General features: G+C 43.3%; 4 protein-coding genes across 8 annotated transcripts in view; 1 reads left to right on the top strand and 3 right to left on the bottom strand.

Moving 5' to 3' along the window:
* The window catches only part of LOC142585850 (uncharacterized), a 9,266-nt gene extending 3,392 nt beyond the window's left edge, over positions 1–5,874 (bottom strand). The window contains exons 1-2 of the mRNA XM_075696906.1: positions 5,837–5,874; positions 1–2,053 (exon numbers count right to left, since the gene is read on the bottom strand). The exon at positions 1–2,053 is cut by the window's left edge and continues 322 nt beyond it. Of these exons, the coding sequence (XP_075553021.1) occupies positions 1–2,036 (2,036 nt within the window). The 5' untranslated portion in view covers positions 2,037–2,053; positions 5,837–5,874. The remainder of the gene's footprint in view (positions 2,054–5,836) is intronic.
* An 8,447-nt stretch (positions 5,875–14,321) lies between these two features.
* On the bottom strand, positions 14,322–23,901 carry LOC142585849 (ubiquinone biosynthesis O-methyltransferase, mitochondrial-like). The gene is made up of 5 exons (XM_075696905.1): positions 23,696–23,901; positions 23,341–23,620; positions 20,260–20,499; positions 15,630–15,789; positions 14,322–14,534 (listed from the first exon to the last, which is right to left on the bottom strand). Exons 1-5 carry the CDS (start codon positions 23,758–23,760, stop codon positions 14,416–14,418), a joined length of 864 nt encoding a protein of 287 aa, XP_075553020.1. The 5' UTR covers positions 23,761–23,901; the 3' UTR covers positions 14,322–14,415.
* A 595-nt stretch (positions 23,902–24,496) lies between these two features.
* On the top strand, positions 24,497–46,449 carry Atg5 (autophagy protein 5). 4 transcript variants are annotated; one of them, XR_012829136.1, is made up of 9 exons: positions 24,497–24,635; positions 24,979–25,089; positions 25,182–25,312; positions 25,403–25,481; positions 25,602–25,856; positions 29,023–29,252; positions 34,270–34,340; positions 42,016–42,124; positions 44,565–44,703. XR_012829136.1 is itself a non-coding variant. In XM_075696904.1 (7 exons), the coding sequence occupies exons 2-7, from the start codon at positions 24,979–24,981 to the stop codon at positions 44,690–44,692; spliced, it is 813 nt and encodes a 270-aa protein (XP_075553019.1). In that variant the 5' UTR covers positions 24,497–24,635; the 3' UTR covers positions 44,693–46,449. The 4 variants fall into 4 exon arrangements, 1 of the variants encoding a protein (XP_075553019.1); XR_012829137.1 differs by lacking the exon at positions 24,497–24,635 and adding an exon at positions 24,702–24,821; XR_012829138.1 differs by lacking the exon at positions 29,023–29,252.
* A 2,514-nt stretch (positions 46,450–48,963) lies between these two features.
* Positions 48,964–63,313, bottom strand: Pdss2 (Decaprenyl diphosphate synthase subunit 2). Of its 2 annotated transcripts, XM_075696901.1 has the most exons (5): positions 62,901–63,311; positions 60,993–61,329; positions 57,693–57,941; positions 54,819–54,983; positions 48,964–51,790 (listed from the first exon to the last, which is right to left on the bottom strand). In XM_075696901.1, the coding sequence occupies exons 1-5, from the start codon at positions 63,167–63,169 to the stop codon at positions 51,638–51,640; spliced, it is 1,173 nt and encodes a 390-aa protein (XP_075553016.1). In that variant the 5' UTR covers positions 63,170–63,311; the 3' UTR covers positions 48,964–51,637. The 2 variants fall into 2 exon arrangements, with proteins under 2 accessions (XP_075553016.1, XP_075553018.1); XM_075696903.1 differs by lacking the exon at positions 54,819–54,983 and having other exon boundaries at positions 62,901–63,313.
* Positions 63,314–64,568: the final 1,255 nt, after the last annotated feature.

Genomic DNA, 64,568 nt, shown 5'->3' with positions numbered 1-64,568 from the left:
TATTCGCGAACCTGTCTAGCATTTTGCATTTTCGCGAAAGCTAACCGGGTTTCACCATCGGTCCGTCTGGTGCCTGCTACAATTCTTTCTCGAGAATCGACAAAGCGCATTTGCTCGTCGCTGCTGTCGTGGCGAAGTTCTCGGTGCCTCACGACACGCTCCACATACTGCAAATGTTGTGCGACACTCTCACGCGCATTTGGCCTGCCTTCTCCAATGATGCTTTTCCCAAGAACAACCTCGTTGGCGCTTCGTTTTGTAATTCTTGCCGAAGAGTCCACAGGCGTAGGTATCCGGCGGCCATGTTCAACACTGCGAGACGAAGCTACGTTGTCATTACAGATTTCGCATCTGGCGCGGTAGACTTGGATTGATGCCTCTCTTGTGTTCGTCCAGTCAAACCTTTCGTGATCGACACCCATCTGTCTGCGCACTGCACTGACGCTTCGCGCACTCTTGTGCTGTACTGGGCCCGCGAAGCTTTTGTCCAGGATGTAACTGGTACGTTCGCTGTCGTGTGGCCTAAAACTACGGTCGTGCCGTATTTCCAGCATAATTTCCTTCCCGTTTGAAGGCCGCACCCTTTCGAGAAGAGGTAAATAGTTGTCGTGCCTTTCTTGGCGTTTCTCTTGCATGTTTGGCAGTGCACGTTCGACTAAAAAGCGAGCTGGTCTGCGCTCGTCCGTAGCACCAACGGCGTAGCGTTTGCTGACGCGACTACGTCTTACTTCGCGATTTCTGCTGTCGCGGAAAGAAGAACGAAGTTCGCTCGTCCTTGTTTCAGTACGTCCAGTATGTCGCACGTTCCGGGTCACGTCTCCGTCTACTCTATGATTCTGTGTTCGTACGGTCGATATCATTCTAGGCGGCATTACCTCATGTTTTGGAAGCCCAGATAATTCACTTGACATCCCTTCGTTGTGAGGGTCATCGTCTGTCCTATCCCTCTCTGTGCTGGCTTGTAATGGTAGCATCGTGCTGCGTCTCCTCTCAGTCATTCGATGACGCCCTGTAGCTAAGTTTCTGGAAGACAGCGCTTTCGATCGGAAAGAATTTTTTTTCGCTAGGCCGTGCAGATTGTTACGTTGGTCCACGACCAGGCGGCTTTGGTACATGGCGTCATGAATGTGGTGGTTGCGGTTAATTTTGCCGTGTGTTTGGCGTCTTGAGGCTGGACGCTCTGCGACAATTCTTGACGCGTGGTTCTTTTCATCTTGCTTATGACGCGCCTCACGCCTTGTGTCTAGCTCGCGGCCTTGAGCCCTTGTTTCAGTGAGTCCTGAGAGCCGTTCTACGCTCGGCGCCCGCCGATCAATCGGCTTCCGATGTTCGATACGCTCCACAGAACTCCTCTGACGAATGGCTGACGCGCCAGCGTCGCAGTGGATCCTGCGACTGGGTGCCAGTCGGCTGTCTGAAAGAACAAGATCACGATGGGCAGACCTGACCCTTCTCCTCGAATCTCCCTTCACCCACGTTGGTGCCTCCGCAGTGGTTCTCCGCTGCTTGTCGTCCGTCTTGTGCGAGACTTTTCCGTTCGTGCTGTGGATTGTCCTATCCCCGATTTCGCGTTCTTGCTTAGGTAAACATAACGTTCTGGAGTCATCTCTGTCGGTGCGGCCTTCACGTACACTTGCGTCATTAAGCCTTTCTCGTCTGCTGATCCTTTTGAGATCGGACAGAACGTGGCGGATGCTTCGCTCCGCAACTTCAGGCTTTCTCAGGTTGTCGCTGCGAAATCGGAGGGAAGTCTCTGCGTTACGCACTGTGGTAGACCGCATATCTCGTACCATCAGTGGCCCCGTCTCGGCACTATGCAGGTGAAAGCCCGCAGAACGTTTGTCGGGTTCGTTGACACTTTGTCGCGCGGATGCGTGTCGGCGATCCTGTATGGGTGTCTTGGACTCCTCCCTCCTCGCGGCGCCGACCGTGGGACTGAATCCGGTCCAGTGCTGGTCAAGGAGCACCCGGTCGTCCAGGTACGCCTGACAAGGAATGGCGATCGCCACAAGGATGAACCACACCGGCGTCAGCATTCAGAGTGAGAGCCCGTCTGCAACGACCACATTTGCTTAGATAAATGTCGTGTCTTCTGCAATAATGTAAGAAGAACGCAAAAAAGAGGCGCAGGCTAGAAACACAACGAGGGGCAGTGGTCAAGAAAACGTGCAAATATTGTGCTATATACGCCGACAGAGAGGGACAAGCCTACGCGCTCTCCCCTCTGTCGGCGCTCTGTATCACGAATGCAGCTTTTTGCGCACAAGACGAGGACAGAGCAGACGCTAAGACACAGGAGCTACACATCGCTACAATATGATAGAAATGAGATGGGGTTTTTTGGATGCACACTGTAGAAATCGCATGCGTAATCAGGCAAACACCACAACAACGGTCACGTGCAAACCGGTATATAGTGCTTGCACAATTGTCGGCAAAAGTCGTAATCATTTAACCCGGGAGACCATCGAAGCGGTATTGATTGACAGGTGTGGTGACACCTGCGTGTCTAAACCGTCTATCGCCCTTTCCAGCAAAGAGCTATCCTTCTTGCGTAGAGATATGAATTTTCTGCGTGCGGCGCGCAGTGATGTGTCACAGATTTTGTCACATGTGTGTTCAAAACGGTGTTGCAAGTCAGCGCGCGCGTGTCGTAGCCTCTTCTCTGTCCCCGTCTTGTGGGCAAAAAGCTGCATTCATGTTCTACCAACATGCCCAAACAGTTAGTGAACTCTGTATCACGCTAGCGTTATGGCTGCGAGTGCTCGCGGGCATCGTAGAATTCTGTTTATGTGCGTCATTGCGCGCGTGATCGACAGCGCACGGTTTTTGTTAGTAGCGCATGTTAAATGCAATTTGTAGTGCTACGAGTCTTCATCTAATATTCTAATAACTCGCAGTCACTGTCAATGCTTCGCCCTGCAGGCGAAACTGCCACTTCTTTGTGTGTGTACTTTGGAAGTACTAGTTGTGATCAGCAACAATTGACGAGTTTACTTTGTTTAACGTTGCTTAAATAGTGCTTCTCTGTGAGACGTGTTTACATGCGTATGGAAGGAAACATGCAAGAAGGAAAGCCGGGCGGTCGCATGGCGACGTATGTTACTGCAAAGACGGAATCAGTTAGAAATCATAAATACCGGGGTTTTGCGTGCCAAAGCCACGAAATGCGGCTGCGGTGGCCGGGATTTGATCCCGCACCCCTGGGCTCATAGCAGCGCAACGCCATAGTCACTACGCCACCACGGTGGGTGGCGTATATTGCTATCCCCTTTGAAGATATCCATCTCATTAATATTGTGGGCCGGTCCCGAAGGTGGGACAATCGTAGCACAGCGTCTCAAAGCGCTAGCTGTAACGAGGGATCGAATGATGCGAGAAACTGGCTTGTGACACACGCGCCAGATGTTTAGAAGCATGCGTGCGATCGTGGCCCAGTCTTGAGGGAATCGGGCTGCTGTGCTTGGAAGTTCAGAGGTTCGATCCCATCACCGGGTACGTGTTTCTTTATAAGTGCAATATAGGCGGACTTCACACACACCTTTGTAGATATCAAGCCTATAAAACTCGAAGTGTGTTGAGCGTAGGCGAGCGCGTACCAGTGTGCACGAAATCGCGAGAGATACGAGGTAAAGAAACGTCACTTCGATGAATGAGAACTGTGCAAGGGTGCGCGCAGCTGTCGAGACCGTCACAATCATAACATTCTAAGTATGCTCTCGCATACTAGTGGTGCTAAGTTGCTGCCTAGTATTCTTTTTGCACATTTATTCATAGCTTTTCTGCAATATGAGCCAAGCAGCCGAATGGTGCATGCTGTTAAGACCAGCGATCACCGCGCTGTGCGTCCCTCACAAGCGACTGATGCGTGCGCTAAGGCTAAACATGTGTGCGAAGCATGCATACACTGGACCGCAAACACACTTCCTTCGCGATTGGAGACTATACGAGGCGGTGGTTTTAAATGGCGCCAGTGGCAGGGCTACAACGAACAGGATTACAGTGAAGGCTGTGGCAGATCAGTTCCGCAAGTTGGAGAAAGCGTAGAAAACTCTCCCGGGATTCTCGGAAAAAAAGCTTGGCACTTAGAAAAAAAATAAAAATACAGCGGTCGCTCTAGCATGGCATAGCGACCGCGCCCCACAAGGCCGTTCATACCGAATTCGATCCAGGACGAATTTTTGCTTTTAATGCGAAATCATTAAATGGCTCATGAGGTGGAAAATCCGGCGTTGACGGCGTGGCCGCACGATGGTACAAAAAGGCTACGAAACCCTCAACCTTTCGTGGGAGTCAAACCCACGACCTTTGGTGCTAATTAAGGCAAAGTTAATTAAAATAAAGTTAATTACGGTACTTGAACCCGTGATCTTTTATGTTAATTAAGGCGAAATTAATTAAGGAACAGTGAAATAATGTACATTTAACTGAGACACTCGAATCCACGACCTTTGGTGGGAGTCTAACCCTCTACCTTGGGTGGGAGTCGAGCCCACGACCTTGCGTTGTGGCATAATGTCTAAGCATCGCGCGGTGCTCGCAGCGTTTTCGTATGCATCCACGTAGGGATAACTATAAGTGCCCCTTGACTTTTTTATTCAACTGCGAAGCTTTCTTTCTGATAAGCCCGTGGGCATGGGTTCCATTGTAAATAGCTTGGTGCTACTTTCGCTTAAACGCGGTTTTTTTCCTGTGATGACAATCAAACAGTGGCATAGCCTGACTGTACTTTTCTTAGGGGGGGGGGGGTGCAGGGAGAGGGCACACGTTGGCCGGGGCGAGGGAGGTATGGAGGCTGAGCAGGCCGCACAAATTTCGGGGGTGGGGTGGGAGGCACGGTTTCGCTGTTCCACCCCTTGGCTACGCCACTGCAATGAAGGGTTGTTTCGCGGTGCTTAGATGAAGTCGCATTGACAGTAGTTAATCGCGAAAGAACGCGTCCTCGCGGCTTAACGCACACGTCGTAGTACAACGCGCAAAGTCACAGTAATAAAGTAAGGCTCAAATAAGAAGGAAATCAGCAGAAAAATAAAAATGGGCTGGAGCGCTTCACAGTACCAAGTCACGAGTGGTAGCTTACTGCTATTTGAAATCATTGCGCTCTACCGGTACTAACACATGCAGCAGGAACTTGGAGGCTAACAAGGAACTCTAGGAGCGTTGAAGTCCGTCCTTGTCGGCAAGACATATACTTAGGATTGTTTAAGCGCAGTGACAGCCGCAGACAAGTGGGCACACACTGTGTAGCTAGCGCTTGTGCGCGTTACTTGTTTGTTCCCATCTATCACTGCGCTTAAACATTCCTAACAAAGAATCTAGAGAGGCTGTAGAGACGGCGCAACGAGCGCTGGAACGAAAAATGATGGGCATACTGACGGGGGTAGCGGATATTCTAGTTGAGAGAGTGAGGAAGAAACGAAGTTGGGCAGGCCATGTAATGCGTATGGCGGATAATCGATGGCCCGTTAGAATAACAAAATGGGTGCCAAGGAAAATGTATAAGCGCAATCGAGGATGGCAGATAACTAGGTGGCGCGATGAAATTAAGAAATTTGTAGGCATAAGATGGCGTCAGCTGGCGCAAGACAGGCGTAATTTTAGATCACCGAAAGTGTCTTTTGTTTTGCAGTGGACATAATAGGCTTATGACGATGATGGCGAAGACACAGGTAGTTCTGTGTGTCTGCTTCTGGTCCTCTTGCGTATAGAAGCACCCTAAAATGGCGTTAGCACAATGAGCTTTTACGCTTTAGAAGACTCTATAGCTTTGAGTAACTTGCCATAATATTTCGTTAAGCAACGTGATGGTCAAAGCAGCCCGAGAGGCAGCACTTACAATTCTCCACGAGAAGGTGTCGCCGCAACGAAGAGCGCCGATTGCAACGCTCCAGGCGAGAAGGCGGCCGCTTTTATATCGGTGCTGCGTGCGCGTGGAGCACGCCGCTGGATTTTAGCCGCAGACTTATCTCTGCTTGCACGCGCGGCTTAGGTAAGCGTTCTATCCGAAAAGCCAAGAATTTGCTTCAACGGTCTAGTGTTGTGGTTCGTGCACTAAGACTTGACCGTGCCAGAAATACTCCGTTGCTTGCGCTGCCAGATACTGGAGGAAGGGATTACGGTCCAGGCCATTGACGTAAGCTTCTAAGAATCTCAGCTATTGACACTGAGAATGGACGATGCGCAGGACAAGTTTCCCTGCAGTGCTACTTATAGACTTGGCAAACACATTACACGCTGCGGCGACTCTCCAGCAATTTGTGTTCTTTTACTTCACGGCGCTATAGGCAGACACGATGCAGAGAAACACCTAGTCTCGGCAGCGCAAACCTAGGAGGCGTTTGCACGAGGTTCGAATTCGCACTAGTCGTTACACCTACAATGCTTGCTGTGATAGCCGCCTCCTGAGAGAGAGAGAGAGAGAGAGAGAGAGAGAGAGAGAGAGAGAGAGAGAGAGAGAGAGAGAGAGAGAGAGAGAACAACATCACTGTTTTTATCCACCGCTATGGCTCAATGACTATAAGGCTTTGTGCTGCTGAGAACGCGGTGGCGAGTTCGATTCCCGCGGCTACGGTGGCATAATTCATAGGGAGGCGGTACGCAAGACTGATCGTGTACCTTGCTTTGAGTGCACGTTAATTCCAAATTGCGGATATTAAGCCGCACTCCAGCACTACTCCATCTCTAATAGCTCGTGAGTTGCTCAGGAGGTTAAACCTCATAGGGTAATGTAACCTTTACTTTGCTGACTAGTACGGTGGTTAGTGGCTCACAACTTCTCTAGCAGCACGTTGCAGTTGTGATCGAGTCACTTGAAAGGTTAACAGATGTGCTCGTAGCTCGGAGGAGGGAATCATTCAGTCCTCCTATTTGCACCTGCCGAGGTTCGGAGGAATAACAAGATTCCAAGAGAAATGGTCTCAGCCTGGCATGTGCTGGTTTTGTTCGAAGATAAAGGCTACTACGTCTTTTACAAACATCTTTTTATTTTTCATACGGCGTAATAAAACGAAGAAATGAAATAACAGCATGCAACTCCGCTTAATGCGGATACTACAGGAGTGACAAGGTGTGTTATTGATGAAACATCGCTCATAGTTATCAGGATGGTTAGTTCGTAAACTAACAGCTCTGAGCGCCTTGAGGAATTAAGTTTCATCGACCCCCTGCTACGGTTTTCTCTCTAAATGACGCTTTTCCTCAGACACCAAAAATACGTGGCGAAGCACGCTTTACAGAATAGAAACGCACCTTGGTACAGTACTGAATCTCATGCGAGTTCACAAGTAAGCGGCATTTTATATGGAGAAGGAAGCATTCTGCTTCAGCACAATTGTAGCTTTGCAATTGAAACTGTTAAATTATTCTTACACTGCACAGAATGCTGCGCCTCTCAACCCTGCTATTGTAACACACCTAGCGAAGCGTAAAAAAACTGTCGAAATCTTGCGTGTTTATTTTAATTATGTGCGTTTTCTACTATGCGCGCCGGTTCTTAAAGCGGTAGTTGTGCCTTCCAACCTCTCTTGCATACGACACAATCCTTATTTATATCGCAATTATGAAAGTTATGAAAGTTATTCGCCTAGAGAGCTTAGCTCTCTAGGCGAACCCTAAGGAGTTTGCTGACCGTGGCTGCTGCTTCACCGAATAGCTCGCACAAACTACATTAAAAAAAAAATGAAATGCGTGGCCGTATGCGAGATCGAACCTCTACCTTTCTGCACAATAGCCCAAGTGCTTCAACGATATGGCTACAACCGCTTTATTTTTCGTAGTATTTATTACAATGAGTAAAATGGGCGTATGTGCCGGAACTGTACACAGTATTGTGAGCGCCAGATGGACATAACTAATAACTGTAAATCGAGCAGTACATTACATAAAGATGTGCTTCAGCACACTAAAAACCAGAAATGAAAAGCTGAACAACCAATCAAGAGTGGTTACCAATACGGATGGCAATCGCTTTGGTAATAAATGTCCTTCAAGTACACTCGGATGTTTACCAGGCCACAACTGCTCACGTTCTTCTCTCGCGCCAGCGCCAAGGAGCTCGTTCACGTGATTGCGCGCCCGTCACGTCGTGCATATATGCGCGAGAGCAAATGCGCGCGCGCGCGCCAGTTTCCACAAAGCCGCAGACGCAGAAATGGAACGGGCGGATAATTCAGTAACATCGTGAGGCGGGCTAGTTGGTTAAAGTTTATGATGAACAGATCTTGAAGCACACCGGCACACAGACAAAAGGTTGCAGCTGAGCAGATGGGACAGCGCATCACTCACAACTGAATTTTCTTTATTGAAGACAAAGACTATATAAGTAGTTACATGATTTCTTGCGCATGCGCAGCTGAGCATATATAGGTGTATAGAGGTTAAGGCATGCTGGCGCTACGTATAAGATCGATCAGTTGCTTACCGAAAAAAAAAAACTTGCATCACATTTAATTTTTTTTAAAATCAGGGCTTTAAAACATTACAGAGGGTAGCAGGCACTAGCAAAAGAGAAAAAAAAAGCAGTTTCAAGTTAGTAGACAGATATATAAAGCTGTACAAAAATAATCTATCAGAGCAACACAAGTAGTACAATGTGAAGCAAGAACGAAAGTCAGTCGTAGTTTTAAAAAAAATCAAGTAGTGTAGCATGAAAGCGGGAGTACAATGTTTTGAAGGATGTGTGTCCAATCGATACAGATATTCGGCAAAGAAGATTTAAGAAGTGCTACGGTTTTTCATCTTGGCACAAATACCTCCTATGCATGGTCAACACGTGAGATGTATGGCGGTGGTTTTATCAAAAGCGTTTGAAGGTAGTGATTGTGATAAAATGCTTTGTGGAACAAACAGAGGCAAAACAGCTGCCGGCGTGTTGCAAGCAGGGATATGTTAAGCTCTGACTTCATGTAGGATACACTGGACGTGCGGTTTTAGTCTGGCGATATGAAGCGTGCGCGACGATTTTGTATTGCTTCTAGTTGGTTAGTTGAAGTGACACTGCCCTGATCCCAGATGGCTCAAGCGAATTCAAGAAGTGGGCGAATACATGTAGTTTTTTTAAAAATTGAATTCTGGGGTTTTACGCACCGAAACCGCGATCTGATTATGAGGCACGCCGTAGTGGGGGGACTCCGAATTAATTTTGTGTACAGCAACATTTCTAACGGAAGTGGCGCTAAGTATATGTTTCGTTTGATATATCCCAACTTTCAGTTAGCGTTTGCAGTGATTGAATCTATATTATCTTTCTACGTTAGGTTACTGGTAATGATAGCACACAGGTATTTGATTAATGAGACAGCGCAAAGGGCAGTATTATTGAGAGTATACTTTGGGCAAGTTGAAATACGAGACACACACATTGCAATTACATTTAGACACATTTAAATTAATTTGCCATTTGTTGAACCAGTTAAGAATGACATGCAAATCTTCTTGAAGTCCAGTGACATCTTTGTCATTCGTTATTAAGCGATAAATTACGCAATCGTCCGCGAATAAGCATATGGTTGAAGAAATGTTATTAAGAAGGCCATTAATATAGTTCAGCAGAAGTAAGGGCTCAAGTACGGATACCTTTGGAACACCTGATTGCACTGTAGCAGTAAGTGAGTCATGATAGTTAGTCGAGAGGAATTGCGTACGATTAGTAAGGAAAGCACGAAGCCAATCAATCACAAGTGGATCAATGTTAAGCAAGCTTAGTTTGTAAAATCATAGCGAGTGATAAACTTTGTCAAAATATTGAGAAAAATCGAGAAAGATGCAGTCGGTGGTAAACCAGGAGCCAAGGGATAATTAAGTGCAAGCTGCTTTTTGAAAACAAGTAGTTGTGCCTCACAGGAATAAGATTTTCGAAAGCCCATGTTGTGCCGGACTAAAAAAAAAAAATAGTTGTCAGCAAGAAACGTACGAGATGGGCAAATATGATGTGCTCTAACATCTTACCCGGGATAGATGTAAGTGAAATTGGGCGGGAATTACGTGGGTCATGTGGTGCTCCAGATTTATGAACCGTGATGATTCTGCCTGTGAGCCAGTTTTGGAGGAGAAAATAATAATTTTGGAGCGACTTCGCGAGTATACGTTCTAGGATAATAGAAGCATATTCGATAGTGTTTTTTAGGAGCCTAATAGCTATGATGTCACAGCCACACGAAAAAGAAATATTCAGTTTCCTTATTAAGCAGCGAATTTCTTCGGAACTAACAATAATCGGATCCATCGGCGAGTAGTTGGGTGCTGGCATGGTTGGTTGCTCTGTAATAGACATGTATATGTCTCACGTGTATGCTTGCGCGTTAACAGCACCATAGGATGGTGGCCTTGCACTGTGAAACGCTACACCAAACTTTTCAAATGTGTATCTAGCGTAGTATGCATGGTTCACTCTTAAAACAGCTTGCACCATTTGAGGGTTATCTTGTCCCACAACAATAATAGCCATCTATGTTGCCCGCATTTCATTTCTTTAACGCTGCGAGCCCGGTACTTACAAGTCACGAACGGCCATGCGCGTTATCAGCGTGACATAGCATTCTCGAAAGGAGAGTAGCAAGCGCGGAGTTTTCCGGAAAGGAAAGATACAAGCAAGGCAGATGACTATTATTGTTGTGGGACAAGATAAGCTCCAAAAGGTGCAAACTGTTTCAAGCGTGCTCCCCTTTCTTGCGGTAAAATTTTATTGTGTCGAAGCGAAATTGTTTCTCCCGGTATATGTTTAAGTTCGCTGAAAACGACTCAGTTCAAACTGGTTCGAACCGGTTCAAGCTCATTTACATAACCGAAGAATAATGACGGGAAGACGGCAACAATTTATTTAGTACAAGAATTCGACGTTGCTGCTAAGCCGCGCTGAAAGATTACGTCTATTGTTTGTTCTTGAAGCCGCACGTAGTTACAAAAGAATTATGTAGATACAGCACCAACGCTCTAATCTATGTGAAGCGAAGCTTTGTTGAGAGAGAGAGAGAGTATATTGAAAAAAACGCAGAGGGTCCTCCAGCATGATACTCTGCTCAGAGGGAAAGCAAAGAGAAGAAAAATTGGGGTCTGAGGATTAATCACGGGGACAGGCAGTAGGATGCATTATATACGCGTTCGTGTTCGAATGGCACTTTCACGGCCTTGAATCTCGGCCTGTGTTAACTGAATATTCTAAGAGAGCCTGGATGGCTCGCATCATTGATAGGTCCTGTCGACGGCCTAGTTACACTTCTAATCTAAATGGTCTGTTGTTCATTGGCGCTATAACGAAGAGATCAGTGCCTGCGGTACCGGGAATAAGCAACAAGTACACATAATATGTCTCAGGTACTTTGTACGCATCATAGTCTGGCGCGTCCGCGCGTCGGAAGCGACGCAAATACATTGTCGCGTTAACACAGCAATTAGTCTGCTCCCTAATGCAATACACTGAAAAACCTGCTAACGGTGCCGCGATTTTTAAAATCACGCGAAGATGGTGTGTATTTACAAATAGGCTAGCATAGTTGAGCCACAAATGCAGGCAACGCACGGATGAAAAGCTCTACAAAAGGTGGCCAACCTTAACCGAAAACCGTTATTTCTTCTTTGCGAGCGAAAAATATCGTATAGTTCCGGTTTAATGCCGGCTCAAGCGAAACTAACGTGTTTTCTTTTTCGGTTCAGTTCCGGTTCGATAGCCTGAGAAAGTGTATGTGAGAAGTACGGAAAATGCGTCAACAATTGCCTTAGGGAACATCACGCATTGTTAAAGCCACAAGATATTCACATCTTGCTGGCCATTGCAGAAACTTCGTTCGCTATCGCGTTTTCGAAGAAACAGATTATGTCCAGGTATCGAGATTAACTAACTCTGGAGCTCGTTGAACAAATCATACCATATCAAGAAGAGGGGGAAGCGTACATCAAACAAGCCACAATCATCTTGCAGGATGGGAAGTTCGCCCGGGGTTCGCCCACCTAAATAATAAGCATTTCACTGTATTTACATTTTTATTGTAATTTTAATTTAATTCTGGGATTTTACGTGCCAGAACCATGATACGATTATGAGGCACGCCGTAACGTGGGGGCCTCCGGATCAATTTTGACCGCCCGGGGTTCTTCGACGTGCACGGCGCACGGGCCGTTCTTGCTTTTCACCCCCCATGGAAGTGAGGCCGCCGCGGGCGGGATCTCATTTCGCGCCCTCCAGCTTAGCAGCGCTACAACAAAGCAGCCGCTAAGCAACCACGGCGGCTTAAGTAGCTTTCTGTCATCGATATACGCTCTACTGCGCGTGCGCAAGAAATCGTGCAACTATCTATGTAGCTTTGTTTTCGATAAAAAAAAAATTAGTGGTGAGTGAAGCGCTGTCCTCACTGCTTTTCTGTAGCCTTCTGTCTATGTGGCGGTGCGCTTCAATATCCGTTAAACATGGGCAAATAACTGTCAACTGTCTCTCGCGTCGTGCTACTTCTCCGTGCATACACTTATCCTCACCATTCTTCCCTCGACAAACATTATACGATGTGTACCTCATATGTCTTCATTATGTCCTTCAATGTGTTATCGGAGAGAAGCAGTTCAGCAGAAATACGCTTCTGGCACACCACGGCTTTTAGGATGATGCAGCTTATCGCCTTCATTCTCGTGACATCACTCCGTCCAGGTCTCACAACGGGCATTGGCATGAACTGCTGTCAGAATTTTGGCACGGCTAGTGAACGGGGTAGTACATAAATGTAAACGCTGCACGACATTGAAGTCGTGATCTGCGCAGCGCATTAAAATTATGGACTTTTACGTGCCAAAAAACCAAGATCTGATTATGAGGCACGCCGTAGTGGAGGACTCCGGAAATTTGCACCACCTGGGGTTCTTCTACGTGCACCTAAATCTAAGTACACGGGTGCTTTCGCATTTCGCCCCCATCGAAATGCGGCCGCCGTGCCAGGATTCGACCCTGCGACCTCGTGCTTAGCAGCGCAGCACCATAGCTACTAAGCAACCTCGGCGGGTGGGCACACAAACACGGTACAGGGTGGAGTTGCATAGGTTGACAATGAGGACATTTGTAAGCATCGCAATGGTCTAATTCACTTTTACAGAATTTATTAACCGCTTCACGAAAGATTCGCTCCAACATGTGCGCTTGATCTACATAATTTTTATTCACAACGGCCAGCTTTTCCGCATTTCCCGTAAAATTTACGAATACGAGCTAATTGTGCGATTGTACACGTTTCGCCAAGTTTACAAAAAATAAATTCTTTTCGCGAAAACGTTTCGCTCATCCGTCTCCGACCGTACCTTTCGAAGTCGGGTTTGGGTACGGGCTAGTTGGTATTCCATTGCAAGCTTGACTTACAGCGCGTCCGTAGGCAAAATGGCCGAAAGAACGACGACGACAAGCGCTGACTGCGCTGACTTCCAACTGAATTTTTATTTCGAATAACAAGCATATATAACCAAGACAAAAACGCCCCCTCCCAAACACGAAGCCAGCAAGAATACGCATTCAAAATTCTTTCTTGAGATCGCACATGCGCTCTCGTTCGTCTTAAGGCAGGCAGTTATGGTTCGAATTTTTGAATGCGTATTCGTGCTGGTTTCGTGTTTTGGAAGGGGCGCTTTTGTCTTGGTTATATATGCTTGTTATTCGAAATAAAAATTCAGTTGGAAGTCATCGTTTTGTCGTCGTCGTTCTTTCGGTGCTTTTGTCTATGGACGCGCTGTCGAGATTGCAATGGAAGTCTCCTGGTTGCGAAAGTACTCCAGAGGATACCTGCTTCGAGCATATCTATTCGGACAATTTTGTGGAGCAGGCGAAATCGGCAGCAGCAGTATCGCTCAAAACGTCACTGTAAATAGTGAGTTGCTTGTCGGTATGTGCTGCTCCATGTTTGTTTCGGCTTGTTTACTGCGTCTAAAGGTAAATCACCGTTAATAAAATGCGTATGTATCCTTCGTAAGGCCTGTGCTCAGGGCAAGTTCAAAAATGAAAATGCCACGCCCTGCCTTTTCCACTTCCAGGGCACGAAATATTTAGGAATTTTAATGTTCACAGGTTAACAGGTATTCCACTGAAGCAATACGGAAATTATGAAATTTCACACCTCATATCGGTAACCCGGCTATTGTAGACTCCGTAAACCGGGGCTCGTCATTATTTTTGAGACCACATACAGTTCCTTTAAGGTGCACCCAAAGCTCAGTGCACGAACGTTTAGCGTTATGCTTTTTACGCCCCTACCGGAATGCGGCCGGAACGGCTACGAACCGAGACTTCGATCGACATCATGCTGCGCAGCAAAACGCCACAGCCACCGTGGCGGGCAATTCGAACAAACGACAAGCCTGGAAAACGTATAGACATTTATTTTGTAGAACATGACTGCGTGCGTGCCACCTTTTCGCATTTTTCGTATCGGCGGCTGCTGTGAGGCGTCTTCACACCTTGTCCTTCACGGCATGAAGCGCGTAAGTCAAGCTCGTGCAGTCCACCCAGCTCCACGCGCGAGTGAGCGGGTTGTACATGGTGCCGTGGACAAGCCGGACGTAGCAGCCACCTGTGGGTATACAGGCGAAAAGAACGCGTGTTAAATGAATGCGCTCGTTCGTTATCGTTTCTTTGAATTATAAAATGTGTCCCTTCTGACCTTTATTTCTTCAGCTCGATGTGATCGGTTTCTTGTACGCCACGCCTTTCCAGTACGTTCCTTCTTTATACATGACCTTATTCGCTTAACCCCCTTTCTCTGCCCTTTTCATCACCAGTAATACTTGCTGCCTGGTTTTTCATATTTATCGATCATTTTTGGCAGCAGTCTTTCTATCAACCTACCGCCACCCATGGTTTCCATGCACTGTTTCCATGTATAGTCATACTAAAATCCGGTATGTCTTTTGTCGAAAGGGCCGTCGCCACCTGTCGAGAAAGCGATGCACCAGCGCCATCCATGTGTGGATTCAGAAGTGCGTAGTCCTATCTCGGAAGCTATGATCAGCGCATCGTGTAAGCGATCAGGACGCACGATACGACAACAACAACAAAGAAATAGCGCGAAGATGCAGCACTATAACACTGCAGCGAACATTTTTAAAGATAAATGTCACGATCACTGTCTACTCGCACCCCTCAACACTCAAGCATCAACGCAGTGACTTGCACACAAATTCTTCCTTGCAAGTTGTTCCATAACTACCCTCGGTCCCTTTTTAGACTCTAGTGAGCTGTCCAGCCCATTGTTTCACAACCGTCCTAGGCGAGAAGGCAAATACAAGAAGAACCAAAAAGGTTTTCTAACCAATTATTCGAATGTATAAAACAGGATCTTCCACATTTGTAATTCGTATTTGGCAAACAGTAGTTTAAGCTCTCCCCCCCCCCCCCCCCCCACGACCGATGTCACCGCTCTCTGTGCCTGCCATGTCAACGACTGCTAATACTCAACTACCATGCTCTGTCCAACTTTTCTAGATTCAATGTCACATATGCTTCTTTGAGTAAGTAAATAAGAGGGAAAGTTCAAGGATAATACAAAAATAACACAACGGAAGTGTCTGGGATTACCGCTAAGATGACAGTGCATGTAGCAAGAAGGTAATGTCCGAGCATGGCAATGTCCATGTGACTGTCATGCAAAAATGAAATAGAAACTTACTTGATTCTAGGGCTTCCTCCATCTGCTCTGGTGGCACAAACATGTTCCAATCATGGAGACCAGGTGGCACAATGCGAAATACGTACTCAGCAGCAATCTTGGCTATTAAATATGATGGAACTGTACGGTTGATTGTTGTGAAGAAGAGGGAGCCACCATCCTGCCACCAGAGTAAACTATGATCAGCTTTCCTCTCTTAGACAAGCATGGTACAAAGAAACACTTATTCGGTGCTTTCATAGAATGTGATTAGGACAGTTCACTATATTTTACTTAAGTGCAACAGTGCTATACATTTCTCAATTAAAATTTTGTGGTCGTGCATTACATTAGAAAAAATGTTGTTCGATTAACTTTGTTGGTTAACGTATACGGGTGCACAACAGCACTACATATGATGCAAGCAAGCGAGATACATTCTTTGTTAAAGAAAGCTCAGTAGCAGTATTTTGTCTGCGTACAGTTAATGGACTACTAAATGTTGCTCTGGCAAGAATCCAAATTTTATCATGGTCCATGGTCATGGTCCATTTCAACTGGGCCGCGCCTCAAGAACTCAACAGATCGCGTGACCTCCAGCAAGGCGCGCGGCAAAGCGTGGCAGAAGAAACCGCGAAGCGCGGGTAAACGAAAGTCGTGACGCCGCCGATCCTTAGTCGACGAGCTTCCCTCTAACAATCAACTACAATAACAAGGGGAGACCCATACGGCTCTACACACCGCGCCGAAACCTTGCTATTTAAATTAAGGTAACACCATCCTTGGTAAAGCGCCTCCTCGGGACATCGCGCCGCCATTAAAGTTCCGCGAAAAAAAAAAAACTATTCACGCAGGAACTCCTCTGGCAGTTGTCTAAGTATGCGTAAGCATTGTGCCTCTTGCTCATTTCCACGCAACCTGGTGTCATGTTGAAAATTGATCCGACCAGTATACAAACGACAGGGCTGCGGCGACACTTAACTGTTGCGAACGGCGCGTTGATGCTGTTCCGATCATTGTAAACCGTTATCGCTCTTTAGAGCCTTATCCATCCGTGTCGAACTATTATCAACCGCGATCAATCGTACTTTCTACCGTGCTCCGGCGCATGATCATGCGATCCGCTTGTTCTGCCTCAGTATTCGTGTAGCACCATATGGTAGCACTGAATTATACCACTAGCCATGTTTCCTTGTGCAGAGTGCAAAATCGTGCGTGAACGAGACAACAGCTTGCACGCGACGCCGTCAGCGGAAATGCGTAGCCCCAGGAGAAAAAAAAAAAAAAGAAAAAACAAGGAAAGAAAAGTGAAGGCGGGGCCCGTGACGTATGTGTCGCGCAGTACTCGAGGTCCGACATGGGAGAACGCAGAAAAAAGAACTTCGCTTGCGAAGGCTAGACGGGGCGAGTGGAGAGGGCGTCTTGCTTGGCAGTGGAGCCCACCTGCTCAAATCATGGGTTCACGGCACTGAAATATTGTGAGCCGATTTGAAAACTTTTTGCGGCAGAATGCACCCTAGAGGACACGTAACAACTTCCAGTGTATACTCAAAATTTTCTATGGGGCCTAGGGGCCCTGTAAAAGAACACCGAAGAAACACACAATTGCGGTATAGACACCCACTATTCGAATTTTTCATGACGCGCAGGAGCAACGAAAGCTTACTGCACAAACGGCGCACAGCGGCCGGTGCTGGCGACAGGACAAGACGCAGGAGCTCCCGCCAACAGCCGAAGTGTGTGTGTGCACGGCCGCTCGATCAAAACGCATACAAGGCGCGTCTTGATGGAGTAACCGCCCTGCGGGGAGATAGCGTAGCGCGTTCTACCCCGCCGCGGCTGACCAGCTGGTGCGCGCTTGGGAAATAGGGACGCAGCCCATGCACGGATAATTTCCGACGAGATGCGCGCGTGAAAAATAGTGGTGCGGTCCATGCGCGGATAATTTCTGACGAGGTGCACGCTTGGGAAATAGGGGTGCGGCCCATGCACGGATAGTTTCCGACGAGGTGCGCGCTTGGGAAATAGGGGTGCGGCCCGGGCACGGGTAATTTCCGACGAGGTACGCGCTTGGGAAAATAGGGATGCGGCCCATGCACGGATAACTTCCGACGAGGTGCGCGCTTGGAAGATGGAGGTGCGGGCCACGCATGGGTAATTTCCGAACTTTTTTCTGAAATATTTTGTCCCAAATTTAGGGTTGCGGCCCTTACGCAGACACGGCCTTCACACAATAGATGGTATTTCGACGTAACGAAATTTAGATGTAGCATATCAAACTACCGATTTTTTCTACTTCTTTATATAGAGGTTTAACTCGATACTTTGACACTTTAAAGTGCTACTGATCTTGTTTTTAGTAAATTGTATAAGGACATAAGAACTCTGGATTGTTCCAGACTAATAAAGTGACAGCATTAATGTTATTACTATCCCATTCAATGAGTAGTGAGATTTGTAAGGTGGGCCAGAAATCACACTATGTACTGTTCCGTGCAAATCAATATGTGCAAGGCCACAGCAATGTTCTCAGCTTGCAGAAACCTCTCAAGTGCATGCCATATTGATTGTTCTTGCCTTCGAAATTTGGTTTTTGGCCTGCTTGTGACCATACAAGATTCTACAAGGAAGATTTGTGGAATTTAATGCTATAAGTACCAGTGGGCCATAAGAGGTGCAATTTATATTTGAACAAACAAGGTGCACATGTTGCAGTCTAACATGGAGGTGTGCAGACCGGCTTTCTTAATGCCCCCCACCCCCCCAAAAAAAAAAATTCTGACACCAGTCAATATTTAACTATTGCTAACTTTGCTTGTGAATTACATGAGCATTCAGACAAAGGTGCTTCGTTCAATCATGAGCTCCAATGTCTCGGTGAATGCACACTGAAATTAATGGTTGTTGCTTTAAAGCTTCCCTCTGTCCTGCCTAAATCGAGAGTTGACCAATACCATGTGACTTCAGTTGAGCTGACGTTGGTCAATTTGAGTATTTCTTTAATATCACTGAAATGCTCCGAGAGATGCCAGTATGTACTCTACAAAGGGTATTTTGACCATGGGACACTAAATGCCTGACAACCTAAACTATGTTGAATGACTGGTGGTTGAATTAGATGCTTTTTGAATAGTTCCTAAAGTTCTGACCATGCTCAGTCAATATACCATGCTATCAAGGCATTAACAATCACAAGACATTTCAGGAGGCGCAGATTGGCATCTTGTGATGGCATGAAAAGGTACTATTCAGTAGTTGCCAACAAAAACTGATCTGGTGTTAGGCTATGATAGCATGAAAGAATAAGCAAACGCTAACATCAGAAGAGTACCAACACAAAGGTTTTGTCTAATTATTTTTTCTTAATGGATAGCTGTTAATCCAGCAGTTGCAGTCTCAATAACTCAAATCCTCAATAGCTCAAGAATGCAACAAATAATCAACTACATTGTTTTTTATGGCACCCAGTTCAAATGCTGTGCCAAGCGAAACATGGTGTTGAACATGAAGCAAGAAGCTGGTCACATCACAAAAGCTGGAGGCGGTGGCCATGTGGCTCCACACAGCACAGATGTGCACAGCTGGACAGTGAATGTGCCACTGAAAGCAGTACACTGAATTCATTGAGCAGTTGAGGGATAAAAGAAAAGTGAGATTGACACTTTGAATTTCTAGACAACCGACAGTATGGGCTTAACTCATGTCAAATGCAGAGAAGTGCAGAATGAAGAATGAAAGGATTGATCTGGTAGCACATGACTAGTTTTTCTCAAGACAAATATTATGAGACCATCAACCACTGCACTGGGCTGATTGACATGTGTGTGAGTGGTTCATGATACCAAGTGATCATCTCCAATTTTATAACTGCCCTTCAGCTTCATGGTTGTGTTAAAAGGAGATGCAACTATTTGTTGCAAGATCAAAAATTAAAGCTATATGCTCCAGCCATGGAGTTTATGGCTGCCTAAAGATGTAAAAAAAAGTGAGAGGGGACTTTTGTGCCAGTGCTCATTTAGTTCAGAAGTGTGCAAAAGGAATGTTGAGCAAACTTCATCCATAACACCCGATTGGTGGAGCTTGCAGGTGGCAACGGATACGTGTGATCATGGTTAAAGTGCAAATAACACTTTGCCTTGCAGAATGCTGATCATACTTTGCAAAACATACTTGCCTTGCAAAATCGTTCACAAGCAGCTGCTTGCAAGCTCATGTAAAATGAATGTGAGTCATTTTCTGTGAATAGATGTTTAACTCAATAACTTACTGTGCAGAAATCGAACTATTGGAAGCCAACGAAGTTTGACATACATTTTCTTTTTGCCCTTACAGCATTTTCAACTTCAGTGGCTGGCTTACATTCAGAGCAGAGTTATATTTCAACAAAAATAATACGACCCTTTTCCAAAATTCCGACTCGCGTCAAACCCTATTGGGAAGAAACAAAGGTAGGTATAACCTCACATATGATTATTTTTAGTTGTGACGTATCATTGTGGTTTAAACAGATGCTCATTAAGGTCTAGCCCCAAAGCTAACTGCCTGAGAGAGAATTACATTTGTTTCGCTGGCTACCTCGAAAGATGAAACCACATTTTAGATTGTTTGCTGCTGCTTACGTTTCACTCTAACCTGGCAGTTGCCGTCTTACCTCTGTCAGCTCAACACAGGACTTGATGAAGCTTGAGTAATTCTGAACATGTTCAACAACTTCGCTGGCTACCACTGCATCATATTTTACGCCACGTTGTAGTAGAGCACCAATTTCAGTTGCCTCGTAAGATATGTTGTTCTTAATTTCAGGATCTCGGTCTGCATGAGTTCTTGCAACATCAATGCTTCCAGGTGTAGGATCAATTCCAGTCACTGTAGCACCTAGCCTGGCAAGTGGCTGTAAGGGAGAGATAAAAACAAACACATGAGTGTTTCAGTGTACTTGCCCAGTACAATGCGACACATATAGCAGCCGTCGTGCTTAAAATACATACACATGGATGGATGGAATGGAAGGTTGGAGCATCCCATTTGAAACGGGGTGATGGCAGTTGTCACCATGCACAGCTTCTTATTTTTGTTTAATTGTGTTGAAAGTTATTAAAATTCGCCATTTTCATTAAATACGTCTTCCTACACTTTTAACCTTATGTTACCTCTCTGCTTTTGAGCCACCAATCCTCCAATCGCTTTTCGCTACTTTCCACTGCGTAATTATTTACATGACTATTGTTATCTCTGAACCCTATGGCCTTGGGAAACGTGACTGTGCCTGCATTGACATTGGGATGGATACCATCACATTTTAGTATGAGATGTTCTATTGTTTCTACAGATTTACCACACACAGTACATGTGCCTTCTTCTTCGTTAAATTTCTTTTTATAGCTCTGCATTTTAAGACATCCTGACCTAGATTTAAAGAGTAGGGCACTGCCTCTTGAGTTATCATAAAACGCTTCCTTTCTGATCTGCTGTTTCCAGTATCGATATAGTGCCACACTATGGTTCTTTTCCATTTAATTTATCCAATTTTTACCTTCTTCATTTTTAACCTGTTGTTTAATGCTCTGTCTTTCTCCATCCTCGTGTCTGGCAGACTTACTGGTTAGCTTCCTAGTTCTTTTCCGCCATTGTGAGTCAACGCTCTTTCTGTATAGGTATTTAAATACCTTAGCTGCCCACCTGTTATCGTCCAATTTCCTCAGGCGTTTTTTTTTTATAGCATTTAACTCTGAGCTTCCCATGCTTTGAATGATGCCTTGCCCATATCCCCCTGTACTGCTTCGTTTGCGGTTTTCCCATGGGCACCTAGTGCTAACCTTCCAACAGCTCTCTGATTTACTTCTAGTCTCGACTGAACCTATGCCCTTAAGCACAGGACCGCATTCCCGAAAGTAAGCCCCGGCACCATTACTCCCTTCCAAATACCTCTCAGTACCTCATACCTGTTGTACCCCCACAATGCCCTATGTTTCATTATTCTGGGCATGTCTTCGGCATTTTGCTATGAGAGACTGTTGATGCTTTTCCGTGTACATCTGCCCTTTGTTTATCCATGCCCCGAGATATTTGTATTCGGCCACTCAGGGTATTTCATGGCCTTGTATTGTAAGCTCCTGATCAGTTATATTGTTGAAAAGATCCCACCGGACTTGGTTGCAATAAAACTGAAACCTAAACTGTCTCCTTTGTCTCCACAGTAATTAACCAGAGTTTGCAAATCTTCCTGGCTGTTTGCTAACAGTACAATATCGTCCGCATACATTAAACCCGGTAGTCGTTGCTCAACAACCTTTCCGCCTAATCTGTACGACAGATTATACCCTAGATTGCTTCCTTGTAGCCTTCTTTCCATACTTATCATATAAAGCATGAACAGCAGCGGTGATAGAGGACAACGTTGCCTTAATCCTTTGTGTACCTCGACAGTTGTTGTACTTTTAATTCCTTCCCATGTTATTTCAACATTATTTTTTCTATATATTTCCTGTAGAAAATCAATTACCTCATGACTGATACCTTCATCTTTTAACATGTTCCACAAGAGTTCCCTGATCACGTTGTCGTATGCACCGCTTATGTCCAAGAAGGCTAAATACAGAGGTCTATTTTCCGCCTTAGCTATTTCTATGCACTGGGTAAGCACGAACAGGCTATCATCTAAGCGCCTACCACTTCTGAACCTGTTCTGAAGTTCTCCGAGTGTTCTATTACTTTCTACCCATGACTGCATTTTTAATTTCACTGCCTGCATCACCAGCCTATATATAACTGATGTTATCGTAATTGGTCGGAAGGATTTTATGTTCGTCTTATCGCCTTTCCCTTTATAAACCAAATTCTTTTTACTGTGTTTCCAGCTGTGCGGAATTTGCTTATTTGTTATGACTGCCTCCAATGCTTTTATCCACGTTTCCTTGCTTCTTGGGCCAAGTTCATGAATTAACTTGATTGGAATTTCGTCTATCCCTGCGGACGTGCATTTTGGAACATTTGCTTCTGCCTTTTTCCAGTTAAGATTGGTCAGTTCTAAGCTGGTTTCCATTGTGCTATCATGTGTTGCTCCCTCGTTTGGGACGATTACCCTATCATCTTTCCTAAATGACTGAGCTATAACTGAACCAATGTAGTTCACAGCGTCATCTCTCTCTAAACAATTTCCCTCGGCATCGTGAATCTGTTCCTGCTTTCTGTGATTCGCTTCACCCAGCCAGCTTATATGTTTCCAGAATTTTCTTGACCCCCCTTTAGTTGCATTGCGAACTTCAGCCAGCTAGCGATCAGAGGACTGCTTTATTTTAGCCTGAACGAGAACCTGCACTTGTTGTTTCTTTTGTCATTAAGATTCCCATTTTTGGCCTATTTCCTCTTCAGATAACTGCGCCTTCTTTGCTTCTCTGTGTTCTCGTGATGCCAGCAGTCGTTGTTCGATGGCCTAATTTCCTTATTCCACCAACTTCGTGGCTTCCTCTTTCCTCTCCAGCGGTTTACTTCTTTTACTTCTTAAACACAATACAGAGTTTCAAGCGCCACCCCACATATCTGATATGTACTTTCCGCATCACACACACATTTTAAATTTTAGCTATCGCAAATGGATTATATATATATATATATATATATATATATATATATATATATATATATATATATATATATATATATATATATATATATATATATATATATATATATATATATATAAATTTCACTGGAATTTCCAGTTTTTCCATACCTCAGAAAGCAAGCCGCCACCACATCCAACATCGAGAATTTTCAGACCCAGCAGCGGTTTTGTTCTCGATGTAGCGGACGGTGTCACAGCTGACCTTCCAGTTTGCAAGAGACCATCTCTAATCAAAGGAATGCGCAATGCGTTCATTCTCGCCAAAGCAGAGAATTCGCCTTCCGGGTCCCACCACTGATGTACAAGTGCGTCGAATTTACTGCGGTTTTCTTCAAAGACCGTAGATTGGCGTGACCCTGCAGAACTTGCTGTTGCAGTGCATCTGAGCCTGAAAATGCGGAGGAATTTGAGCACCGGTCGCCGAATATCGAGCTTTGTATAAGTGCATCGTGTTTATGTTTACCTTGTTAGCGTCAGGTTCCTACTTGAGCAGCCGGACGTCAATGCTGTCCGAAGTCGGGCCCACATGACGAACACGAGGCAAGTTAGATGAAACGATGCTCGTATTGATTATTTTCGTGCGAAAGAACTATACACTGGCACTTTCGATACACAAGAGCGAGTTCGACTACGCATCGGAAGCTCAGTAAGCTGTGCAGCAGAAGTGAAACTAGAACCGTGATGATGATGATGATGCCGGTGGCCACATAAATTTGAATTGGAAGATCAGCGGGCAATCATAAATTGGGCCATAAAATAAATGGGAAAAGAAAAGGAAAACCTCACATTGGATAAGTAATTGCTTATCGTAAAACCATAGAACGCCTGCAACCAATCAACTACAGAAAAATAGAAGTGAAAGAAGCGCCTGGGTACTGCCTAGGCCTGAGCAAATTAGAGCAGATGCTGACAGCAATGTTGTGTCCTCACAACACGTCTCACCAAAACGTTTTTATAAGTCTTACACTGTCATGGTGCTGTACGTAAAGTGTCTATAAAGATTTAGTTTTTTCTACCAGCGCGCCACTATGCCTCTAGAACAAAGCTCCCAATAGTAGTTCAGAAAGTTTGATTCTGGAAATTATTACTGTGTGTGCGTGTGTGTGTGTGTGTGTGTGTTAAAGATAGGTAGGACATTAAACAAAGATTACCTTAAACAAAATAAAAACAGCTTGACAGCGCGACCCACCCTCCTGTTTCAAAGGGGACGCTCATAGCACTCTTCCAATTATACAAGTAGTGGTGTGGTACATCTAGGCGCTTCAGTCGCGTCGTTGAATGATAATGATAGCTAATGATAAGAGCTTGTGACAGCTCGTGAGTCGCGAATTTGTTTTGTGGAGCCGCCGTGATAAGCAAATTTGATGTAAACATTTCGATTTTTCTATCGATTGTGGTCAAGTGTAAGTTACACCTTGATTCTATTCACTTTGCTATGTTCCTCAAGGTGTCCGAAGGTGTGGCAATGAACATTAATGAGACGACTGAAGCTCTGTGCGCGGTCTGTGGCGCCTGTTACTTTGAGATGATCACTGCCATAACATTATTCGGTGGTTGTCATTACCATTCTCGATTAAGCGTAAGAACAGGTAAATAAGAATACTACTTGAGCCGCAGAATTTCCTTGACCCTAGTTGACGCGATACACGTGATTACTTTCTTGCAAATCAAAGTAACTGACAGGGGTATGTACTTTGCAAGTTTATAATTATCCGTCATTGGCACGACTTTATTTCTTTTCCGCAGATGGCGGAAGATCGAGAAGTCTTACGAGAAGTTTGGGACGGGCGGCTGCCGGTTTGCTTCAAGCTTGCCGAGGAAGAAGTATACACGATGCAGCAGCCCGAAGCTTACTACGTGAGTACCTGTTGCAGTATTAGTCCTCGTTGCGCAAGAAAATTGAATCAATAGGTGGTTTGCTAAGTGTAGTTCTTGGTTTCTATTCACAGCTAATGATTTCGAGAATAAGCTACTTTCCTCTAGTGGTTGACAAGGTTCATAAGCACTTCTCCAGGCACGTTGATGAGCGATACCATGGAAATGAAATGTGGCTTGAATACAATGGTCTACCTTTGAAATGGTGAGCACTTCATATCGGATGTCGATATAGTGTGTTAGAACGTAGCGTCCACACGTTCTAACCTATTTTTTATTTTTTTTCCCCTTGCAGGCATTTGCCAATTGGTGTACATTATGATTGTAATGCTAGCGATTCCATTTTACCATGGGGCATCACGGTTCACTTCCAGGTACATTTCTCTTTGTGTTTATGATCTTTTTTTGTAAATTTTTGATGGATTTAGCATACAACTACGACTTTTTCTCCAGAGTAACTTTGTCTTAATGTCCTGTATCTTTATATTGCTTAGAATTTCCCTGAGAAGCAAATCCTTCATTGTGGAAGTCGAGCTGTGGTTGAATCGCATTTCATGTCAGCCATCAAAGAAGCAGATATGCTAAAGCATCGCAGCCAAGTGGTTAGCACTATGCAGAAGAAAGACCACAATCAGCTTTGGGTTGGATTACTTAACTCAAAGTTCGACCAGTTCTGGGCAATCAACAAAAAATTCATGGAACGCATTGGTGGAGAGAGCTTCAAGCACATTCCTTTTCGTCTGTATATGGTAAGTGCATATAACGGTAAGCTGAATCTGTAGTCAATTATTTCTTCGTTTTGTTATTTAATTGACTTTATTTACTGCCCTTAAGTGGACCTATTGCCAGAAAGATTTGTGGGGAAGATATTACTAAAATTAGATGGTAGGTCAAGTGGGAGAAATTTCTGAAAAAACAGCAATCCTGCAGAACACAGGGAAACAACTGATAGAATGTTTAATAGCCTTTTGTATTGTCATGTTGATAAGCATTTGCTTCTAATATGCATATATGTCATGTACAGAATACCACTATTTGATCAGTTGGGATCATCCTAGTGTTCAACTGCAAAAATCCTTTGCTACACAACTCACAAACATGTTTTTATGAACTTAAACTGCACTAGGGACGAAACACCGAGGTAGAAGAAGACAGGATGAACGTAGACTAAGGACTGGTTTTGTGAAATCACGCAGTGCTGCCTCTTCGAACCATGCACATGGAGGCAGCATTGTGTGATCTCACTAAACCAGTTGTTAGTCTGCGTTTATCCTGTCTTCTTCTACCTCGGTGTTTCGTCCCTAGTGCAGTTTAAGTTCACAAAAGAATGCCTTGCCAGCTAGCCTCCCAGCACACTTTCCTTGAGTTCACAAACATGTTTTGTTTCTGTTGTAGGCACTAGTAATACGTATTTGGCATTTGTGAGCTGGTGTCAGGCATGTGTTTGTTAGTATTGTGTTTTGTATATCAAGCAAACGAGCAGAAATGCACACATCTTAAGTGTTCAGGATGAGAGTGGTATTAGGTGTTCACCATAATGGATCCTTTGTGACTTGCTGTAATATCCCAAGCTATTGCTATCTTTCCGTGCCAGCTTCATAATTCACCAGAGCAAGTAAGAATGCGGGGTAGTAAGGGAATATTGTCGAAATTGAAAATTTTGTGAAGTGGGTATGAGAAAATGCCAAATATAATCTTTATTGTAAACAATTGCCAGCAGTGCCTGAGCAAGCTTTTATTTCTTATTGTAGCCATGTGAGTACCTGAAGCAGTACCGGTGTGTTAGTCTTGTAAACACAACCACATTTTCAGGCATTGTGGCCACGATGTCACCACCAGGCTTCATACACTTACTTCGAATCCTGAAAAACCCTTGAATTTGGAAAAAGAGATTCAAGGGCCCTTAAAACTCAGAAAATAAATGTGCTCTTTGAATTCATTGAAAGCTGACGTTGGGGGTGATATTTGAGCGTTCAAAATAACAAACTCCGCATAGGGGCTATGCCATGGGCAAAGCGTATCAAGTAGCAATCCTAGACATTTTTTTTTACTGTTGGTAAATGATTGCTGTGTGGCATGTCCACAGCCATCAATGACAGGCTTGTTTAAATCGCTGTTGCCATTGTGGAGCTAGACAAAGCCAGATCAAGCAGCCGAGCGGTGCCACCATTTAATTGTTTTGCTAGTTAGTTCACACCACAGCCATCATGGCTTCATTTCCAAGTTCTAGGCTCTAGGAATGTCTAGCAGAAAGTAAGTTTCAGCCATTTGGCTTTACCATTACGGGTATCTTTTGCTGAAGTCAGTCACTATTAACTATCACCGGAGTGAAATCTTTACAATTTGAAGTGTATGTCCAACTCAGCAGCTGCTTAGCTGCAAATTGTAGCTAAGGAGAAATTTTCACTTTTTCATTGTATCTGTATGAATAATGTTTGTTCCCCCTCCTTGAATTTTGCCCTTCGTCATCCTTGAATTACCCTTGGGATACATGGGGAAGGCGGGAGACGGAAATTCAAGACTATGAGCAAAATGAGAACAAGGTGAAAACTGGAGCCAACGTTTTGGAAAGTGGGCTTGTCTTTTTCAAGGCGACATATGCTTTCCTCGGCACAGTATATATATAGGTACGGTTCTTCTAAAGGAGAGAGGGGGTAAGCCAGGTGGATGCGGTAGTGAACGAGGGTGTGTTGGCGGCTAGAGTGTATAATTGAAAACAAAGGTTTGCTTTTCAACGTCGGTGGAGGAATGTGAGGTAGCTGGTTGACATGTCAGTGCAGGTTCCTTCTTTTGTGAAAGGGGCCTGGACAATGGGAGAGGGGTGGGGATAATCTGCTCTGTGAAGGTCATTGAACTGTTGTCTCTCTGAAAGAGAGAACAAAAGTAGCGGAAGAAAATGGTGCTCATAGAAAAAAAAATTGAATAAATATATAGATAAAAGAATGAAAGAAAGGAACAGGAAAAAAAAAATAGATCGAGCCACCCGATTAGAAATAAAAATAACTAGGTGCTGTTTTCTGTAGTTTGAAATTCAGCATAGCGAATAGATTCTCACTTTGAAACGTTTATGCCTACTGGTTGCAATGTCTTGAACATATAGATGAGGTATGATTCTCTGTATTTTCTGTCTCGCGCAGAATGGAAATTTGAATGTAGGATGTAGAGTTTAAGTTCATCGAAGGTATGACCTGGTTGGTTGAAATGCTCAGCAGCGGCTTTGGGAAGCTTTTTAGTTGTGTCTGCGCAATATCCGTTTACCTGACTTTAATTGATTGCCCCGTTTCGCCGTCATATTGTTTCTTACAGAAGGAGAATTCAAGCATATAAATTACATCGGAACTAGTGCAAGTAAAGCTAGTTCTCACTTCGTGCGCATAGCTGTTTGTGGTGCTTTTAATTTTAAGGTCACTTTGAAGGTGCCTGCAAGTTTTGCACCTGGGCCAAGAACATGCTTTTATTATGGGGGAATGATGCTAGATGATTTTTGCGTGCACTAACACATATTTAATGTTTATGTTGTGGCAATAGGTCGCCCTTGGTACCACCGGGAACAATTTTCTCTGACGCTCATTACTTCATAATATTTGGTGATATTTTAGTAGCATGTTTACGTTTGGGAGGGCATTAGAATATTTTGTTATAAAGGCTGTTGGTCCCTCTGATTCTGGTGTAGGCTGTTTCTTAGTTAATTCCGACTGCCTCTCCAATCTTGACGTGCTGTCATAAAGCTTGTCGAGAGGAACTTGTTTATAGTTTCTTTCTGCCAGCGTTGCTTTAAGGTCATTTAGGTGGTGGATCCAATCGTTGTCTTTGCTACACATTCTTCTTATTCATTTTGCTTGTCCGACAGAAATTCCTTGCTTGGAGTGTCACGGCTGATCACTCGTGTAGTCTAAATATTGCCTGCCCTTTCAGGAGCGCCTGCATCAGCAGGCGGTTAGTGTTGTGACACCATTTACCCAAGCACATGAGGGTTGGACCCTCCTGTGTATAACCGTGTGCAGCTTACCCATGTCCGGTGAAAGGGTGATCCTGGAGGTTGAGCTAATGCAGAGTGTTTGGACCTTTATGGCCCCTCGGCCGTGGCAACACACCTCTTTGGCCTCGGCGTCACATAGACGGCACCCCCGGACTGACCCATCCAGGTGAAATCAGTAGTTGCCTTTTCTTGTCTCTCTTTCCCCAATCTTCGTCTTTTCTTCTCACTTTCAATCTTTTCTGTTCTCTCTTCGCTTCTTTTTACTTCCGTTATTCTTAGCAGTGAGATTTAACTTTGTGTGGTACAATAACCCTTGGCTGTACAAGTTTGGTTATAGCGGAAACATACAGTTGTTGTCCGTGGCGCTTGTTATTTATAAGACCTATGGCATCCCCTTGTTGGGCTCCATGGGGTGCGGCTAGTGTTACTGCCAAAACTGATAATTTTCTATGGAAAATTATGTTCCCAAACTCCCTGATTGCCCTCATAAAGGAGGGTGCACCGAAGCATTTCAATTTCTCGGCTACCAATGTGAAAACTTTCCAAAGTATCATCTGATACATTCTGAACAACCAAAAAAGAGAGTGAGAGTCATCTCACCTTTTCTTGTAGTGAAATGTCTATGTGATTCTATAAGCCCAGGTTATAAAAAGCTATGAAGCTAGCTAGTGGTGACCTCCTTCTGGAAGGGTGTGATAAGAAACGACATGAGAAGGTACAGAACCTTGCCTCTTTTGGGAACATTCCAGTTATTGTGACCCCACACAGAACTATGAATTCCATCCGTGGCGTTATTTGCGATGACGATATGATGGAGCTGACCGAGGCTGAACTTTCAGAAGGATGGAAAGAGCAAAATGTGATCAATGTGAAACGGATTAAGATAAGGCTTGACGGGAAAGAAATGCAAACAGAGCACCTTATTGTCACTTTCGGCTCAAGCGTGCTCCCCGAGACAGTCGAGGCAGGATAAGTCAAGATCCAGGTCGGACCTTGTATACCAAACCCTCTGCGATACTTTAAGTGCCAGCGATTTGGCCACAATTCACAGAACTGCCACAGCCACCAAACTTGTGCAAAATGCAGTGCTCACAAACGGTCTTCTTAAAACTGTGAAAACTCCCTCCACTGTGTTAACTGTGATGGGGTACATGCTGCATACTTGCTGTCCTGTCCATTATGGAAAAAAAAGAGAAGATTGTGACAATCAAAGTGCAAGAAAACATATTATTCAAAAAGGCATGTAGGCAGGTATCCCAGCTGCCAAAGAACAGCTGTGCTGAAGTGGCACGTCAGGGGGCAGTGCCACAATGACCCCTGGCGCCTGTCCGGCCCATGCAGAGTGAGCCAGCGGGGACGCCATCTACCCCCTTGGCAGGTGCAGCCAGTGCTGCTCCACTGTGCCAGAAGAAGAGGCCATTGACTTCCAGGCTGGTGGCTTCAAGGGTATCACATACCTGCCAACCCTCCCGATTCGCCTGGGAGACTCCCAATTTTTTACTGAACTTTCCGATTGTACGATCATTGTCTTATATCTCCCGAAAAGTGGTCTCTGTTCACGCAATAATGTTTTTTGCGAAACCGGCACTGCGAAATCTACAGCCACATCGTAATCGTCAGCATCACCAGCAACGGCCACACTAAAGCCCCTCCATACACGTTTCCGCTGACCAGGTTAAGTACCGCCAACCTCCACTCCTCCTCCACGCTCCTCTCCCACTCACCCCCTTAGCTTCAGGCGTGAAGCGGAACTTACATGGCTTCAGCTTCCTTTTCCGAGTGGAAGTGTCACTATGTTTTTTAGCCTTGTTTACTTTCGCATCGATAAGGAGGCACCAGCTGCAGTTTGCACAAGCTGCGATTTTAACTGCTAATGTGATTCCATCCAAGAATCATAGTCTATTGTAATCGGCGATCTGGCCGTGTTCGTTGCTTCGCGTCAACCTGCGATGGGTTGTGCCACGAGATACTACGTACAATGGCATGTAATGCCTGGGTGCTTGGAGACCACTGCCGTTTTTCGTGCATTTGGAAAACAGCGACCGCGAACTACTACTTCATTAGAATACAACAGCTTGTCTCCTTTGCATTCCTGTTATGGTGACTGCCACAGCTCCAGAAACTGCAAGCACAGCATTGCGTGCACGCACGGGTGTCTCAACATCGTCACAGCAGTCAAAGCGGAAATTCCCGCAGCGCAACTCAAGGAAGCGGAAACGCCGGAAACGGATTTGGTGTGAGGGGAAAAGGCTGCGCACATCAAAGGTTGTCGCTACTTAAAAAAGCGGCGGTGGCACGTGGATGGAGTGGCTTTAGGCCGCACTAGCACCATCAGTATCATCGACTAAGCAGCCAACTACGGTGCCTAGTAAGCCGACCAAACCAGAGCCAATGTGGCTCTTGCATTTCATGCAGGCCTTCCTCCATGGTGCACCTTGTTGCTGCTGCTTGCAAGGCATTGCTGCTTGTGTGTATGATTAGTGCTGGCTAGGCCGTATGTATGCGATGCACCGTGTAAAGTTACAATCCTCGTGTGCTTGATGCCTTGGCACTATCAAAGCCCAAGAAAAGGTATTTGCAGAAGTTTTTGCAATCTTATACTTCTGAATTTCCATGCTTTTTGACATCAAGAAAAGGAGAACCTTATGCATCTTGTACAAGGTGTAGATGCGACGTCAGCACACAATGGCAAAGGCGACTTGAAACTGCATGTTTCCACGGCGCACCGCTGAGCAGCAAGACAACATAGTAAACTTTCTCTGGAACAACTGCGACGACAGTGTCACATGTGTGGAGTGCCTGTTTACGGCATTCCTCGTCGAACACAACCTACCCCTTAGTGTCAGCGACCACGTTGGGCCTCTTCTACGGAAAATGTTTCCGAAATGCGACGAGGCGAAGTGTTATGGATGTCAGCGCCACTCTGAAACGCAATTTGGAAGAATGCGGAGATGGCCAACCTGAAATTTATTTCACAGGCATCGCTCTCGAGTCTTAGTTTTTTATTCAGTTTCCCTCAGCTGCTGCCCCGAGATTCCACTGAATCTGCTGCAGACACTTTAGATGCTTTCGAAGCTGAGTTTGCCACACTACAGGCATACAGTCTTCAAGAGCACATTCTCAATGAAGAATGAAGAATGAATGAAGTGCAGTGGTGTATTGTTGGAAAAATGAAAAACACTGATGGAAAACATGTTTCACCGAGTTGCTAAAGTGATGCTCGATTTACTGGTGATACTGTACTGCATAGCAAGGCAGAGTGTGAAAGGATTTTAGCACGGGGTGAAAAACTAGGACTGAATTCCGCTCATCAATGTGCAACACAACCCTCCAACACCTGCTAGTGAATGGCCGTCAGTCTGGACCGTGTTTTGAGCAAAGCTACTCGGACAAATTTTTGAAGTGAGCAAAGTCTGCTACTACAAGGTCCCTGCAAAAGGGCTCATCGAACACTGCCTGAAAATTTGAACCCGCCCCCCCCCCCCCCCCCCTTGTTGGCACGAATAAAAAGTCTCCCGATTTTTTATCTCGCCAGGTTGGCAGGTATGGTATCATCCCTTGAAAGGAAGCCCTCTTGTCAAACACAGCTCTCGTAAGAGCATGTGTCCAGCACCTTGCAAGAAGCAATGGACGTAACACCGATTATGATGGCGCATCCAGTGTCTAAGGAGCAGCACGATTCTATCGACCGCTCCAGAAAAGACAAACTTCATGTCATGGTGCTTGGAAAAGGCCCCGTGACATAATTTTTGTTTGTCCAGCACACAGCACTAACACTTCTCCTATAATACAAACACAAATACTACAATGGAACGTTAGAGGACTTCTCTATAACCTAGACAATATCAGAGAACTTCCCCATAGCTATAATACAAAGGTGCTGTGTGTTCAAGAGACGCAGTTGAAGCCTTCACATAAAACTTTCTCCGACAATACGCTATTTTTCAGAAAGATCGTGACAATGCTAATGCCTTGTTTGGTGGTGTAGCCATCATTATTGATAAGAGTGTAGCTTGTCGCTTTTTTTGAACTTCGGGCACATCTTGAGGCAGTCGCTACACAAGCAGTCTTAATTAACAAGTTAGTTACAATCTGCTCGTTGTACTTGCACCCTAATCAACAGCTAAGAAAAACAGATTTCTATTGCCTAGAAGATCAGCTTCCTGAACCTCGCATGATAGTAGGTGATTTCCATGCCCACAACAATCTCTGGCGAGACGCCCGGTACATCACTAGAGGGCGACTTGTCGTAAATTTTCTGGTAAGCTCTGGTGCATGCCTCTTTAATATGAAAGAACCCACATGTTTTAACTTCACGCATAACTCGTACTCATTCATTGATCTGGCCATTGGCTCCACTTCATTAATTCCTGACCTGAAATGGGAGGTAATAAAAAATCCATTAGTGAGTGACCAAGCTAGTAGAGGAACATGACTGTTCACCACATATGCCTCAATGAAAACTAGCAATGGCTGATTGGAAGCAGTTTAATGAACCAACTTATTTAAGACAGTATTTTATTGATTATTTTTTATAGATGACGCAGTACAGTACTTTACAGCTTTTATTATCAGTGCAACAGAAATGTGCATTTCTCAAACACATGGTCGTTCATGTAAACGGCGCGTTCCATGGGGGAATGACGATTGCAGAGAGGCATGGAAGAAGCAAAACAGGGCATGGAATACACTGCGTCGAACACCAACTGCAGAAAATCTCTTAGGATTTAAACACGTCAAATTTCAGGGAAGGCGGACAAGGCAACAGACAAGGAGAATGAGCTGGGAGAGATTTCTCTCAAGCATAAACTCTTACACGCAAAAGGCGAAAGTTTGATGCTTAGGAGGCTTAATGGGCAGCAGACCCAGCCATTACCCTTGGTCGATGATCAAGGGAATACCTTGGAAGAGCAGGCAGTCACACTTCGGGAGCACTTCGAAACCGTCTCTGGCTCACTTAATTATTCTAGACTGTTCCTTAGATACGAAGAAATAGCGAAACATAAGACACTAGATCGGAAATACAGACTGGATGAATCCTATGACCGTCCTTTCAATGTTGCCAAGCTGAAAGCCTTTCTAAATGCATGTCAGAGCTCTGCACCCGGAGCCAACAGGATTGTACATGACATGATCAAAAACTTGCATAAAGATACAGAAATAATACTTCTTGCACTTTTTAGCACCATTTGGGCCTCTGGACACCTGCCTTTAAATTGGAGAGAGGCTATTGTAATTCCACTGTTGAAACAAGGTAAAGATCTATCTTCTGTTAATATAGTTACCGTCCGATAGCACTTACAAGTTGTATTTGCAAGCTGTTTGAGAAAATGCTAAATTGCCATTTGTTACATTTCCTAAAATCTAACAAAACGCTTGACCCTTGTCAGTGTGGTTTCATGGAAGGTCGCTCTACAACCGACCATCTAGTACGCATAGAGTCGCACATCCGTGATGCCTTCATTCACATACAGTACTTCTTGTCTATATTCCTCGATATGAAAAAGAAGACGTGTCACTATGAAATATTACCATATTTGTCAGAGATGGACATTCGTGGAAACATGCTTAAGGTTATAGCAAGCTATTTGTCAAACCGCATATTTTGTGTCAGAATTGGAAATGCTCTCTCCAGGCCATTTCTCCAGAAAACGGGGGTGCCACAGGGTGGTGTACAAAGCTGTACTCTTTTTATTGTAAAAATGAATTCTTTATGCTCATCAATTCTGTGTACCGTGTTTTATTCAGTATACTTTGATGACATGCAAATAGGTTTCAGATTGCGAAATCTCACAATTTGCGAGTGACAGGTTCAGCTTGGCCTGAGCAGGGTGTCAAAACGGGCAAATGAAAATTTGTTCAAGGTAAATCTGCAGAAAAGCTCCTGCGTCCTTCTTACAAGGAGGAGAGGCGTTGATAGTCCCAGGTGTTGATATTGAACTCATGGGCAATGCATACCTCTGCACAAGGTGCACAAATTTTGCGTGTCATACTTGACTCCAAACTATCCTTCATAGCCCACTTTAAATATATTAAGAACAGATGCTTAAAAACAATTAATATTCTTAAAGTTTTGTCGCAGGCAACACAGGGTAGTGATAGGAAGTGTCTAATAAACCTGTACAGGAGCCTCATAGTATCCTGTTTGGATTATGGCACTGTATTCTATCACTCTGCCGCACCCAGTGCATTAAATATACTGGATGCCGTTCATAATTTAGGCATCCACCTGGCCACATGTGCCTTCAGAACAAGCCCTGTACAAAGTCTGTACATGGAATCAAATGAGTGATCACTTAACCTGCAAAGGTCATACTCTAGTTTTGCATATTTTCTCAAAGTGCTTTCGAACCTTGAGCATCCTTGTTGCTCAGCTGTAAATGACATGACCTGTGCTGCACTGTTTCATGATCGCCCAACATTCAGAGCACTCTTCTCGCTGTGTGTTTGAAGGCTTAGTGAAGAAATGAGTGTCTTGCTTCAAGAACACCATCTAAAGACCCCAGCGAGGCCATTACCGCCGTGGCACTGGGAAATTGTAGAATGCGACATGTCATTTTTACAAGTATGAAAGCATGCTCCACAAGAACACGTTTGAATGCACTTTCTAGAACTGTAAGCAAAATACTTGTGCACGAAATGTTATACGGATGCATCAAAGTCGCATGCGGGCATGTCCTATGCAGCAATTGGACCATCTTTTTTGGAATCAAATGCTCTGCACCCACTAACGAGCATATTTACGGCAGAGGCATATGCATTATTGTTGGCTGTAAAGCATGTCATGCATATGAATTTAGAGAAGGCAATTATATTTACAGGTTCATTGAGCAAAGTTAAGGCTTTAATGTCGCTACAAAAGTATAGAAATCCTGTAGTAATCGAACTCTATTCGCTTTTGTGCACTAGTTGTGCTGCTGAACAACGTATTGTAATATGCTGGATTCCTGGCCACAGAGGCATTCGGGGATATGTGCTTGCCGATGAACTCGCTACACCTGCAGCAACGAAACCTCACAACGCTCCTATAGCTGACACAGATATAGATCTGAAACATTTCCTGCAAACAAAATTGAGAAGCTATTGGCAACACCTTTGAGATGCTGATACGTCTAACAAGCTTTACCTAATTAAACCTCAGTTAGGCTCTTGGCCATCAGCAACGATATCACGGGCAGCCGATGTCCTCTTAACTCTGTTGAGAATAGGACACACATACGGCACGCACAACTATTTGTTGACTGGCGATGAACCTGCGATCTATGCTAAATGTAGCAGGAGATTGACCGTCATCCATGTCTTACTGGAGTGCTGGGAAGCAGACACTGAAAGGAAAAAACACTTTCCTCTAGCATGCAGACAGCCTATCCCTCTTCATCCAGCAATGTTTCTTGGTAATGAACCACTATTTAACATGAATCAGTACAAGATTTTTTTTTATGAAGTCTGCTTGCTGCGTGCTATAGTAGCTCCAAAAATTCATAACCGGGCTTCACTTGTGAAGCCGCTGTTGCAATGATACCGTTTTGTATAGCAAATGACTCCAGTCCCTTACTCTGAAAGGGCGCCGATGAGACAGTAATGCTACGTACTGCCAGCCCCATATTTTAGTATATCACTTCTTTGTAGCCTGTATTTTATTTTTGCCCAATATAATTTTACCTAAACATATATTTTACGCACTCTACAGCAAATGTTTTTAGGCCTTCATACAGCCGTGCACATATGCACTCTAACATTGACCACATCAACTACATCAACCATTGTCTGGCGCTCTTTGGCCTTCCCTGGCCCTTGCACCATAAAACCCCATTGATCATCATCATCATCATCATAAAATATTACTGCCTGTGCGTAGGCTTCCGGTAAAGTGTCGTTCTCAGTTTTCCATTTTCTATGCAGACCGCCATGTCAAGGAAGTTGATTTGACTAGAAGAGTGGTCAGCAGTAAATTTAATACTTTGGTGAAAACAGTTGAAATGGCTAATTAGATTGGTTAGCGTACTTGTATCGTGTTCCCATATTATAAATATGTCGTCAATGTAATGCATATAGGCGTAGGGTTTTAGAAGGTATGATTTTATCAGGTTTGCTTCAAGCCGTCCCATGAAAATGTTGGCATACATCGGAGCGAATGGTGTTCCCATGGTTGTGCTGAAAGTTTGCAGGTAGTGACTAGAATTGAATTGGAAATGTTGAGCATGAGAATTAACCTAAGGAGTGACAGGTAAACGTCATTTGAAAATTATAACAGCGCAAACACATGCAACCACAAAGGAACAAGGACGAGACACAAGCGCTGACTGTCAACTAAATTTTATTGACAGAAGACGGTCACCTTATATAAGGCAAAAGGCAGAGGTGAAGTGGAAGGGAGGGATACAATCGGGAAAAATGACATTGCGCATCGATGAACTTACGTGCTGGCAATCAACAGAAACAGAAAAAAAAAAACAATACTAGAAAAAGGCAAGAGATACTAACAGACAATCAATTCAGTAAGCAGTCGCTTCTAAAAATTCAAGTTCTGCATCAAATAGCGATACTGAGAAGGTGCTTGCACACTTGCTACCATAGTTCTTTATGTGGAATGCTTCCAAACTGACATGCGCTGTCATGTCAGCACTCTTACTGAGAATCTGTGCTCTTGCGAGAAGTGCTCACCAAACGTTCTTGGCACACAGAGTAAAAAAGTCTGTTAAATGGCATGGTTTCTCTGTTTAAAAGAAATAACCTTACGCTTGTTCAACCAGACAAAGAGACTGAGTTTGTTGTTCTACCAAAGGGATTGTACAACCAAAAAGCGCAATTGGGGATCAATAAGAATTTTGTGCCTGTTAAGAAAAGTGCTGTTAGAGTCAAGACCAAGATTATTAACTTGCGCAAGGAATCACATCTTGACAAACTTGTGTGGGATATTGCTAAAACAGAGGTAGTAGCCTAAATGCATTCTTTACAGACAAGACCCACAAACCAGATATTCCATTCCGGACTATCGTTAGTGAAGAAGGTTTGTGGCAGATAAACGTTAGTCGGTTTTTGCAAAAGCATCTCAAAACGCTTGCTTTGGATGATCCGTTCCTTACAAAGAAATCTACTGATGTCACGCTGTTTCTTGAGAGCACAGATACCATTGGCTTTGGTTGCTCTGTAGGTATACAAGACTTGTTTTATTCTGTGCCTCAAGATCAGCTTTTGTAGGCTGTTAAGGAATGTGTAGAAGCAAAGGGCAAAGTGTTTTTCTAAAATTCAACAGGCTTGTTAGTAGGTAATTTTTAATCTTTATTGCAGTTTTACCTGAGATCTACTTTTATTGTTTTTGACAACCTGCCTTTCTTGCAGCGCAACGCTATCTGCATTGGGTCCTGCGTGGCCCAATTCTTTGTGACATATTTTTAGCAAAAGTAGATAAACTTTTTAGATAGGTGTTTTTTAGGGGGGGTTTGTTGTAATGAAGGTTCTTAAGTATGAGGGGGGGGGGGTTGATGATCTTTTAGTGCTTTTAAAACAAAGCAGACAGCCTTCACCTGCCTCTTTACAGTAGGTGAAGTTTTAAACGCATTTGACAAACATGGAGTTGAGTTCAATTTTACCCATGAACTACCTGACTCATGTTTTACAATTTTTAGACCTGAGACTACCCTTTTGTGAAAGGCACGGTTGCTGGGGCTACTTCGCTCGAGCAAGAAAGGGTTTGTTGCCATATGATTCAGCGCATTCCCCAACTGTAAAAAGAGATATAGCATCGCACTGCTTGGAATCGTCTCATCAAAAATCGTGCCCGCACCTAATGCAGAAAAGTTTTGAGAATCAGGCCAGCCGATTTTTGGTGATGGAGTTCCCCTGGTTAGTCTTGATTGCTGTGTCTGAGACCCTCCTTCAAAAGCTAAAGCTAGGAACACGAAGAAAAGGTGACCGTCGGGAGACCGACAAGCCTTTGGTTGTGCCTTGCCTACACAAGACTTCGCGCATTCTCAAGAAAGTTGCCAACAGGCATCGGGTGTCCTTTGTTTTTTTGGCACCCAATAAGCTGGTACAGTTATGCCCGTACATCTGTAACTTTAAAAGAAGAGGTTGTCAGGTAAAACATGACAAGCCATTCGTCAAGTGTTCCACAGGAATGGTCTATGCCATTCCCTTGAAGTGTGGAAGGCTTTATGTCGGCCAAACCGGCCGCTGCATCAATGACCGCTTGGTGGACTGTGCCCGAAATTTAAGTGACTTAAAGGACCAGTACGCACATTTGGTCGTGCATGTAATTAAATGCAGAGGTTGTGAGGCTTGGTTGGGAGAGACAGATTCTCGGTAAGAGTACTGACACGACGGCGCGTGTCAGTTTGGAAGCGTTCTGCATAAAGAAATATGCCAGCAAGTGCATAAGCACCCCCTCAGCATCGCTATTTGCTGCAGAGCTTTAATTTTTAGAAGCGACCGCTTACTGAATTGATTGTCTGTTAGTATCTCTTGCCCTTTCCTAGTTTTTTGTTTTCTGTTTCTGTTGATTGCCGGCACATACGTTCATCGATGCGCAGTGTGATTTTTCCCGATTGTATCACTCACTTCCACTTCACCTCTGCCTTTCGCCTTATATAAGGTGTCCATCTTCCGCCAATAAAATTTAGTTGACAGTCAGCGCTTGTGTCTCGAACTTGTTCCTTTGGTGTTGCACATGTTTGCGCTGTTATAATTTTCAAATCAAGTATGCACCAACTCGCCCAGAAAGAAGTTTTAATGAGGTAAACTTGAGGAGCCTGCGCTTGAGGATTGACTGCAAGTGACTTCGATACAGCTTCAATTCCTTCACTCATGGGTATAATAGTGTAAAGGGCAGAAACATCTAAAGTGACTTGATTAGCATGGTAGGAAAGGATTTGGTTGGTGTTAATGCAGTTGATAATTCAAAGCAAGTGGGGCGTGCTTTGAACAAAAGATGGGAGTGTGGTCGAGATGTTTGACAGGTGGTGGTTTAAGAATTTAGATAGTGACCCAGTAGGTGTGTTGTTATTAGACACTATAGGCTGAACTGAGATTTCTGCTGTAAATATTTCTTCTACGGGAACCTTATGTACTTTAGGAAGATAGAAAGGCCTGCTTCTTTGTTATTGGGCATCATGAAGCCAGTTTGGGTGATTAGTTCCCTGGACAGGAGCTCCGCTATTGTACTTTGCACAATGTAGCTGTAGTGTGGAGTTGGGTTAGAATCGAGTTTTCTGTAATGGGTGTGGTTGCTCAATTGTTTTGGAGACCTCATTCTTGTACTTTTCTATAGGCCTGATTACAATAGTGCCGCCTATGTCTGCTAGTTTAATTACAATATTCTCTCTTTCCGCGAGCTAAAGATTTAAGAATTTGATGCTGAGTGGGGGACAAATTTTGAGATTAGCTGTATGTATAAATCAATGGGCATTGTTTGGTTTCCGGTGTCCACATACTAGTTGGTCTAAGAGATTCTCTGACCTGTTTTCCTATGTCTGGCCTATTGAAAAAGAATTCCTTGACACGCATGTGTCTTGAAAACTCTGTTATATCTTTGTGTAGTTCATATTCATTTACTGCATCAGCCGGTTAACACACAACGCTGCATCACATTCGTCCACCTACATTGAATAGTGCACCTTTCTTTTCAATTATACACCCTCGCCGCTAGCACACCCTCGTTCGCTGCTTTGCCTACCCACCTTACCTCTTCTCCCCTTTAGAAAAACCATACCCATACTATGTTGAGAAAAGCATATGTCACCTTGAAAAAGACAAGCCCACTTGTCGAAATGTTGGATCCAGCTTTCACCTGTTCTCGTTTTGCTCACTGTCTTGAATTAGCCTTGAATTTTGAGCCATATGTTCCAGACAGAGGTTGCACCGGTGGTGGCACCGTCTCACTGGTGGCACCTTCTGGTGACAAGGCAACTCGAGACCCTCTTGCAGCAAGAGACAACTCAGGTTCTTGTCGGTGGTCAGTCTGGTGGTGGTCAGTCTGGTGGTCAGTCTGTTGGGTGTTTAGTGTTGCTTAATGGTTGCTGAGAAATGATATGTGATGTTTACAGAGATATAGCATTGTGATAAATTGGAAGTGCTACACTACTTACTATGTCACTTGTTAGCTCAGCTCACATGTACATGTGTATCATAATTATTTTTGAGAAACTTAGCTAAGTGAAGTACAGAAAAACAGAACATAGGAAACCATGTATTGACACCAGGAGGCGATGATAACAAAGCCAAGTAATACCTCGGTTGGACAGGTGAATTTAGTGTCACTTAGAGCAAGTACCATTTTGCCTTGCTAAATGCTATTTTGATAGCTGGGTGCCAAATGGTAGAATAATTTGTCCTTTGGAATAGGTGGCAGTGATGATTTGGGTGCTACGATAGGCACCTGTAGTAATTATTTGAATAATGGCCAAAGATGTTGACTATTTAAAGTAAAAGTACATATCCCAAAATTGCATTCAGAAAACCTACTTGGACAGCAGCACCATTGCATACTTGGTAAATTTCTCCAATTGCTGTAAAACATGCAAGAAAAATGACAACTGCATGCCAGAAACAGTAGCAGCAGCCAGCAATGTTGACCATCAGAAGTGCGAGGCAGTAATTTTTGTCGACTGAAACAGACACAGTTGCAAGAAATCTGCAATATTACCACTCCGTTTTTGTTTTTTTTTTCTGTTCTCTACTGGTTTAACTACTGTGGTGTTGAGGCCGCATACTTTAAGGGAAGTGAATAAAGTAAACTTGATGAAGTTACTCGGTAGAGCCTGTCATGGATTGTAAAGTCTATGCCATTTTTATGAGGGCAGTTTGTCGCTACACACTGCAAATATTGTATTCTTCAAAAAAGTGAGTACATGCTGTGTGTAGTGACTTAGGCTGCTTTAGTAACATTGAATGCATACTAACAATATTAAATTTTTCTTTTATTTCATTAGCCCGATGGAAGTCTTGTTCAAAGGTTAGTCTCACCGGTGGCACCTTCTGGTGACAAGGCAACTCTAGAGACCCTCTTGCAGCAAGTGGCACCTCAGGTTCTTGTCGGTGGTCAGTACCTTTGCTGGGTGTTCAGTGTTGTTTAATGCTTGCTGAGAAATGATATGTGATGTTTACCGAGATATAGCATTGTGGTAAATTGGAAGTGCTACATATTTCTGGTGAAGCCCCTTCAGATACCATTTAATTCTGCCTGCTGAAACTATAGCTTTAACACATTAATACATTTTTGGGAAAAGACGGGGAATGCGGGAGATGGAAATTCAAGACGATGAGCAAAGCGTGAACAAGGTGAATGCAGGAGCCAACGTTTCGACAAGTGGACTTGTCTTCTTCAAGGAAGACAAGTCCACTTGTCGAAACGTTGGCTCCTGCATTCACCTTGTTCACGTTTTACTCATCGTCTAATACATTTTTGGTATCATTAAAACATAGAGCAGTAGATCAGGTTAAGAATCTGAATTCAGTGCATCTGTGAACGCTGTGCCGTAGCTTTGAAAAAATATTTCAAAGAAGGAAATGCATTCAACTAATTCACATTCAGTGTATTTGGCACTCAGTCACTTGGGAAATTTGCCTTATGTAAATTGTTAATGTTAAAAGAGAGAGAGAGAGACAGAAAAAAAAGAAGAAAGAACCCACTACATGACTACAATATTTGTGTTCTGACTCTTTCTCTAGTGCAAATTGCGTGTATTAATTTTGCAACAGAGGTCTAATCAGTAATGTGCTAAAATGAAACATTTTTTAATAGCAATTTAATCTTATTTCCAGGCACTGCACACAAATCAGTCTCTTTCAATAAGTTTCTGTGAAGTGGCATGTACACTGATGTCTGCGGTCTTTAGATATGACCAATCATTTGTTGTAAACACAATAGCACCGTTCAAAAGCCTATTGTGAATTTTATCTTTTCGAAAGGTATTTTTCCAGAGTGACTACAATTGTCAAAAGTGGAAGTCGTAATTTCAAACTGCTAGCATCAATAGGTTTTTATTATCATTCCATATACCATAATTACTGTCTTTTCAAGGCTCAAATACCTTCCAGCAATAAAATTAAGGTGCTGAAATGACTGTTGGGCCAGAAGGAACAAATTTTACATTATTTGAAAGACATTTTACGTACATTCTGCGTAGTTAGTCATTTCAAGTCACACAGTTTCGTTACTCATTGTATTTTAGTTAGAGAAAATATCAAACTATTGTAGTAGCTTTTCTAAACCCTTCTCAGTTTTATTTTAAGCGTTGTTTGCAGCAGCTAACACTTAACCGCCTTGTATCCAACATCAGACTATTCATGCTGGTTCCGTATCCCAAGGGAGCATATAGTGATCATTACTTTTTATTTTGTAGGTTAGTAATTTGTAAGTATTGATTCTGTCACACATTTTACTATACATGCAGATGATCCGAGCCTTTTTCTGGCAGGACATGAACCTTCAGAAGATGAAGACATTGAGCTGGTTAATGTTAACTTATACTAATCATAAATGCAAAAAAGACAAAAACAGCTTTATTTTAACAAAGCAAAAGCTGGTAAACAAAAATATTGTGTTTTTACTGTGATCACCAGTATATAGCTCTCTTGAGTGGTTAAATCAGTTGTTGAAGAGCACAGATTTTGAACAGAATGAGTAAATGTGTTAATGAAAAAGCTTTCCAAACCAGTTGGAATGCTGTCGTCTAAATTTAATTTCTACTGGCAGATATAACATTGTCACAACTCTCTCACAACACAGGAAAACTGAAAGTACAAAAGTACACGAACACTGCAGCATGATGTTGCTAAAGTGTTGTTAAGCAGCCGTTGGTGCGGGCAACACATTTCTTGTGCGGCTGTTTACTTTAACCTAAAGGCAATATACTGTTTGATCTTTTGCATAAATATTGGGGTTGTATTTTGCAACAATCTGTCAGCAATGCTTTCACCTTGTTGTGACAGATCTGCTGTGCCACTTCATTTCCCAAATGGAAATGGATGATGTCACCAAGCTCTTCCTTTAGAAGTACTGACTGTTGGGTGTGTTGGTAAACCATACTCAAGGAAGAATGGCACAAACGAACAGGGACGAGATAGAAAACACGGACGAGCGTTTGTCTGTGCTTTCTATCTCGTCCCTGTTCACTTGCACCATTCATCCTTAAGCTCTTGCTCCTGTGAACCTAATTTTGCTGTTGGAGGTTTCGGAATGTTTTTAATCTCCGTTTTCAGTGGGCCAAATGCTGAAAACACTCATATGAGCACGAGACAGGATGCAGGACTCCTGTTTGACAGGAGTCTGCATTTGTTTCACATGTCTCATAGCGAGTGGCAAGCTGTAAAACATAAAGATCTATATCCTTCACTGAACATGTACCTGCCCTCAGGTTTCCACGTTCAAAGTGACATTTCCCTGAATGATTTTCTCAGGTTTTTTTGTTGTGTTGCATGCCTCTTTTGTAGTCACATGCTGTGCACGAGCGACATGGCGGGTTTTGTATTTCTTCAGATGGAGCCAAACATGTGGTCATCACTCATGGGATCCAGGTTCCTCTGGACACACCGCTTCAGTGGATGAGTGAACACCTCAGTTATCCGGACAACTTTCTCCATTTGTGTGTCATGCCATGCTCGTAGTGATAGCTTCAAGTGTCCATCAGTGATATTTCGCAAATTTTATATCTCACTAGTCGAGGGCAGCTTGTCTTGTGGTTGCAGGAAGGGCTTGCAATGACTATGATATATCAAGCGCAAATTGTTTGTATGGTTACTTCATGCATGCTGCTCGACTGTGCAGATGATTTGCACCAGAATGGTACTACTGTCATAACGATGAGTTGGGCTGTCAAAAAAAAGTGATTCCTACCTGTCAAGGTGCATGCTTTTCTTGTCCACATTGTGCACTTTTTACATTTTTAGATATCTGTTGACATCTTCGACTGGTTGCTTAGAGCACTTCAGCAGTGCTACAATGACTGTATAAAGCAGCAACATTTGGAGACTAAAGCAGCTCCGCTATGCACAATCAAGTTAGACTGTCACTGTCAGAGCGTGCATAACCCTACAACACAAGTCAAATGCTATCTTACTCAACATTGTAGTGCTGCAGAAGCATTTTGGAACCAGTTGAACATGTTGTCATGTTTGATGATGATGCTTGTTGGACGTTATTTCATGGTCATGTTAAGCGAATTACTGCACTGCCATTAAGAAAATTAGATCTAACTGAATCTTGTCAAAATTTAGTCATGCTTGCTTGAGTGTGACTCCACTGTTGTGAGATTTTGCGAAAAACAAGTCATTCCCAAGTTTCTTTTTGTTCTTGTGCTGTAAAGCCTACTTATTTTTACAGTGTCGCATGGCCCCTGTCAATGTGTGATACATTGCATAAAGCTGTAGGCAGCAATTTCACAGTTGCATTACTCTGTTACAGCACCATTCATAGACAGCACAACTTGCATTTTTTTAAAAGTGGCATCTGAATAACGTCCCACCAAAAGCTCAAAAGCTGTGCTGCTACAGCCAATAATAATAAGGTATACACAACACATTTTCATTCATCCAATACCAGTCATGCATAGTTTTAAAATGCTAAAAAAGTCTTGGCACCAAAAATGTGTATTCCATATGTAGTGGGTTCAGGAATACACCATTTACAAAGCTGATTGTGTAAACCTTCAGTTACCAACTAGCAGCAAAGCTTTTGTAACCTTTGCCAAATGTACCAGGAAATCCTGCATATAATCAAGTGTGAGTATAAAATGAACAATTTTGGGGCCACAAAACAAATATATTTATTGGTACATAACAACTAAAAACGCTTAGTTAACCCAGTCGGTAAAAATTTGGTTAAACTTTTATACATGAATGTAAAATGAGAAGCAAATTTCATAAGCAGCAGCCAGTACAAAGCCCCATATTAAATGCATGGTTTCATGGTACTTACTCATGTGAGTTTGTCAGCCACTTCGTAATTATGGTAGTAAGCACACAGATTGCTTTGTTCGATGACATGTTTGATCCTCTACTACGAATGAAAAAAGCTATTTAGTATGAACGAATGTCAATTTTAAATAATTTTAAACAATGCGTGATAGTTGAGATACTTTGGTCATATGACTGCATGGTTTTCATAATCTATTTAAAAATACACATTAAAGATGTTCTGTGTCATCTATACACATATTTCAAATTTTGTATGTGTTCAGTCTGAAGATTAGAGTGCAGTGTTTGTAAGCTGTGTATGTGTATAGAATTTTTCTTAATTTATTAACTGTCATTTATTTAGGTGAGAGAAGTTGTTCTTAGTGCATATGCTTCTAAATTTATATTGTGGTTGTAAAAATAAAAAAAAAGGCTTGTATCCCGATACAAGCCATATGATTTACAGTGCATATGATTCCATTGATTTTTTTGCTAGATTTAGCGACATTTCTGTCAATTTAGTGACATATTATTTTATTTAGCAACTTTATTTAACAGTGTTAGTAGCAATATAGCTTGTTCTTTACCGATTTTTCAGAACGTTCCGTTGAAATAACTGCTCATTTTCAAAAATAAAATTCGTGAACTGATAAAAACTTACATACCTACTATCACTATAACCAAAAAGCACTCATCACTGTGGTTAAACACGGCAGTAAAGTGGCTCAACAATAACAAGAAAAGGCTTTACTGTGCTGCTAGGCATTTCGACTTTGAGTGCGCATGGCATAAATACTACAACGCTGAAAAAACGTACCTATCATTTGCTAGTCAAACAAAACGCTCTTTTTTTTTTTACTACTTTACCAAACATTCTGCGAAATAACTCAACAATTCTGGAATATTATAAGTCCAAAGCGCTCGCAACCACTTGCACTGTGTGACAAGCAGAATAAGCCTATTCTTAATCATGAAACCGCCAAAGTACTTAATCATGTATTTTCCTCCATGTTTACTAATGAACCCAAAGGTAAACTCCCTGAATTCCCATATTCAAATTACCATACCATGCCCGCAATCACCTTTAGTTCTGATGGCATCAGGAAATGTATTGATTCTTTGAAGCTGTCATCTTCACCTGCCATCGATGGTATTAATTCCAAAGTCGTAAAAAATACTAATTATATAACTAGCGAGATCTTGTGTCACATTTTTCAGCAGTCTTTGTCATTAGGAGTGGTGCCAGATGACTGGAAAGTGGGTAAAGTTATACCAGTCCCCAAAAAAGGTCCATCATTACGCAGTAGTTACCGCCCAATTTCTCTACCCAGCATCTGTTCAAAATTCATGGAACGTGTACTTTACTCTCACATTGCTACATTCCTAACGTCTGTCAATGTCTTCCACCATAACCAACATAGGTCTATCTTGTGATAGCCAATTAGCTCTATTTATATATGACACAAGTTCTAACCTTGATAAAAAAATCCCAGTTGATGCCCTCTTTCTAGATTTCAAAAAGGCGTTTGACAAAGTTCCGCATCGATGGCTTCTCCTAAAACTTTCTCGCTTACACCTTAATCCTCGTTTTATACTGGATTCATAATTTCTCAACTAACAGACAACAGTTTGTGCACACTAACAACCACTCCTCCTCTAAAAGCCCCATTCTTTGTGGAGTACCCCAAGGCACAGTCCTTGGGGCCCCTTCTCTTCCTTATACACATTAATGATTTACCCGCTAAACTTTCTTCTAACATTCACATTTTTGCTGACGATTGTGTCATATCTCGCGCAATCATTACTTGTACCGACAACCGCACATTGCAAGATGATCTTGACAAAGTTACTACTTGGTGCAACATGTGACTAATGTCACTGAACACTACGAAGACTTTACTGGTACTTTTTCATCGGTGGAAGCATCACCATACTCCGAAGTACGTTCTCTGCAACTCGGAAATATAATCTGTGGAGTCGTGCTAGTACCTTGGCCTTACACTTTCAAATAACCTTTCCTGGTCTTCTAGTATTACGAACATTACTAACGAAGTTAATCGCATGCTTGGTTACTTCTGCTGCAACTTGCACTTTGTACCCATTCATCCTTAAATATACTAACTTATCTAACTTTTGTCAGACGTAAGCTAGAATATGCATGCTCTATTTGGGATCCACACCAAACAGTCCTAACACTCTAGAAGAAGTTCAAAATCGTGCAGCTCGTTTTACTTATTATGATTATTCATACCACACTAGTGTCTCTCAGCTAAGATTAAAAGCAGGAATTCCCAATGTAGATATAAGGTGTCATGTTTTTAGACTGGGCCTATACCACAAATTTTATCATTCTGCTCCTAGTACTTTAGCCATCATTCCAGCGCACCGTCACTCTTGCATATTACGTCACAAAAAATCTCTGTACCCTCCGCCTGCCTGAACCATTGTGCACCTTCATTCCTTTTTTGTGAAGACTGCCTGGGACTGGAATGACCTTTCCGCCGATGCCGTGCACCATTCCAATCCACATCATTTCAAGGCTGCCATTGAATCCACATTGCACTGAAATGATCACTCATCCCTCGTGTAATACCCCACACTGGGGCCTTTGAAGTATGAATAATAAAAATAAATATTTTAGCAACTTCAAAGTTAAGGAAGTTTCTTTACCTTCTAGAACATAATTTATTAGTAATAGCTACAAACAGGCAGCTTAAATGTATTGTACGGTGCATCGGCTCGTTGATTATGATGAAGCAACAATGTTGTCCGTTTACAACAGGTCATATATATTGTGCTGAGTGATACAGGCTTCATGTTGTGTTGATCAAACACATATATTTTTATGCTTCTTAGAACCCATTAGAATGGCTCTTAATATTGCGAGTGCTGCACTGATTACATTAGATTGGAGGATTTTTGCAAGTGTAACAGTAAATTAAATTATCAAAACTTATTGTAACAAATGAACAATAAGACAGATCAACTGTAGAAAGGCACATATATTGGAGCAGCTGGACTCACTCAAAGGAACCTAAAGTATTGCTTTCGTTTTTCATGACTTTTGGACAAGTCAATACTGCACGGACCTTTCAGTTGGATCAAGAGGTGGCAACATAGTATTTGTCCTGTATAAAGGTTGTGTAATTGTCATCGCCATGTTAACATAACCAAATGCAGGTAGCAATATGTGTTCTCCTTTAACAAGCACTAAAACCTAAAATATTTGTAGGCATAACGTGGACTATATGCATTTTGACACTAGGAAACTGGTTCCCTGTGTTGTTTTGAATGATGCTGGATTTGTAACCTTATAATTTGAAGGTAAACAGAGTTTCAGCTTCAGATTAGTAAAGTAAAAGCCCTTTACTCTGCTAGCCAATTCACTGTTTGTTCCTTATACCTGCCTGAACTAGACATCTGTGAAAAGTTTCGGTAGATGATTTGCCCCATGTTAGTCGATGGTATAGTGTTCCAAAGTTCCTACATTTATGATAGTTCGAAAGACCTTGAAGCAAAATTTTTTAGAGGAGGTACGTGGATACACTTGAAAAAAAAATAAAATAAAAGCTGGTAAGACTGCAAGTAAAGTCTTACCACACTGCCATTTCAATTTCTGTTTAGCACTCTAGTGTAATGTAGATTTACATGTTCTTTAGTTCTTACTTTGAATTTGTTTTGATACCTGCTAATGAGTTGGTAGCATTGGTGTTTTGCTGCTGAGCACAAGGTTGCGGATTCCCAGCTGTAGCAGCCACATTTTGATGGGGGTGAAGTGCATAAATGTTTGTGTGCTGTACATTAGGTGCACGGTAAACTTATTTTGCACCATACAACTGTACAATGTGCAAAGATTATGTACAACAACACAAAAGACTCATAATTTACTATTTTGTCTTGCTTCTATAAAAACATGAGACACAGTTGGTGAAAACAAGGTTCTTTTCTAACCTGGCTGTTTCACCCTTCCCAGATCACTGATGGAAGTATACCTACCACACAGTGGGAAAATGCAAGTACTATTGGGTCCTTGAAGTGGCATGTTGATGCAAGTAGTAGTGCGTGCACCAATGCAAGGGCTATGATACTGTATAATCATTAGAGAGAAATGGATGTAAACTTGGCAAGTTGAGTGACATTCATTATGATGGCAGTGAAAAATCGGCACTTAGCACTCAAAGAATCGTGTAGGGCAAGCAGGGAACTTGCAGCTAAGAGTTCAGCGCGTACATGCATAGGACAAGTACAAAAAGCCTACCTGCATTTGTAGCCCAACTTATACTACCATGTGTGGACAAAAATATTTTGAGCAGGTTGATTTCACATTCAAATGTGAAGGGCTTCTATCATATCACACATTTTCTTTGTGTGTGTTTGTGTGCAGTAATTAGTGTGTTGTCAGTACAGAACTTGTCCTGTGGAATTTTTTCTCTGCTTGTTGCTATATTATTTGTGCTGCCATCATTAGTAATATGTTGCCTTATATCATTTTATGGACCCGGTATTTTTTCAATGAAATGGACGTGTCATTCATTGGTTTGACAACTATGTTTTCACTGTTTCTATGGTCAGCTGATTCCGATTCATGAATTCCACATGCCTTTCAACATTGAAGGTTTAAGGGCTTGCAAAATAAGTGTGTCTTACATTACCATGTAAGAAATCCACACACTGGCAACAGTAATATGATAACACACAGGTCTGCATAACTGAAGCCTCCAGTACAGATGGAATGTCGTAATAAGGCAGACTTGGTGCTCCCCTTCAAGGCAACTTTGCATACAGCTAAGGCAATTAAACATTGAAAATCAGCAGTTCAAGAAATATTTTGTTGCATACTTCAAGATTTTCAAAAGTTCTAATTGAAATAATCAGTGCTGAAATATTCAACAGTCTTTCATATTTTAAGGTGTTAATGTTGGGAGATGGATCTATATTTATATGACAACCTAAAACTGTCGTAACGTACTTGACACAACCATGTCCGCTGGAGCTGCATTGTACTTTAACAGCTGCAGATGCACCAGATGGAACACACACTGTTGGAAGAGACCACACACATGGCTTTTTGGAATTGAGCACCCACTGTTTCCTTTACAAAAAAGTGCACTTACTGTGTGTTGCTAATCCATAACAAGCTTGTGAACGCTGAGCATTCATGTTTGCTCCTACTAAAGGAGTGGATGGGTGTATTTCACTTGGGCAATGTTTACTTTTACTCCCTAAGTTTGTGAAACACGGTGTTGTAAAGTTTAAAAGCACCCTTGGTAAATTTTTCAAGCAACAAAGTTGTGACAGACAAAACTTATGGTAACAGCAAATGGAACAGCTTGCATGGATTGTCTTCTCTGTGAGCAGGACTTGTCATGCCTATAGATTTTAAGTTTCTTTTTGATATGAAGCACAATGTCACTGCAGCAGATTATAGTTGCTGCAATGAAAGCAACTTGTACAATGTATCACAATGAATCATTGCGGGCAATATGCGCTCTGCTGTTATCTTTGCTAGCAGCCTGCTCTCATTTGTGTAATGCCCTGTCAGAGAAAACAAAGGTAAGCAAGCAGCTGATATAGATAGAAAACACCATACATTGCAAGTCAATAGAATTAGTGAGTTATGCCACTCAAGAAAATGTCAGTTTCAACATGAAAACAATGTCACTCTCTCAAAGCTTGCACAATGTTCCGAAGGGCGGTGGTTGCTTCGGAAGGAGGAATTTGGTTGAGAACAGCAAGGGCTCTTGATGTGTAGGACTCCAAAAGTGCCTTCGTCTTCTCGATGCCATCTCCATTTACTATAGTGTTGTGAACCTATGGCACGCAAGAAAAAGAAGCTTTTTAGATGTACATTTGTTACTACGAAATTCTCGCGACAACAAAATGTTTTCGCATCCTTGACAAACGATCGTAGGATTCAATGTATTTTATACCTCTTGACAATGAAATGTCGCTGTACTACTACAATCCTGCATCGGCAAAATCTGCCTGAATGTAACCCCGCATAACCTACTCAAGCAAAGCTAGCAGACTCCAAAATGTGCTCAAATGCCTTCCGGTATACGAGATGCGATCACTTTTGCGCTTGGCACCAGACATCGGTGCCTATGACCGATAGCGTGCACTGGAGAAATGCTGCTGCATGTGTGGAGCGCTGTTGCTCTGCATCTGGTGCCGAGTTATGCAAAATCTCGCAAAAGTGATCGTATCTCCGAAACCAGCTGACCGAGAATACGGCTCCACAGCAGTGCTGCCACTGCTGGTTGACGCATGCAGCGCACTTTGTACTGTTGGCAAAGCGGTTATACATACTTGCAAGCTTGCCAAGGTAGGCTAACGGAATTTTGACAGTCAAGTTTCCTTCTGCGATGCATTACCTACCTGTGCTGTCTCATTTCGCAACAATGAAATTCTCGCGAAAGCAATTTTTTTCGCGTCCCCCGTCGACTTTGTTATTGCGAGGTTCAACTGTATTGCTGTGTGTTGCTCACTATTGAGCTTGCAGCTCAATCTGCAGCACGATTATGACACAAAACATATTACACAGTTTGTAGAACGAGCGTTCTCAGGATTTTTAATGAAAGCAATAATCTTACCATGCGTTCTGCAAGCTCTTTAACATATCATAAAAAAGTGACAGATTCATAGCAACCCTGAGTAGAGAACTGTGCTATGCAACTTGCTTTTCAAGAACTATACAAACGCTGACCTATAGTTGGAAAGCTTTACGAGACTGCCACTGGCCCTATAGAACTAATGTATGAGCATGACAAATTCTGGACACCTTGTAGCACGCTGTTTGAAAATTTGTACTCCATTTGTGTGACTACATGCTAATTAAGCCACCGAGATGAGCAGAAAAAGTGACTTTTTGTATGGATATGTTGCTGATTGCACCCAAACCAAGCTGACAAAAGCCAAACTACTAAGTTATGAACACTATATTTGCAGTTGGTTGTGTGCCTTCAGAATATGCACTGTTTGTACCTTCACATGTTACTTAGCAATACACGGTACCAGGTGACTTCTCTGACTGCTATCACAAATTTCTGCCACTCGGAATCCTCAAGCAGCTTCAAATGGTACCAACTCTACCTCAATCTCTGTGCCAGTGAGGGTGGTGATTAAATGAGAAAAGTGCCAGCAATGGCTGTTCTGAATTGACTCCTCCCCTTCCCGTCGGCAGGTCGGCTGTAGCACTGCAGCAGCCATTCAACAAGCACTGGAAGTGATTTTATTGCTAGTAGTGCCTTGTGTGGGATAATTGTAACCCTCCATTTTTCAATTAATGATTTAATCGCAATTAATTGGTTGATGTGGGATGAGCAAAAACAAGAAAGCAGACATTGTACTCCTGCTGCATGTATTTCCCCGAAGCACTGCACATGACAGTCACCACCCTTGTTTGACTAAGATTCTTGGCACAGGATACTGTTTCGTGAGCCACCTGAACATGAAACTACCAGCTCATGAATCAGTGAAGGTTTTTACGTGTTTCGATGACCCATTTCACTGCTGGATCTCGTGACTCAACACTTAAGCATGTGTGTGTGTGTGTGTGCGTGTGTGCACGCTATACTGGTTGCCACCCTATGATGCTTCCTTGAAGGGACACTTTTAAGCCCTGCCTCTTGGCAGGCGTTAATGTGCAGATTTTTCCGTGCAATGCTTTTCATTTTCTCTTATCTATTCCTTGAGTAGCACGCCATCCTCTAGCCTTCTTGGCACTGGTAAGCTGATGTGAAGGGTTCTCCTTAACTTTACCAAGCCCCACCAATGTGCACTAGACGAGAATGCACAAGCTGGCTGATGCCTGATCTGGCACTGAGGTCACCAGCATCACATGCCTGCTCACCCTGCCTGCCTCGCTGCCATGTCATGTGTGACATCAGGGCCACCATGTACAATATACAGTCGACTTCTGTTAATTTGACCCTGACGGAACCAATGAAATGGATTGAATTGAACAAGATGCAGAAAGAAGTGCCAAAACATACCGCTCATTCATTTGGCAGTATATGCTATATTTTAACGCACCCCTGAATCGAACGTATGCCCACTTTCTGTGTCCAAAGTAGGAAACTAACAAAGCTCGTAAACAAAGTAGAAATCTAATGCACACGTGATTTCTTAACAAGAAAATGGCTAAGTGTGTTGCACAATGACAGATGATTTTCTAAAGTCAGCTTCGCCGCAGTACATGTTATGCGGTAAAGCATAAGAATACCACAAGGACAGTTTTGGTATAATTGCACCATGCAAGCAATTTTTCGCCCAAATTTATTGAAGAAAGAAGCTGCATGTTAGAATCTTGTCAATACTGCAATGAAACATTGTGAGCTATGGTTACTACTTGTAAATTTTTCTATGGCAAGCCAAAAATAGGTGTTTTCTATGTGAGGTGATGCATGTTCAACACAATGACTGTCCCCTAAGCTCCGCCGACACAGACGCTGCCACTAAAGGGATCGCTATTGGGGTTGCATATGGGTCGGGCATATGCATGCTGACTTGTAAAGCTAGAATTATCCGGTAAAGGTCAATTTTATGATTGAAATAACAAAAGTATGGGCCCATAGAAATGCATGGACGGTGGCCAGGATCTTTGGCTGAGATCGAATTAACCATAGTCGAATTAATGGAAGTATACTGTACTTTAAAGCATAACAGGTTCACCGAATCATAAACAACCACCCAGTTTCCCACCTCAAAACTGCTTGGAAGTGAAAAATAAGTATCTTTTCCAAGACAAACCGCAAGACATTTTTTGTATTAAGTCAAAACTGACTGGTATATTATTATGCAATAGGTGTGACACATGCAATACTGGAAATTGCAGTACCTTCAAGTAATCCAGTTTCTCAACATTGTCCCTGTGGCTGCGAATCTCTTCAAGGAGGCATGGATCCGATTCCAAGTGCAAAACAACTGGCGCCGACGTCAGTACAAATGGCATGCCAGGAGGATGCCTGTATGTGTCGACAAAGGGCTGCAGGTCAGAATGAACCTGCATGGACAAAGAATTTTCAGCCCTTAACATCCACAAGCTGCCAAGCTCTGCATGCCACATCCTCAAAATCATTTGTGGAATGCAAAAAATGTTGCAGCAGAGGTCCCGAGTTTCGACACTTTAAAAAATTTTCCATGTGTCAAAATTTCACTACACAGCAGCGAAGTGGAAGAGCAGCCTAGCTGGTACACCACAGTGGTTGTTCCTGATTCATTCCCGACTCCCATCAGATTAAGCTTTCCCGACTGAAAAGGCATTCTCACATGCCACCTTAACTGGCAATGAGACCAATTACCCTTTGACATGAACAGAATGCCATAGCCATTTAGCCACCTTGGGGGCGTCTGAGCACACTGCTCACGTCTTGCTGCATCCACAACATAATGATGGAAAGCTCTCAATACAGTAACATCTGTATGTCCGTATTATATAAACAGTAAAACCTCGATATAACGAAATTTTCGATATAACAAAGTGAAACTTCTCTTAGTCTTGTTCATAGAACACTGTATTTAGAACCTAAATATACCGAAGTGTGTATGCGATTGTATTATACCGAAATTTCACTGCCGCCGCAAACTAATACCGAGACAATAAATGGAAACTTCCGCGGACGCAGATGGTGAAATGATTGAACTGCAAGCAAACGCACCTGTCAAATCGCGCGACAAGAGCGACCGCCGAAGTGGAGCCGCATCATGTTCCCTATAAAGCCCAACTGCGATAAGGACCAATCACGCCCCGCGCGCTGTGCGCCTTAGGTGCGAGTGAAAGCGTGTGAGAGTGAGACAAGATGGCTTCACTAGTGCCGCCTCCCCGTGCGAGCAAAGGGAAATAGGGTAGTGATGTCGCGGTAACGCGATCAAGCGCGCGCAAGGAGGCGGAGTGGGGAACAAGTTGGCGCGCGTTTTGGCCGTGGCTGCGCATGGCTGTAAGCGCGGCTGAGCGCATACGCAGCCGCGCATCCTACTTTCTGCCGCGTGTGCAAAGAGCGGGCGTGCCGAGACGGCGTGGCATCATGCAAGCTATCTTCCCGCGCGTTTATTGTTGGAGGTTGCGTAATCTGGAGTCTCGGTGACCCGTTGGAGCGAGAGGCAGACGAAGCATTCGCTCTCCGCTACCCGCGCTTTTCATGATAGCGTCGTCCCAGTGCGGGCGACGCTATCAGCAGCTTGGGCGGATGGCGCGCGTAAGCGTGGCTGGCTTCGCTTGATACGTACCGCCGTTTTGAATATATCGTCGACGTGGCATGAAACCGTATCATTCGTCGCCGACTCCAAATTTATCAAAAGAAATTTTCTCATTCAAATTTGCTTTTTTTTTCGATTGTCAAATAATTCGGAAAATTCTGCGGCCCCTTTCCGAGTAAGAAAAATCGGTCGGCGATTGAGCTTATTTGCATAAAAGGTAGAATTTCAATACAACGAAGTTTCGATATAACGATGCAAATTGCCGATTTTGCCGACTTCCTTATATCGAGGTTTAACTGTATATATAGTGAGAGTGGCTTACACATGCTAGTTCAGCTTGCCCTCTGAAAAGCACCAATTAGTTTTTACAGTCTGCATCTTCCAAATAATTCCACTAGTGCACCTTGTTAATGTTGGCAGTGGCTGCACAGCACATTAGAGGGCTATACAGAGTTAGTGAAGACAAGTGGCTTAATTTCATAAAAACAGCATACCATATAGGGTGTAATTTTGCCATACAATAACTATCAGTTGTGTATTCACTTTTGTTTTTTAACTCTGTGTGCGTGGTACTTCCTTGTTTTTAATGCCAATGGCATTACCAGATGTACACGGCATCCCTCATAGCACAGATCTTGGTGTGCAGCATTAAAGAAAAGCACTAAAGGCTCTTGGCACAAAACTATAACTGAATGGACTTGTGAAAGCAAGTTCAAGCCTATCTTGCAAGCAGTGCCATTGATGTATGTGGTGTTGGTCATCAATTGCAGCTTCAGGGACATGCTGATAAACTTGTGCTAGGGAGATACAGATACCACACATCTTGGTGAAGCATGCGAGTTCGCAGCTGTGTGGATTGTGGCACCCTCTAGCATGAACTCGGTGAATGGCAGCTGTAGCACCCTAAGGTTTCAGCGCTCACCTTCAAACTTATTTCCCCTATATTTTTGCATGATTAGGCCTGACACACATGGTTTGAGACAAGATAACATAAATCAGTGCAATGACATGAACTTTTGTGCGATTATGCATCCTGGAGGCGCATATAACACACAAAACAAGAGGCTTCACAAACCAGCTCAAACGCATAGTTTAACTTGCTATTGCAAGAAAACAAAAATGATGATAATTATTATTGTGCAGCACAGCTGCACCTTAAATGGTGTATAGTTCTTGAGAGAGTTGCACACCCAAAAAATAGCATTGGCAATACACTGCGAGCACAGAATCCAAACTTGGCCAAGGTTTTTTGAATGTTAGGTAGGTATCATGTACTTAACTTGAAGCCAAGTATTTCCAATACAACTTATAAGACTGCCTGTTTATTAACCACTATCAGCATTATTGGCACATTGGTAGTATCACAAATTGCAGAAGATATACACAATATGATCATAAAAATTGGGTGTTTATGTGGAAGTAAATTTTATTGCACATTATCACTAAGCAAACTAACTACCCCAAGATTGTCGCTGTCTCTAAGGACAGCTGCGATTGTGATAAAAACAGTGCCAACCTGCCATGCAAGTCCAATGCTCTTGCCAAACTCGAAGCCAAGCTCTTGGAAGGCCTGTTCATGACTTGCAAGTTCCAGTGTGGCCTGGCAGCTGTTGGACATGAGCGAACCTGTAGACAGATAGTTCTTCTCCTCCCACTGCACGATGCCCATGCCTGGGCTAGGAATGGGATTGCCCTGCTGGTCGTGGTCTCCCAGGAACTCCGACTGCATGAAGTCTCCAATGGCTGTTGCCACCAAGTCCACCACCTGTCCGAACAGCCATAAACAGAGCGACAAGAAGCATAGTAACCTTCTCTTGCATAATGAATGACATATATAAATGAGGTGAAGCTTCTTAATTGACTCTTCCATTATCGCTAGAAATGAGCGTTTTGTTTCAAGACAGAGTAGTTGCAACATATACCACTATACATAAATTTATAGCCTAAGCACTGGCATTTTGAATGGATGTAAAGCAGTAATAATTGCTCAGACATATTTTTATAATTCTTATATAAACTTCTAAGAAGCACCTCAAGGAACACAAATGAAAGTAATAAGTTTGCTATTTTAGCATAAGTACTGAGAGTTAAATCTGAAATATGCCGAATATGCACCTGGCTCCTAGTTCCCGACTTTGCAAGTGAGAACAAGCAAAAAAACAAGTATGAAGATTTGTTAGCATCAATACTAGCCACAGTGTGAAAATTCCACACGATGAGAAAGATTGTTCGTAAAAATTTGTACATACAATGCCGTAACTATGATGGGTAAAAGCAACTCACGATGGGAAAAATGAAGTTGCATTTGATATTAGTCCAACACAATTATCAAAATAACGCGCTCATGAGCATATACTGTTGTTTGAGACCCCGTTAAAACTGCTTAGATGTCGGATAAAAATATTAGACATGAGAGAACCTTCTGTGTCTTCAAACACAAACGTTTAGCATACCTTCAAGCCATGCTAACTCAGCGTTTTAGCGCCAAGACATGGGTAAATGTTACTATTGCTGAAAGCCAGTCAAGCTGATCACTGGCATTGGAAAACATTGCTACAGCACTAGAAAAGGTGAAACAGAACAAGAAGTACCATAGACTGGCTCTACCAGATTGCTCCTGTGCATTTTGTGTGTATGCTTCACCTTCGTTAGCACTCGAATTATGTTTTTTAGTATGTAAATGCGACATCCCAGTTTGTGCTGCCTTTTAATTTCAGCCAAGTCCCGACAGGCACCAGTGGCTTTTAAATATGCTATTCGAATGCTGGATAATTAGTGGAACATTGTAGTTACTTGAAAATTAAATGCCACATATGGTACAGACTTTGCACATAATTTGCATGTCTGGCCTCACAAGCTGCAGCAAGCACCATGGTAAAAGAAACTTTTGTTGGCCATAAAAGAAATATATGCATACAACTTTAATTAGCAAAACAATGTTAACGTAATATCAAGTGCAGTGGTATGCAATTATACAAGTGGGCTTTAGGTAATATAAAAGCGAATTTATTAACCGTAAATGGAATGCACAAAGAGTAGAAGTTTCACTAATACATATCTGGTATTAACGAAAATGGTTTTCTGAGTTACCGTTTTAGTCCATGCTGCATTACTGCAGCTGATTATGTGTTCGTGCTGTTTTACCTACTTAAGTTTTATGTATTGTTTTATGAGGCAAAAAGAAAGACAAATATTTCATTATGGTTTTCTTCATCAAAATCTCACTATTTTAATGGAGTTGCTGATCTTTGTTCTATATTTATTTTACCTGAGATGATCACTTATACCCTGTAAGCAGACGCAGTGAAATTGTACTTGTTGGCATGGGGCAGCCATCATAAGCTTAACAGAAAAGGGACATTAAATGTGATAAGACATGAAATTCAGTTTTTTCAGCAATACATTGGCCCCTGGGGGCATTCCATCAACAAACGTACCTACCCAAAGAACGCCTCAGAATCACAAATACCAATCAAAATATTTGTGCACCTGCCATGGTGGCTTAGTGCCTTTGGTATTGTGCGGCTTAGCATGAGGTGACGGCTTTGATTCCCAGCCGCTGTGGCTGCATTCCGATTGGGGTGAAATGGAAGAACATCCGTGTACTGTGCATTGGGTGCACGTTAAAGAACCCCCCCAAGGTGTTCAAAATTAATCTGGAGTCCCCCCACTATGGTGTGCCTTAACATCATATTGTGGTTGTGGTATATAAAACTGCAAAATTTAATAAAACTATTTTTTCTATTTGTGCAGAAACTATCAACAATAATTGCCAATGTAAGCAAATAGCTAATAAAGCTATTCGCTTTATAAAAGGAATGGTGTACTTGACAGCACACATTTGTTGCAGTAAGGATATTTAGGTAGCGTTTATTGTTTCATTGCGTAATTTTGTAAAGAACAGGGCCGTTAGCCAGTAAATTTCTAGCGGTAGTATATGTAGACAGCACATGTGTGCCAAAAACTTTCACAGTTCGTGTTTGGCAATGAACGTGCCCCAAAACTCGGTTGCATGAGCACATGTGCCCTTTGTATAGGCGCCTTTGTATCGGCAATGACAGCCCAACCTCTGACCACCAACCATTGAATATGAAAACAGGTGAAAGAGCTAACGAAAGCGATTTGCTTTAATAATGACATAGAAAATGTGTTGCGTGTACCCATTGGTCACACGTGTGCGGCAGAATCAGTGCGAATATGTGTGAAGGATGTTAAAGAAAGAAAAAAAAAAAGCACAACACATCTGGGGAGTAGGTAGCGATGTTGTGGGTCCTGTCTTCTTTACAGTAATGGTTCATATTAGGCAAACTTCTAAACTGGCTGGGTATTCTCAAAGTGCAGTACACATGAGGCAGTCCTTGTTGCCATAATTGTATTAGTTTCAGAGCTAATGCTTGGAGTCTACATTAATGGAACCATAAGACTTTTTTAAAAATGCTGAACTTTTGATTCTGTCTTGGTGCTGTCCATTTCTGAGGAAGATGAAGTTGTCAGAAATGATTGATTCATGCGGTTTAACATCTCAGCAATACTGGGTGGGCTCTGGACAATTTCCACTACACAAGGTTTTTTTATGTGTATCTAAATTAAAATAGACAAGTGTCTTCACATTCTGCTCTCAACGAAATCGCCACATTTGCGTTCCACCTCCATTAGCCAGGAATTAAAACCGTGACCATAAGCTCAGCAGCACTACACCACAGTCTTGGAGCCGCTGTGATGGGCGAAGATGTAAGAAATTTTGTCGCTAAATTTTCAGCTGACGGAATCAATTTGTGTTTGAAAGTGTTCAAGTGATCCCCATTTCGCTACATACTTTGCAGTTCTTGAGATCCGTTAGGGACTTGCTGGCATTGGCAATAAGGTAGTCCCCCGTCAGGACGGATATCTTGTTGCCAAATTGCAGGTCCTTGAGGGTGGTGGCATCAGGGAAGAGGTCATTCGACAGATTCAGCACCCCGCGGTGAATCAAATGTGCCGTGTGGATCATCTCGGTGATTTCAGCCAGCGACCTCTGCCGCTGCGTGATGCCTGCCACACGCTCTTCCTCGAGACAGTCCTGCCGCGTGCTTGGGTGTCCAGCTGCCTTTGACAGCAACAGCACAATGAGACCTCTTGTCTGAATGTTGGTGCGTCCATTGTATATTAGCCGCCTGCAAAGGGAAAATCATTCATGGGTGCTACTTTTACCAGCAGAAAAATTGAACCTAATGAAGCTTGCATCAAATCATTCATTACAGGAATGTATACAGTGCCAAGGCCACAAGCTCACAACAGTAAAAGCAAGTAAGCCAAGCCTGTGGAATCGGAGCTTAGACATACAAGCACATTTGAAACAATTAAGTGGCTCGTGGGAACGGCAATATATTTAAGCGGTGCAAGTTTGCACAGTTTCACAGTGGAATCGCACCTAATTATACCTGTCAGCCTTCTCCACATGCTAACGTATGTTTATATAAACATCCTCCCCCCACCACCATAATGGTTTGTAAAGACAGCTGTTGTCAATTAGATACTGTGATTTAGGCAGAGCATTCTGTAGTGTCATATGCACCTAATAAAATTTTCAATTTTTGCTCATGATTTAGCTGACTTCTAACAGATGCACACAATAATTGCTGCCAGTGTGAGGTCCGGTCTGGAAGACTTTCTTGTGTCAAGCTGAAGCAATTCACCTATGATGCGATCAAAGCATCAGTCAAAGCGGGAATGCAAAATCTTGTGCTAATGTATGAAAGTTGTCGTGTCAACGCATAAACTATCGTGATTATTACACAAAAGGTGTGTAGAATCAATGTGTGATGTCCATCTGTTTCTCGTCCAGTGGGGAAAGTGATATTGAAGGTGAGGCAAAACGCAATGCACTAAACTATACATAAGTTAGGCTGCCCGTGCATCAAATATGGCCCAAAAGCGCCTACATTTTCCTCCGAAGTTATTCTCTGGTATCACAACCGTGGTTTTTATTTCAAGCGCTCGCGTATTATGTACCATAGTCATCACTATATGGCGGGAAAATTATTCACTGTTTGAACGCAAACGATGTAGTTCGTATCGGTAGGTACTATTTATTTTTATTACTGCTGGCAAAAGCATAACGGGCTTAAGACGCAAGCGCGCAGTTTCCATGGCGACGCGCAACACTGGTTCTTTGACCGCCTTACCGCAGTGTCTGGCCCTCGACGACGGAGGCGGGCTGGATGTAGGCGGGCGACCAGCGCCTCCTCTCCGAATGTCGAGCAAGACGCGACTTGCACGCGCGTTCAAAGGCACTGGGTCATCCGGTCAAGGAAGTTCGTTCGCACGGATTCCAGGGCAAATGCCCGACCGCGTACGATAGCGGAGGTTGGGGTGTACCGTTTATGATTCTCTGTTTCTCTGGTTAATTTTGTCACTTCGCACAATGCATCATTACAGTGGCTGCAGCATTACGCGAAAATTTATGAACACGCAAGGCAAACGAAAAAGCAAATATTAATAAACAGTCTAATGTGATACTGACGGGATAAATCGTCTCCACATGCCTTTTCGCGGGGTCTGACATGAGCAACTAAGTTTGCTGTGTTTAGCGTGCACAGCCGTATTGTCAACACGTGAGCAAAGCTACGGAAGACGCGCACAAGCTCTTTAAAGAACATACCACAAACTGACACATGTAGTTAGAATGACACGCAAAACTCGGAGATACTTGTCCACACGCAATAGTGGCTACACTGTTACTCACTTTGCTGTCTTCAATACGGGGTGATTGGTACCGATCAACTTTCGCACGTGGAATGCAATGTTGGATGTTTCGTCGTTGAGCAGGCATCGCAGGCTGAAGTACGACGTCGGGTAGCCGACGATTTTCTCTGCGTTCGACACAGCGCGGTTCCAGTCTGTAGTTTTTGTTGAAGCCCAGAAACCAGCTGATGCGAAAGTTCTGCTTGTGTACCACTGACCAACGACAGCGCGTCTTGGTGCGCAGAGTGCATGCAACAGCGCTCGACTCATGTCGCGCAGACACCGAAGTTACGTTTCGGGACCGATCAGAAAGGTTTTACCCGCCGCCGCCGCGGTCCCGAAACAAACTTGCCCCTACTTCGGCGACCCATTGCTCTTCGAGCAGAAGGAAACCGGCGTGACTGGGTAAGGCTTGCTTAATGTTCAATGTTTGCGCTCACAACATAGTAGCGCTAGTGAAGGTATAAAAAACGTGTGCAAGAACATTTATAAATATGCAGTTTGTCTTTAAGATACCCTATAAAGTAAAATAAGTTATATAAAACTTTGAATATAAACGAATGTGCACGGTGCTTGGGTTTACACAATAATTTACACAGAGAGCTTGATGCTGTTACTAGCGCCGTGTAGCGGCATTATTTGTTACTTTTACGGTGCAGCTAGTTTCGGTTTCGGCGAATAGCGCTCGCGCTTTCTGTGCGCATCAGCGAACTCCAGAATACGTTCGCCCTGGTTGCACCATGCCTTTCCAGCTAACAATGCACCAACTTGACCAATACCGAGTCTTGCTGAAGGTGCGATGTTACGCTGCGAACGTTCTCGTTCGCAGCGTAACATCGAAACCGAGTGTCGATTTTTTAGTCGCAACCATATGAAGCCAAGGAAAGCCCAGGGGAAAATATTGGTTGTTTTTAATTGAAGCGTAGAAATGGTAGGCTAAAAAGAAATAAGTGGGACGAAAAAAAACAACTTGTCGTCGGTTGGAGTCGAACCACGCCTTACGCTCAGTGGCGTAGCCAGAAGTATTTCTCGGGGGGGGGGGGGGGGGGGGCGCGTGCACTAGCCCGGTGTTCCTCTCTCCCTCACCCCTTTGGATACGCCCCTGCCCACGCTTTGTTTCATAAGTCGTTGCGTGCAAAAAATAGCTGCCGTCGCTTCTATTAGTACTAGTACTAGAAGATCGATCGCTGTCGCATGCACAGCAAATCAACAAGTTACGCTTTGTTAGAAGGTCCTCGTGGCTGACCACTCGCACTTCCCGTCCCCACTGGTCCTCGCGCACTGCTGTCACCCCACTAGCACGGCGTGTCACTGCCACGGTTGGCATGTCAGTACGCCCTGGGGCGGTAGAGTACGTAGGTTATTTACCGCTCCTGATATACGTGTATTCGGTTTCGTCACCTGCAGCTACACTGAGGCCTTTCTCAAAGCGATTCTTCCCAGCGCTCCTTAGCCCTCGCTGCCAACCTTTATATCAAAGGCGGAATATTCATTTGATTTATTGGTTCTGGAGCAAAGAACCTCACTGTTTTACAAACAGTCAGGACTAACAAATTTATATTACTTTCGTTTTCATTCTTCTTTTATGTTCTTCGTATATTGATGACCTCAGTAGACTTCGTTTCCTTGAATTACAAGGTTCTTGTTTTCTCAAGCAAACATTTTTTGC

This window comes from Dermacentor variabilis, chromosome 6 (assembly GCF_050947875.1).
Source record: "Dermacentor variabilis isolate Ectoservices chromosome 6, ASM5094787v1, whole genome shotgun sequence".
NCBI classification, from domain to species: Eukaryota; Metazoa; Arthropoda; class Arachnida; order Ixodida; family Ixodidae; genus Dermacentor; species Dermacentor variabilis.
This window is presented reverse-complemented; position numbering and strand designations above follow the sequence as displayed.

Bases quoted from the DNA above. Each gene is read 5' to 3' on its own strand.
- LOC142585849 (XM_075696905.1), bottom strand. From the start codon at position 23,760: ATGTGGGCCCGACTTCGGACAGCATTGACGTCCGGCTGCTCAAGTAGG. The intron at 23,621-23,695 runs GTAAACATAAAC...CCGCATTTTCAG, and splicing joins AGGAACCTGACGCTAACAAG to GCTCAGATGCACTGCAACAG. The intron at 15,790-20,259 runs GTAAGACGGCAA...CTCTGGTGGCAG, and splicing joins CCTGTGTTGAGCTGACAGAG to GATGGTGGCTCCCTCTTCTT.
- Atg5 (XM_075696904.1), top strand. From the start codon at position 24,979: ATGGCGGAAGATCGAGAAGTCTTACGAGAAGTTTGGGACGGGCGGCTG. The intron at 25,090-25,181 runs GTGAGTACCTGT...TTCTATTCACAG, and splicing joins AGCAGCCCGAAGCTTACTAC to CTAATGATTTCGAGAATAAG. The intron at 42,125-44,564 runs GTCAGTACCTTT...GTATTTCTTCAG, and splicing joins ACCTCAGGTTCTTGTCGGTG to ATGGAGCCAAACATGTGGTC.
- Pdss2 (XM_075696901.1), bottom strand. From the start codon at position 63,169: ATGAGTCGAGCGCTGTTGCATGCACTCTGCGCACCAAGACGCGCTGTC. The intron at 57,942-60,992 runs GTATGTAGCGAA...CTGTTCGGACAG, and splicing joins CGGATCTCAAGAACTGCAAA to GTGGTGGACTTGGTGGCAAC. The intron at 54,984-57,692 runs GTTGGCACTGTT...TTGTCCATGCAG, and splicing joins GCATTGGACTTGCATGGCAG to GTTCATTCTGACCTGCAGCC.